The sequence below is a fragment of the Panthera leo genome, chromosome B1 (assembly GCF_018350215.1).
Source record: "Panthera leo isolate Ple1 chromosome B1, P.leo_Ple1_pat1.1, whole genome shotgun sequence".
NCBI classification, from domain to species: domain Eukaryota; kingdom Metazoa; phylum Chordata; class Mammalia; order Carnivora; family Felidae; genus Panthera; species Panthera leo.
In genome coordinates, this window is record NC_056682.1 from 82858080 (window position 1) to 82929800 (window position 71721).

The window sequence follows — 71721 nt, forward strand, 5'->3', positions numbered from 1 at the left end:
AAAAAAAAAATCCATGTTATCTTGATGTCATGTTAATATAAAGGTATTGTTAAACGGCTATTGAGGTTTTGTTTTATTTTGCTTTGGCAAAATGTGTTTTACAGCAGTGGCTTTTCAAATTTTTCTGTGCATATGAATCACCTTTGAATATCTTATTAAAATGCAGAGTCTAGTTCAGCCTATCTGGCCTGAGGCTTTAGATTCTACATTTCTAACAAGCTCCTAGGTTCTGAAACCTTTACCTATTACTGTTAAGTCTAAAGATTACTGTGATATCAATTTTCAAAATACATCAGACTCAGGGTGATACTTCCCCCCCCCCCCCCCAGGTCAAACTTGCAATGCTGAGCGATGCCTGAGACTTAAGCAGAAAAGTGGTTTCAGGAAGAGAGGTGTACGTGGTGAGGACATTAGAATGCTACCCCAGCTGTTTCTGCAAATTTTACCAGTGATCAGTGACCACCCAATCTTAGGCATTGGGATATGGCATAAAACTTGACTGCCATAAATCTTAAGTGTGGGGCCTATACACCAGTATTTTGGATCCAGATACAGCAGCCATATCTCATTTTGTTGCACTTTGCAGATACTGTGGGGGTTTGTTTTGTTTTGTGTTTTTGTTTTTTTTACAAATTGAATGTATTTTAAACTTAATTATAATTGTTATGGCGACCTGGGATCTTTGATATTACTGTAATTGTTTGGGGTTCCATAAACCATGACCATGTAAGAGGGCAAAATTAATGGATAAATGTTACATGTGGTCTGACTGCTCCCTAACTTGGCTGCTCTGCACCTCTCTCCAGGCTTTCTTGTTAGGGACTCATGCAGCTGGTGACTCTCGGTTGAAACTGGTGCTCACCAACCATTCTGAAAATCCTAGGGCCCTTTGGAATAATGCTAAATGTACTCTGCCTGTGCTCTGTGCTCTATAAGTGGAAGAACAAAGCCTGGATGACAGTACATCTGTTTACAACATGGTTTACTGAATACTGATGAGACCTACTGCTCAGAAAAAAGTTCCTTTCAAAATATTACTACTTATTTGACAATGTTGAATGCATCTGGTCCACCCAAGAACTCTAACAGAGATAGACAAGATGCATATTATTTTCATGTCTAACACAGCATCGATTTTGCAGCCCATGGATCAAGGAGTCATTTCGACTTTCAAGTCTTCTAATTTAAGAAATGCACTTCATAAGGTTGGCATAGTGATTCCTCTTCCTGATCTGGGCAAAGTACACTCAAAACCTTCTGGAAAGAATTCACCATTTTAGATGCCATTGAAAACATTCATGATTAATGGGAACGGGTCAAAGTATCCACATGAACAAGAGTTGGGAAGAAGGTGATTAGAACCCTCTGGAATAATTTTTGAAGGGTGTCAAGACATAAGTGGAATCTAAAAATGTGACTAAACTGCTGCCATCTCCTAATAAAATCTGAACGGATGAGGAGTTGCCTCTTATGAGCAAAGACAGTGGTTTCTTGAGATAGAATCTATCCCTGGTGAGGATGCTGTGAAGACTTGAAATGACAATAGACTTAGAATATTCCATAAACTTAAACTCTGCTGCTGTGCATCAACTAAGATGGACTCTAATTTTGAAAGAGGTTCTAATGTGGATAAAATGCTAACAGCACTACCTGCTAACCTTTCATTGGAAGGAGAGTTGATGTGGCAAACTTCATTATTAGAAGAAATTGCCACAGCCATCCCGACCTTTAACTACCACCACTCTGAGCAGTCAGCAGCCACCAGCCACCAACATCGAAGCAAGACCCTCCACTAGCAAAAAGATTACAACTTGCTGAAAGCTTAGATGATAGCATTTTTAGCAACCACATATTAAGGCATGTGCGTTGCTTTTTAAACACAATGCTATTATACTACGTTGTAAATGTATGCACTAGGAAACCAAAATAGCCATTTGACTCACTTTACTACAACATTCACTTTATTGCAGTGGTCTGGAACTGAATCCCCAGTATCTCTGAGGTAGGCCTGTATACTGAAATAGGTTACACTATATTTATAAAAAGCTGCTCCTTCCTTGAAAATGGTCTTTGGGAATCAGGTCAACCATGTTCTATGAGCAAGTCCATCATTCTGCACTTGATTCAACCTCTTCAAATCTTTTCAGCTTGAGACTGCCCACTGAATTGGCCCACTAAAACACTAACAGAAGTGTTAATAAGGGCTGGCAGCTCCTTAGAAAGGAAATTTTTAAATATTCCTTAAAATGGTAGTAGAACTAAACCCATCTACCACTCTTTAGGACATGCAGATCTTTAAAATTCTGTATGCTTATATATATAATTTTATATATAATCATATATATATAATCTTCATAATATTTTTGTAGTACTTAAAAAGTGTAATTCTACTTGACAAAGATTTGAAGCCACTAAATTGGTAAGTCAATTAATTGGTTGGTAGGTACCAAAAACTAGTCAATATATATTGCTGTTTGTCTTCTATCACACACAGTTTACTTCTTCCCATCCCTAACCCATTAGCGCCAGATGCTATTAGGCTGTTTCTCTTCCTCTTGAAAACTTGTCTTTGGTGACTTTCAACAGTTACCTTTAGCCTTATATTTTTCTAAGTATTTCTTCAAAAATGAGGCTCCCACGCTTAATGGTGACTTGTTTCATGAAAAGAGCGATCATTCCTCAAGTTTTGTGTACATAAGACCCAAAACCGTTTTCAGAACCCAAGGTTAAAATGAGGTCAATCTGGAGGAGAACACAAACTCAAATTACTCTACAGCTTGTCTTAGACACTGAATTTTGCTGGACACCGATAGCAACAATTCCACATTTTGGGAAAGTGAGCAGTATTAGTAATACTTTAAAAAATCAACACTGAAAATAAAAATCTCAATGTGTGGGCAGATGACAAGTGATAGGAATTTTAGAAGAAATTTAGAAGAAAATTTTAGGAATTTTAGAAGAAATCTAAAGGAAAGAGATAATGTCCTAAGGAAAAAAGGTAAAAATCAAATGAGAAAATTGAAGAAATGGAAAGAAAAGACCACTTAAGGATTATAAAAGTTATATTTATTCACGATGCTACATTTATTGCATTCCCTTAGAAAAATGGAGAACTGTTTATGTACCCAATTTGCACATATAAAACTTTATACAAATTATGTGTAGCACATAAAGGCCTCTGGTACAGCTAAAATCCTGACACTACAATTTGGGTAAATCCTGCTTCAGGGTCTCCAGTTTATCAAGTCTGTTCAGAGAAAATAAACACTGGTATTATACTCAATCTTGCCATTCACACTTAGAAATTATTTTAAAATATAAAATTTTCACTCTAAAAACTCAAAAAAGGTAAACTGGAAGGGGACACATTTTGTTACCGATTTCAATTTAACAGTATGACAAATTCATACCTTATTTTGGCTGGGTCTTTTTAAAAAAAACTATCACCTTAGTTTTGACATTCTTTCTAAGTTGTGGCTGCTTCAAGAAGGTAGTATGTCAAAACATTTACCAAACAGTAAAAATAATATTCCTTTTACAAAATGGTACAGTAACACATTACGGAACCAGAAAATACTAAATGTCTTTGGCTATACAACTAAAAGGCCAGTCTTCCAACAGAATAGGGCATATTCACACCTCAGAACCAACTACAGACACAAAGCATAACAGAAATATGCATAGAATTTAAGGATAATTTGTCTTGCCTTTTTTTTCCATTCTACCCATATAATAATCAAGGAGAATGCAATTTACATAATCTTCCCAGATGAGACTCCATATCGCACTACAAAGATACCCAAATTTCTGCAAAGGCAAAGTGAATTAAAACAATTACACAACTAAGACCAAAGGGACAAATGTTTGTTATCTGCAATTTTAGTTGTTTGCTTGTTTTTTTAAGCTTCTTTTTTTAAGCTTTGAGTGTAGAAATCATAGCTGATAAACAAAAAGTCACAATCTTCACAAATGAAACTATAATAGAAAAATAAATCAAATGAAACATTTATTAATAAATGAAGCCTGTTTTATTACTTCAAGTGTTAATGATAAAAAAAATTTCAGCACAGCTGTTGCATTTAAAAAAGTGAAACTACATACTATGTTTCTAGCTCAGTAAACAGATGAACCTGATGTCTTTGAATGACATAACAATTGAGCATTGTACAGTACATCTTATGAAGACCCGTAAATTAACGAACTACTGGTTTAAAGTTAGTGATTATGAAACAAATATGTATTCATAGTTTCAGCTTCTTTTTTCTTCCTCGACCATCAGGTGCTCCATCCATTTTACGTTTCTGTGTCTACAAATGAACAGAAGGATTGCTTTTCAGCACAAGACAACAAAGGTAAAACCTAGACTATTTTTACTTTATTAATAACTGCTACATAGTAATATGTATTTAGCCTTTCTTACCTATTATAATCTTAATACTCCAAATAGTCTTATCTACTCACTTTACTAACACAAATTTTATTGCTAATGAAATGATTTACAATAAGCAATAGTGAGTCAACACATCAAACCAGTATAACATGCCCTACCAAAAGAAAGCAGTACTAATTACTTTATGAAGTTACATAAATACCAAGGACATTAGAGGCATTCACTTATTCATGACTTTTTAATTACATCTAAATAAAAATATGACATTTTTTTCTCTTAAAATATCTGTATTCACAGTGCTAAGATATCACTGGGACAATAAGCCAAACCTTGGAAGTTTACATATTCTAAAATTGTAACTTGTACTCCTCAATGTCAACTGTAAGCTCCTGGCATTCACAGGACATGCCTTCCTAGGTTTTCATGAATGCCCAAATTATGAACTACCATCCGATTACCCACAGAATGCATAAAAGCAGCTTACTTAAAAAAAGAAAAAAAAAAGGACTAACACCTCAATGATAGCTAAGTAATGTTCAAATTCTTACAAAGAAAAGTCTTCTAAGAATGTTATTTACATATTCATGAATACTTACAGAAGGTTTTGGTCCTCTCTTCTTTTTCTCTGCCTTCTCTTTTTCTTCTAGTTCCATGTTTTCTCTTTCAATCAAGGTAATTAAGGTGTTACACCTCCTCTGGAGTTCCTGAATTGTAAAAATAAATTTATATGGTAAACATGTATTTTCCATTGTTTTCATGATACCCAAGTTATAAAGCTATAATGTTTTGGGGCGCCTGAGTGGCTCAGTTGAGTGTCCAACTCTTGATTTCAGCTCAGGGTCGGGCTCTATGCTTAGCATGGAACCTGCTTGAGATTTCTTTCTCCCTCTCCCCCCACTCACGCACTCCCTAAAATAAAAAGAAAATTGTAATGTTTTAATGTAATATAAAATCATTTATGCACCCCCCATAGATAAAATGTATAAAACAGACCTAACAGCAACTGAATCACTCTTTAATTATATTTATAATGCATTTATAGTGCAACGTTTCCCAAACAAAGATACACAAGACAAGAAGATGCCCTTAATGAAAAACAACCCTTCAGAGGTCAAACACGAAAAGACTGTGCACCATCCTCCATCTTAAAGAGTGACAACATAAATACGCTGAGAGAAATCTTACTATGAAAGATGTTTAAACTTTGCTTATCCCTGTATATCCCAAACCTAAAACTACAGAACATTTTTAGCATTTTCATCCTAAATAAAACAAGACGGAAGTTAAAAGCTCAGAAGCAGTAAAATGCACAATAAAAAGAGGAATTAATTCGCTGAAGCCCAACTTTCCTGAATTATAACTTTAGGAACTTACTTATCAAAAACAGCTTTTTAAAATAATCCAGACTCGTGGCGCCTGGGTGGCTCAGTTGGTTAAGCGACCGACTTCAGCTCAGGTCATGATATCGCAGTTTGTGAGTTTGAGCCCCGCGTAGGGCTCTGTGCTGACAGCTCAGAGCCTGGAGCCTACTTCAGATTCTGTGTCTCCCCCTCTCTCTACCCCTCCCCTGCTCACGCTCTGTGTCTCCCTGTCTCTCAATAATAAAGATTAAAAAAAATTTAAAAAAAACAAAAACAAAAAAATAAAATAAAATAATCCAGACTCAACATTCAAATGGGCAGAGGCCTAAGTACAAGTTCTTTCTTTATAGAAATGTGTTCATTTATGGGAATGCAAGCTGGTGCAGCCGAAAACAGTATGGAGGTTCCTCAAAAAACTAAAAATAGAACTACCCTACAACCCAGCAGTTGCACCACTAGGCATTTATCCATGGGATACAAGTGTGCTGTTTTGAAGGGACACATGCACCCCCATGTTTATAGCAGCACTATCAACAACAGCCAAAGTATGGAAAGAGCCCAAATGTCCATCAATGGATGAATGGATAAAGATGTGGTATACATGTATGTATATGGATATATACATACACACAATGGAGTATTACTCAGCAATGAAAAGGGATGAAATCTTGCCATTTGCAACCACGTGGATGGAACTGGAGTGTATTATGCTAAGTGAAATTAGAGAAAGACAAAAATATGACTTCACTCATAGGAGGACTTTAAGAGACAAAACAGATGAACATAAGAGAAAGAAAAATATAAAAACCGGGAAGGGGGACAAAACAGAAGAGACTCATAAATATGGAGAACAAACAGGGTTACTACAGGGGTTGTGGGAGGGGGGCTAAATGGGGAAGGGGCACTAGGGAATCTACTCTTGAAATCATTGTTGCACCATATGCTAATTTGGATGCAAATTTTAAAAAATAAAATTTAAAAAAATGTTCACTTAGAAAACCAAAATTTTCGGGGCGCCTGGGTGGCTCAGTCGGTTAAGCGGCCGACTTCGGCTCAGGTCACAATCTCGCAGTCCGTGAGTTCGAGCCCCGCATCGGGCTCTGTGCTGACAGCTCAGAGCCTGGAGCCTGTTTCGGATTCTGTGTCTCCCTCTCTCTCTCTGACCCTCCCCCGTTCATGCTCTGTCTCTCTCTGTCTCAAAAATAAATAAACATTAAAAAAAAAAACAAAAACAAACAAAAAAAAACAAAATTTTCTGAACAATTCAAGTTTTAAATTATGATCATCACATTCAAAAGGTGGAACTGATGGTGATGCTTCCCATTTAGAACCTGATTAATAATATCAAAAACTAGCGCTTATCAGACGTGGTGATGTTACAAGATATGTGATACTAAAGGATAGAACCAGGAAATTTTTTAAGTTATCCATGATAACAGTTTAATTTTTTTTAATGTTTATTCATTTTTGAAAGACAGAACACAAGCAGGGGTGGGGCGGGGGGGGGGGACACAGAATCTGAAACAGGCTCCAGGCTCTGAGCTGTCAGCACAGAGCCCGACACAGGGCTTGAACTCACAAACCGCGAGAACATGACCGGAGCTGAAGTCAGATGCTCAACCGACTGAGCCACCCAGGCACCCCTCCATAACAGCTTTTTAACTATAGATAACTGTTTTCTCATGATCTGATTTAACCTCTAATACTTACAATACTGTAACTACAATGTACTCCAAAGATGGAATGAAACCACAATTTTACCTATTAAGCAATACTTACTCTGAATGGTTTGCTACGTTACACAAAAAGGCCCAAGCACTCACCATTGCAGTTCTGGACTTCAAAAACCAGTCAAATCTGAACTGAGGAGAGTTGCGAATACACTGTCGTAATTCATCATAAACGTTTTCTTTGTCGAATCCAAGTTTGTGAAGCATACAGATTAGAAAACGATCCTCTTCTTCAGTATAGTTTTTTCCTTTGTTAGTACCATACGATATTCTCAGCTGATGAAAAGGTGCTTTGTACCGTCCAATCTATCAAAGTTAAATTTTATAATATTATGTAAATCCTGTATAATACATATTTCAAATCAACATTAGTAAAATTAGCTAAAAATGTTATGTTCCAAATCAGAATTTTCTACCCAAAGCATCTCAACTACGTTATATAACCTTTGTTGTGAAACAACCTTATAGTCTTTATTATTCTAAAGAGAAATATAGGCTGAGACTTTCTGATACTATGTAGGAAAGAGCAAAATCAGGGTTGCTGACCAAGATCCATCAACTGAAGTACTAAGGTAAATTCTGTTGAGACTTCATTTGAATGTTGTTCTTTGAAGAAAATTTACATTTGAAACCATCATTTCATTTCCTTTTAAAAAGTTACTTTAACTCGCATATTCTCAGGGAGAAGTTATATTACTGACTGCCAGATTTATTAATACACAAAGTACCTTCGTGTCAAGTGCTTTTTTGATACTAATTCTTCTTTGAATTCTTGCCTCTCCCCTTTCAATCTGAGCCATAATCTTCTCTATGTCCTGGAGTTCATTGCATCTTTCCCAGAATACAGCTGGTAAAAAAGATGGACAGATGGGACAGATGGAGGAAGGGGTAAGATATAAATAATTTCTCACAAATGCTCTCATTTAACTTGCTAAGGATTAAGAAATATTTCCATTTCTCTCGTATCTAATACTACAAAGTAAATAAGTCAATTATTTAATTTTCTTAACTGTAAAAAAAAAAAAAAAAAAAGATGAGCTGGATGATTTAAGTATCTCCCAACTCTTAAATTTCTATTATTGAATCCTAAGCAGACTCATCACAGCACAACCAGACCTATTGATATGACAATCCAATTGACTTCAGGAAACAGAGGCATATAATACCTGAGTCATTACAGAGAAAAATAAAATGAAAGCACAATTATTCAGTGTATTCAGTACCCTATTATTTTCTTGGCTATAGCCAGTTCACTAGGGTAAAAAATAAAAGTATCTTTTTTTTTTTTAAAGAACATTTTCTAAATTGATTTTTTAAAAGACCTAACTTGATTTTTTAAAAACACAAAAAAACTAAACCTCCCCAACAGCTCTCCAAAGAACCTGAGAACATTCTTGTATCTATTAAAATAATAAGAAAATTACCTGAATATTCAATAACTTCTTCTGGAGTTTTTCCTTCTACTTCTCTTGCAATATTTTCAATATCATCACGACCCCACTTCTCATTAGCTTTGATAAACTGGTTAAAATCTCTCTTATTCCAATTGGTAAATCCCTTCAAAGCAGCAGAAACAAAATATTAACACACTGAACATGAATAAGACACTACTACACTTTTCTGTAACACTTAAGAAAAATTGGTAAATTTTCAACTACTCCTTGTTTTTAAGTTTTTAAAGTGGTAACTTTTCATACACACAGATGTGCATTTTTAGCAATATGTCATATATTGCTTAGATAACCAAGCAATTAAATCTGAGTGGAAGAGAGTAAGGAATGCTGCATGCAAAGGTGACCTTTTTGCTGAGTGCTGAGGATTAGCAGGACTTTGCAAAAAGGAATGAAAAACATATAGCAAAGAGCAAAGACATAACAAGTGGGAAAACAGAAGAAAAACAGAGCTTCAAAAGTAGGCCAGATACTGGCCTACAGTAAGGCCAGATTCTGAAAGACCCTGATTAAACCCTAATGGTTGTTAAGTAGAAACTTGTGTTTGAGAATAGTAACTTAATACCAGTGTGGAAGATTCATAGGAAAAGAAAATGAGAATACTGAAAGAAAGGTGATCAAAAGGTTATCCACTCTACCAAGGCTGGTACAAATCTCTCCTCTTCTAAACTACCTCAACAACTCATGACAATCAAAATGTAGCATGCTTTATCATCTCCAATTACTCCATTTTTTAAAGAAGACTTGTACTTTGTATACCCCAACACAACCTAAACACAGTACCTTACAAAATGATAGTTACTAAGTTTTATGTTGATTGAAGACTATACCTGTGTTAGAAGCTTCTCTTTTTCCTCTAACTCTTCATCATTAAGGGGTTCAGCTTCATCAATCTTAAGCTGTTCTTCTTTTTGTGCCTGTGCTGCATTTGGTAGGTCAGGATTTCGAGGCACCTAAAAAAAAAATAATAATCCAACCATGAAAAAAAATACTGCTATATACCATTTGTTAAGAACAAACCAGATTAGTTATGATCAAAGTGTTACTCCCATTACCTTGTACCCAATAGTTTTTCTGTAATACAGAATTTCTTTTTCCAATAATTCAAATAAACGCGGAGGAAAGAACTGGAAATCCTGAACGTTAGGTTGTTTCGGAGGTCGAGGAGCCTACAGACAAAAACAGCATTGTTCATTTAAAAAACCTGTTTTAATTAATGGTAACCTTCCTGTTTCCATACACCATGACAGCCAATTCTCTAAGCAACTGATCAATTATTAACACTGAACATTAATCAAATTTTTTATTTTTTTTTAAATTTTACTTTTTATTTTTAAAAGTTTATATCCAAATTAGTTAGCATACAGTGCAACAATTTCAGGAGTAGATTCCTTAGGGCCCCTTACCCATTTAGCCTATCCCACCTTCCACAACCCCTCCCGTAACCCTCAGTTTGTTCTCCATATTTATGAGTCTCTTCTGTTTTGTCCCTCTCCCTGTTTTTGTATTATTTTTGTTTCCCTTCCCTTACAGTCATCTGTTTTGTCTCTTAAAGTCCTCATGTGAATGAAGCATATGATTTTTGTTTTTCTCTAATTTCACTCAGCATAATACCCTCCAGTTCCATCCATGTAGTTGCAAATGGCAAGATTTCATTCTTTTTGATTGCCGAGTAATACTCCATTGTATATGTGTACCACATCTTCTTTATCCATTCATCCATCGATGGACATTTGGGCTCTTTCCAAACTTTGGCTATTGTTGATAGTGCTGCTATAAACATGCGGGTGCATGTATCCCTTCGAAAGAGCACACGTGTATCCCTTGGATAAATGCCTAGTAGTGCAACTGCTGGGTCATAGGGTAGTTCTATTTTTAGAACATTAATCAAATTTTAAATGCATACATTCACAACTAATTTTTAGAAAATTTCTTAACAAAAACTGAAGGAAATACACTGTAAGAAGCGACAAAAATACCTAATTCTCAATCTGATTTTACTGCAAGAATATAAGAAAAAAATTACATTTCCGGTATTTTTAAATGTTTTATTGCTCTGTCAACTCACCTTGGGTGCTTTAGGTTCACTGACACGAAGAGCTTCCCTAAAATAGGCATCAACAGCATAGTTGGCTTTTCTTTCTCGTTTTGGTGGTTCAATCCACTCTGTGAATGCTATCTAGTGTATGGGAAATAATTCATATTACCTATTTTTATTATATACAGTCACAAATCTTATATGAATGCAACTCTTACTGTGTACAATACAACTCTTTTTTGTAATGGAAAGACATTCGTAAAATGCTGGACTATAAGCTCTAGGAGGATAGGAACTATGCTACTTTGCTCAAAACTATGTAATCAATACATGGAACAGTGTCCAGTAAATAACATATATACACAGTAAGTACCTCTTGATCAAATGAAGAACATTCTATCGGGTAGGGGGAAAAAAATTACAGAATATGCTACAACCCAAACTAGGAGAAAAATGTAGGTGTGTACTTAGCCCAGAAAACATTCAGAGGATATACAGGCCTAAATGTTAACAGAAAAAAACAGTGAGTAGAATTCTTTTTTTCTTCCAACCTGTAGGTATTTTTAAATTTCTCTACAATACAAACAAGTATTGTTTAAGGAATTAGGAAGTTTTTCCCTTTAATTACCAGCCAATTCTGTTAAAAAAAAAAAAATCTAGTAAGGTTGTGACAAATTTCTTTGCCAATTATTTTAATTTTCAAAGATTCCAAACTATAATCACCCCATATTTCAACTATAATAGTATATACAGTAAGCCTCATTAAATTTTTAAAACATTTCAGAGATTACTAACTGAAAATAATTTAGATGTGAATATACAGAAATGACTGCTTTGAGACAAATTTACAAGGCATTACACCTAACACTTAAAATTGCAAGTTTCAAGTAAAATAAAGTGTTCAAGTAACCAAAATGTCTTTCAAAATTACCTTTTGTTTTTCTCTATAATCCTCTCCTTCAAAGTTATAAACACTCGACTCTGTATCCATTGTGAAGTTTCTAAGGGAGCTTTCACCCATCTTGGAGAGCTTTTCATTCATCTCTGCAGTCTAGGGAAAAAAAACAGATTAGAGACCCAAAAAAAAAAAAAAAAAAAAAAAAAAACAAAAAAAAAAAACAACCCAGAAGAATTGTAGTCAAAATTAGGCTTTACAGTACACAAAAGCTTCTTTTTATGGTTCACATTAACAAGTACTTCCTCAAACAGTTCTGATTTAAAACAGTTTATATATTAAAAACATTATCACATTTAGGGGTGCCTGAGTGGCTCAACTGGTTAAGGGTCTGACTCTTGATTTCGGCTCAGGTCGTGATCTCAGTTTGTGAGTTCAAGCCCCGTGTCCAGCTTTGTACTGACAGCGTGGAGCCTACTTGGAATTTTCTCTCCCTCTCTCTCTGCCCCTCCCCTGCTTGTGCATCTCTCTCTTAAAATAAATAACTTAAAAAAATAAAAACATTGTCATTTAATCTGTACCTCACCTTCTTTGCACCTCTTTCCAAAATACCATCAATATCCTCATCCGTAATCTCACTTTCCTTTGAAGCAAATACATGTGTTGCCCCATGTCTAATCATTTGAAGCATTTCATCTTTCCCAATTTTGTTCAGATTCTGATCCACAAGCCTTCCTGGAAATAAAAAACAAAAACAAACAAAACACATGTTATATAATGTTAAACAAACTATATTTTACTGGAAACTTGGTATTTTAAATGTTAGATGTAATACCATGTATTCTGCCTCAAGCATCAATCATTTCTGTTTATTCATTTCTGATAATTTTCATTTTCACATAAACAATGCCAAATTCGTAGTTGTAAGCTTTGAAATATTCTAAAGTTTATCTATTACATAATGAAGCCTACTGTATACCATCTCAATAAAATACATTCTTATATGGGCTGAATAAAAGCAATTTGGGATTTTTGAAAATCAAATTAGCAAGGTTTTTAAGTATCAACAGATGAGATTATAAACACAAGAAATTTCTGATAAGCAGAAAAGCATTAATATTAACTCCCCAATCACCTTTTTCTACCTAGAAAAAAAAAAAAAAAAAAAAAAAAAGTGAAGTACTAAAAAACTTTTTACATTGCCAAACTTTATCTAAGGTCTGAAATATACATCAATTTCTGAAAATTTCCTAATTTTAAGAACTGAAACTCTTGAAAGTATTTTTTGATTGTAGAACAAATTCAACATAAGAAAATTAAGATCTTCAGTTGGTAGGAATCTGGCCAATACTGTAACTGTATTAAAAAATGCAGGCATCAAAACAAAACAAGCCAAAATACAAAAAGAATTACTTTTACCCAGAAGGGCCATTCACATACAACATACAAGCGTCAAGTTTTGTATTCCAATCAACTTGTAATAAGTGAATAAAGATCCAAGTTGTTCTCTCAGATCTTAAATGCTTATGTATCATGGCTCTGGATCCCTAACAGAATGCACAAACATCTATGAGTTACAAAGTTAGGATAGACCTACAGAACTTGTTTCTTTGGACTGAAAGCTATCTCACTATCAAAATGTTCTTAGCCTTATTAAAACTACTTCCCTATTGGACAGGAGGGAGCTATTCAGACATAAAGTGTTCTATGGTTTCTTATATTTTTAATTATGTTCCTTACTCCACGAGACAGTAATACAAAAGTATACACCTGAGGCTTGCTGTTTGACTAATTCCTGTAAAGCTATTAGCACAAAATGTGCTCCAAAATTTGACACCCTCCCCCACAATAAACCCAACTAAGTAAAAAACTCAAACAGCTTTTCTGAGCTGACTTGTCAACTAATTTTTAATCTTTTTTAAAAAGTGTTTCAAAGATGAGAATTAAAAACAACACAAGGCAGGTGTTTTTCTAAAAACATGGATGAAGAATGTGAGGGGGGAAAAAAAGAAGTAGCCATTACATTACCCATGAGAAAACTCACTGTTGGGCAGGCCCCAGAGACTTTCATAATTAAACACTTCACTCTAATAGTTAATATAGTTCTTGGTCCTTGATGAGTCACCTCCTAGCTATACGAATGGTAAACTAGTGACTTGCCTCTACTTATGCCAACCTCAAGCTGCCATGAAGACTACAGGAAGTAATGGATGCAATTTAGCACCTTGCTTGGCACAAAGCAAGCACATGATAGTAATTATTAATAAAAACAGTTAATAAGCCATCATTTATTGCCACATCTGCAGAGACATGACTAACACTATGGCTGGCATTAATGGGATATCAAAGAAATGTAACAGTCCCTTACTCACATGAAAATTAAAAGCTGGTTGACAAAACGAAGACAGGTAACATGGAATCATCAGTGAGCAGTATTAACCAGTGTATCTCTGGGCTTTATAGACAGATAAAAAGTACATGCTCATAATGCAAATTTGAGAAGGAAAGAAACCAATGTGATTCCAAGGTTAATGAGGTTTTCCCCCCTATTTTTCCGTGTTACACATCCCATCACCAACCTTACTGTGATATAGCTCCATGAAAATGTAAATGTCTTCCTTAAAAGCTAATCTGGCACAAGAACTTCACTCTCTTCAATCAGCCCAAAATAAAATCCCACTCTTACCTTCTAGTCCTATTTACATTAATGTAATAAACATTACATTGTAACATTACATTACATCACCCACCCTCTCACTAAATTATAAACTCTATGGAAGTAAACACACTTGTTGCTTTCATTCACCACTGTATTCTCAGCAATAAGAACAATGCCTGGCATCTGGTGGCTGTTCAGTAAATAGCTGGCAGACTAGAAAAAAGAATAACATCAGATTCTTTGAGTTTCATTTGTATTTCTTCATTTTACCCCAGACTAATTAATAGAGTGCTTATTAGTACACGTAAATCATACTCACCACAGCTCTATTTAATGTGTACCACACTAAATGCTGGGTTTTTTATATGCATTATCCCCTTTAATCCTTAATAGTCCTAAACAGTATTGCCATTATCCCCATCTAACAGATGAGAAAATAGGCTCAGATGGTATAAAAAAACTGCTAACTGACAAAGTCAACATGCAAACTTCAACCTTCCTGAGCCCAAACCAATCTTAATAAAACTAAAGCTCACTTTTCTCTGGAATATACATACTGTCCAGGCTGCTAGCTTGATTCCATAGGTGCTCAATAACAAGAACCTCCTAAAAAATCTAGGAAGCAAATGTGTCAAACCAACTTGGTAAATTTTTCAAAGTTCTAAGGCTCACCTTGTTGAATGACTATTGAATCCAGTCTGAGTTTCATCTCAGCACGTTCCACTATTCTTTCTTCCACAGTATTATCAGTTATAAAGCGGAACACTCGGACTGTCTTGGTTTGTCCAATTCTATGTGCCCGGTCCTAGGTAAATTACTATGTTACTTTGAATACAGTTAAAAATTCACATAAATAACATCTGATTATGTACACTGGCAAATAAAATATTCTCAAGAATGAAAGTTTTTAAGGTAACAAAACTACTCTAAAAATAGATTTCTATTAGATTAATATTTTTTAGATTCTCAAAGATTCTCCATTTCAATAAGATTAATTGGTTATCTCACAAGGGAAACTTTTAAGAGGTATGGAATACATCAGATGCTAAATCTGTGAGAAACTACCTGGTTACTTTTACTAGGTTATACTGACATAAAATTCACATCTCTAGCTAAAACAAAAAAAAATTATAATTTTTAGGTTGGATAATAAAAATCTTTCCTAAATCTATTTTTATGTTTACATTCAAATTGCCTTTCCACCTAAATCATATATAAATTTTCATTGCTTAATTAGGAAAAGAAGTAACATGAATAAAAGAACTCCACAACAATATAACCCAATTAACTACATATAAGTAGTCAAATTAATTTAAATTCCATTTCTGTTTAACTCCTGTTAAGTTCAACAAACACATTTTTATAAAACATCCCTTATTTCTAATTGATCAACATTCCCCATCTACCCTATAAATAGTATAGGATAAAAGCAACCAACATGAGTTATGGTCAACAACATTATGGGTCATTAATGGTACCAAACTTAAGAATTCGTAAGTTTTCGTATTTATCTACAAATCACAAATTTTCTCAACCTAAAAATGATCTTCCTGATCTAGCCAAAGTACTCCCACACTCCCAAACGGGGAGGTTTGTAGCTCACCAAACCTGTTTCCCTTTCCCCCCAAGGCACAACTATACTATCATTTATCAATTCTCTTGCAACCCAGTTATGCTATGTGATTGAGTGCTGGCCAATGAATGTGGGAACACTTTCAGGTCTGACTCAGAAAAAATTTCCTAGGCAATCCTCAGCTCTCTGTCATACCCCTTCTGTCATCAGTATAGACAGGATATAGCTGGACTCCAAGGTCCTAAGATATGGCAAAGCTATAAAGACAGAAATATCCTGCTTTAGATGAAAGATCTATAAAATACCCTCACTGAGTTATTAAGTCAGAGAAAAATAAAATGCTACTGGGTTTAAATCACTGACAGTTGTAGACTATTATCTTGCGCCAATGAAAATGTTAAGCATGGAACATCTCTTACCATAGCCTGGAGATCTACTTGGGGATTCCAATCTGAATCATACAAAATTACTACATCAGCAGTAGCAAGATTAATGCCAAGACCACCAGCACGTGTACTTAACATGAAAACAAACTTTGTGCTGTTTGGTTCATTGTATGCATTGATGGACTCCTATAGATATAAAATAAAACAAATGTCAGGAAATTGTTTTATCTGATTATTTTTTACCTTCCCTCCTTGGGTTTTACTTACTTGTCTCTCATCATGGGGTGTCTGCCCATCCAATCTACAGTACTCATAATTTCTCCACATGCAATAATCTTCCAAAATATCCAATACCCTCGTCATCTGACTGAAGATTAGTACTCGTGAACCTGTTAGCAAACAGAATATCCTATTTTCAGAAGCTTCAAAAGTAAAAAAAAATTATTTAAAAATTTAAGGCTAACCAAAACTAAGACTAACCAATTACCCCCCCTTAATTCCAAGTTACCTAGTTGGTCATAAGAAGAAAACTACACATTATTTATTTACCCAAGTCAGTCATTTCCACATTTTTCCCATTGTGGCACAAATGAAAAAGGGGAAAATCTGTACAACACACTAAAGTAAACAGAAAAGGGTTATCTGTTCTGGCATGGGAGGTCTTGCCATCCCAAGGCTGAGAGAACCATTCTTTTTATTCCACATACATTTAAAAATAACTTTCCATCACCACCACTGTAATTCTCCCACATGATGGCCCCAAACATCCCCTAACACATTCAAAACCATCTCCTTGTGGTTCTAAAGACCCAAATCCAGATCAAAAGACTAGAATATAAATGTGGCCTCACATCTACATCTACATTGGTCATCCTTCACTTATGCCATGATTCAAGTTATCCAACTGCCTTCCATTTTTTCAGCCAGCTGCACAATGCCTTCAGTGGAATGTATGAAGATCAAGTGATCATTATAAAAAATGATTATAAAATTATCTTGTTTTGGAAGCTGACGCCAATAATCTGCTGTTGTCTCACCTTCTTACACCTGAAATACTAAGGATGTTCAGTAGGCCCCCATTTTTCTTACAAGGTTTAATACAGCTTGCATTAATATCTGAGTATTCCTACCAAGTTCTTGCTATTTCTCTCCACCAATTCAATCCTTTAATTACTACTTATCTTTCAAAGAAAGCATTTTTAGAAAATACATTTCCACAAAAAGGTATAAAAGCAGTAAAAAAAAGGCAAACCAATTCACTGACAACTCTTAGAAGGTTTTTGATAGTCAATATCCTAAAGGAGACTGGTATAAAAATCATTCTTATCAAAACACACCGAGAAACACAAATTGAAAAACTTGAAATTTCTATTATTTCACATTACAGAATAATTTGTGTATGAAATGCTTTGATGTCTAGGGCTTCCTTCAAAATAATCTAGGAGAAAAGCAGATATGTATAAACAAGTTTTGCCATAAGTTTGTAATTGTTGCAGCTGGCATCATACTAAATTTGTTCTATAGTCATGTATTTTAAACACATCTCTACACATATACTACAGACATACTCATTTTCATATAAAAAGTCATGTTATAAACAAAACTGCTTTGGGTCCATGCACATATTTAATAATTTATAATTTATTGTTTAACTTGTTTAAATTTAAATAATTTATTATTTAATTATGCAAATACCCATATAAATAATTGAACAATACCATGAACACAACACTGTCTACCAAAGTATCTGGGACCTGTGTAAGGTGGAAAGCGTATTCGTGGCATTTTATAACAAAAAGCTGATATATGCAGGAAAGCATCCATAAAATGAGAACTCTCTCCCAAAGTCCAGGAATATAACTGCCCTAATTAACTACTGATCACTAAGAAGATTTATAAGCCTAAAATTAGGGGGTAGAAGTGAAGCTCAGATAATGGATAGAAATTTGTAAATGTCCCACACTTCAACTTTGCAAGTACCAGATTAGTAATTTCAAATTGTAGTGGTCCCTCATTTTACATTAGAAATTTTAAAACAGTTTTCATCACTTCTCAATTTGATACTAAGAACATAGATACCTTGTTCTTTTAATTTAGGGAGCAGCTTGTCTAACACCACCATTTTGCCACTGTTGGTAACTAGATGCATATCTGTTGTATAAGGTGGACCAGGTTCAGCTCCATCAAAGAGATATGGATGATTACAGCATTTCCTCAACTGCATCAGAATGTTCAATAACCTCATTTTGTCCATCTTCCCTGCAGAGTTTAGTATATCTATATCCTTCATTAATATCCGAGTATACCTATTGAGAAGAAAAACATTTTAAAAGGGCTCAAGTTTTCCCTGACCAGTCCCTGTTACTTTAGATACTTAATTCCCTCCCCCACCTCAACCCAAAAATATCTGTAAAGAACCAATCAACTTCTAAGATGTGGTTAGGAGTTTACCATCTATTATAACATCTTTCTTTTTTCTTGTTTTTCTTTATTGCCCCCACTGTTCCAATGTTCACTTAGGCTTTGGGCCTTGAGATCCAAAACAGTGTGTCTCCTTGGGATGAATTAAAAGAAAGCAGTATGACACAACATTAACTAATCAAAACTAACACTTAAGCTTTAAATGTAATTTTAATTCGTAGTCTTTTCCTAATGGAAGAGTACCACTATTCAATGTAGCTAGTGTAGAATTTGGGTAAGAATGTGAGGATCTGGGGAGGTGGAAAGAATCATGTTAGGGTAAGGCATGATGATGAGAAAAAAATGAATACAATGTGATTTAAATATAAACAGAAGTACATGGGGGGGAGAAGGAGATATGAGGGCAGTAAAGCTATAGCCATATATGGATTGTAAAAAGCCTTGAATGCGTATCAAGAACTTAAACATCCTGCAGGTAAGAGTAATCTGTCTAAATACCAAAGTTTCAAGACCTTGAATCCTCTGAACAAAATAATTTCAATAACCTAAAGCCATCTATGCTTAACAATTCCAATTACGAGGCAGAAAATATTCATGATAGACCTTTCCATCACATTTCTGACTGATACAAAGTTCACCAAAGTTTTTAACTTAAAAAAAGACTTCTCTTCCTTTAACATGGACTCAATGTTGTAGTTATTTTAGAGCCACAAAAGACAAAGCCTAATAGCTTTGAACCTTATAAAAGCCTTCCAAAAGTTTTGAGGACATTTAGGATGGACTACCTTCCACAGTAGTTACCTCTTTCCCAGATAATGTGCCCATTTCTTACATTCTATCTTTTCTGTCCTTTTATCAACAACTCCAGCCCTTTGCAAATACTTATCAAGTACAGAATTAAATACACTTGAAATATACTGTAACCAGTAAAGAAAAGGGCGCTGTTTATTTCCCTCCTTTGAACACTATACTTATGTTAATATATGCTAAGATAATAATGTCTTTTTTTTTTTTTTACAGCCACTTCACCTTGTAGATTCATGGTGACCTATCTATAAAAAAAATTGTTTTTAATATTAAGTTAGTGGTTTATAGCCTTTTGGATTTCATACACACATAAAACCTAAGAAAAGAGAAAACTTACAAGGTTTTCAACATTTTTATTACGCCCTAGAGAGATGTTTAAAAATAGCTACCATGTATTACCACCATAAATTCACAAAAGGCCATTTTATCCTGCCTAAAATAACACATCAACTCAGAATGGAGTCTTATAAATTAAACATATGTAGCTTTACAAATTAAAAGAAAGCACCTGAATTTTCTATCTCTACAATCTCCAACTTCATCAGAGATTAGCACTAATCCACAATCCAGTATTTGTGAACCACCAAGTTAACTATATGTCTACATCTGTGCCATCAGTTTCTTTTTAAAAAATCCAAGTAGAAGAGTTTATATATATACCCCTGTTTAGTTAAATGCGAAGTTTAATCCTTGGATTCATGAACCTCCCACTCTGATTCTGTCAGCTACTAGTTTCAACTCTTTGTATTATAAGTTTGATTAGCAAGTCCTAAGTCATATGACCAGAAAACTCTTCGGTCTGAGTTCAGAGAGCAAACAGGAATTCCTTGAAGACACAATTAGGAAAACAAGGTACAAACAAAAGTTAGTGAAGAATCAATAGTGATTTCAAAATGTCTAAGAACACATACCATTCCCTTTGCATTTTGCTGAGACCCACATAGATTTTTACTTCCTTCTTTGGAGGCAAACTCTTTTCAACATCAGCTTTAATTCGACGAAGGAGGAATGGACGCAAAACCTTTCAGATCAAAAAGAAATGGAGATGACCTTATTATTTCAGGATCTCAAGATTGTTTATTACATGGAAATTTATCTATTTTTTAGGACTTCTCCCTTCTAAATACGTAATTTCTTATTACCAAATTCCTCAAGGGTAATACAAGATCATTACTTATTCAACACATACAATGAATATATACTTGCCAAATTGTCACAAAATACTGAAAACATTTAAGTATTGATGCTTTCAATAGTCACTGACTTTCAGGTTTAAAACCAGTCATAGTACTCCCTTATCTGTGTATTAACCACAGTCTGGAAGCAGATGATCCTCCTCCTAACATATCATAAGGTCAGCAGTAGCCTAACCCTATAGCACAATGCCTAATGTCCTTCATTTCACTTCATCTCATCATGTAGGCATTTTTATCATCTTATCACAACAGTACAGTAAGGTATTTTGAGAGACCATATTTATACAACTTATGTTACAGAATATTTACGATTATCCTATTTTATAATTACTGCTGTTAATCTCTTACCTTGACTAATTTATGAATTGAACTATCACAGGTATGTATGTATAAAAAAAACCCATACGTATGGGGTTTGGTACTATCTGTGGTTTCAGGCATCCACTGGGAATCTTGGAACATATCACCTGCAGACAAGAGGTGGTGGGGAAGGAGGGGGAGGGACGGGACGGGGCAAGGGGCAAGGACTACTGTACTTGCAGGTAGTTTGTCCAACAGTACTTAAAGCTACGCTCACATTTAAATGTTTTTATGGTTACAGTTTTTAAGTTTACCACCCTTTTGGTGGGTGGGCAGATGGGTGAAATAGATGATGGGGATTAAGAAGTGCACTTATGATAAGCACTGGTGATGTACTGAATTGTTGGATCACTATACTGTACACCTAAAACTAATATAACACTGTATGGTACACTATACTATACCATTAAAATAAAAACTTAGTAAAAAAATTTTACTACCCTATTTTTTACAGAAGTAGACCATACATAAAGTACACAAATCATGACTATACAATTGAATAAATTTTAATCAAGTAAACACACCCATGTAACCAACTACCACCTAGATAAAAATAGAATACTGCAGAAATCCCTCTTACAACCATCCCAGTCACTATTCTTTTTTGTCCCCAAGGGTAAACAATATTCTTATTATTTTAACATCCTAGATTAGTTTTGCCTGTTATTTTTAACTTTACCCACATATATACAATATATCTGTATTTTTATACATTTTATCTCATTTCTTTTATTCAGCATGTTTGTAAACCTACCCATGTTATATTGTATGTAGTTCATTTTCATGAAATTTAAAACATCTACAAAACTAAAGATTTTTTATTTTTATCTTCCTATGTTCTATTTATACTAGCCTATAAAAATGTAACAAATTAAAAACTGGTGAGAATCAGCAACACTTCTCTAATATCATCATGTAAGGAAGCTAGTATAGTCTTAGCTGACAGCCAGCACCAACTGCCAGACATGTTAGTGAAGACCTTCAGCCCCACTGGCCCTTTTCTAGAATTGTCCAGGTAAACGCAGCTGGACAAATCCAGGTAAAACCAGCAAAGAAACCACTCAGCCAACCCATAAATTCTGGAGTTACTAAAATATGTACTATTAAGGGTTTTTTTTGGGGGGGGGGGGATGTTAGGAGTATTTTGCAATAATAGGTAACTAATACATCCAGTAAGAAAAATCTCACTTCTAAGTATACCTATGCTGACTCTGAATATCCTCTTTCATCATGAGACCACAGGAACTACAGTGGGAACTTCAAGACAGAGTACAGAAAGGTAGCTACCAGGCCCCAACTTGATAAGCATCTTCATACTACTCTGAACAAAATAGAGATGCCAAAAGTGGATGGTTCTGTTATGTGGATTGTTTTAGTTTGCTTTATGTACATGTACCTATTTATTAAAGCAAAATCTACATATATACCCCACACTCCTAGTAAGTAAATCTAAATTGGGTGCTTACATGCTTAAATGCCACCTAAATTGAAACAAAGAGATCTAGGAGATTATCACCTTTAAATACTTAATATAATTAAATTTCAGTACACGAGAATTTTAAAACACATAATTAATTTATATAGAAACAAGTATTTGAACATTCATAAACTTAATTATTCCTCTGTTCAAATATCCACTATGAATGAGGCACTGTGCTGGAGATACAAATGTAAGACATGTTTCCTGACTTTGTTTACAATGCACAGCAGGAAAAACATTTGTAGATTAAACATTTCAAAACTCTATGCAAAGTCCTATTCTAGTTAGAATGCCATGATTATTAAAGATGGGATACAAAGAAATTTCTAGGCTGGCCTTGTCCTGGGTATTCAGTGGAAAAGGCGACATTACCACTGAGTGCTGGACTAGGTAGGGAAAGAGGGGGAGAGTAGGAAAGGGGACACTAGATGTAGCAGAAAGGATAGGCAAAGACAAAGAAACTGCCATTAGCACAATGTTTACAGAAAACTGACAGTGGGGTCAGGAATTTTAACAAATTAAATTGATGTAAGAAGTGTAACAGAAGTTAGAGAATGTCAGAAAAGTTAAATCATGGGGGTTGGGGAGGAGAGCTGCCCACACCCCGCCAGGGGGCACCTACAATGCCCAGCAACACGTTTGGTTGTCACAAATAGGGACATGCTATTGGCATATAGTGGGTGGAAGTGTCAAAACTGCTGTTAAACAGGAAAACCACCTAAAACTATCTAGACCAAAATGTCAATATGAGTTGAGAACCCATGAGTTAGGTCATGAAAGGCCTTGTATGCCATGTTTACAAGGTCTGGCTTTATTCTGCTCGACACGCTATCTTAATCTGGGTTCTATTTGAGAAATTACCTACCAACTTTCACTTGTGAACCTTCATGAAGAAGAAACAAAGCTACATATCAAAACAAAAAATTACCAACTCTGCTCACAATGCACTATTAGCAGTTGCTTATACAGTCAATGGATTTAAAAACAAAAGACTGACCCCCTTTACCCAAAGGTAAAGAACCACATGTCTTAAATTCAGATTACTTTTGCATTTATTAAATTAGGATTTCATCCTAGGTTCTAACATTAAAAGCACCATACCTCACCCTGCTCCCCCTTACTGTAAGATCAAATGGTTAAGTGATAGGATTCAAATAGATCTGATTCTGCAGTGCACCTGGGCGGCTCACCTGGTTAAGCAACCAACTCTTGATTTCAGCTCAGGTCATGATCTCACGATTTGTGAGATTGAGCCCGCACTGGGCTCTGTGCTGTGGGTGCACAGCCTGCTTGAGATTCTTTCTCTCTCCCTCTCTCTCTGCCCTAGCCCCACTGGGTGTCTCTTTCTCTCTCAAAAATAAAGAAATAAACTTAAAAAAAAATAAAAATAAAAACAAATAAATCTGATTCTGGTCACTATGTTTTGTTTGTTAACAGAAAAATAATCCACTAATTTAAACCTCTCTACTCATGTTTCCCATTAGAAATATGCTCTATTTAACCTTATTCCAAAATACTTACCATATGAAGCCTCTCAACTAGCTTTTGATCCCCAAGGCAATTGTTTGTATCAAACCATGAATCAAAGTCCTAGATTAACAAACCAAAAATATATTAAGATCAGAAATATTAACTACCAGTATTAACTACAAATAAACTATTTATGCTAGAGATAACAATGATTTCTAGAATTAGTTGAGTATTTGAGTTGTAGATTGCAAAAAATCATTTGGTTCAATCCCATACATTTCACGTGTCACTGTTAGCAATTAATTTTAGAACTACTTTGAGAATCAGATTACTTCCTAAACAATTTTCTCAAAAACAAAGATGACAAGTTTCACAATGAAAAAAACAATAGTTGGAAAAGAAATTCTGTAGAATTAGAGAATTAATATTCTTGAAAAATATCTTTCTTTAGAAAAGCTTAAAAATTAAAATCACTTTAGTTTGTTCTCTAAGGCTACTCAGACTACTCAAACACAAAGTTTGCAGAGCAATAGTCAATTTTAACTAAATTAATTTAAATTACCAACATTTCATTAGTATTTGGGTAGGATCTGAAAAAGGGTAACATTTCCATATTCTTACCTCTTTAGCATATCTGGTATATATTTGTGCTCTGTTAGTAAGCATAATCTTAGAATTAACGGTGTTAACTACAAGAAAACTTTAACTTATTGCTAAACAAAAGTATCAATGCACTAAGAAAAAGAAATGATCTCAAACAAAAGCGTCTAAATACATAAAAGCAGAACTAAAGTATTTTTCTGAGTTAAATGTCTTCCAAGAACACAAATTTCTCTATTCTTTTAAAATGATCCTTAACACAACAATCCAAAATTACCCCTTTTGGAACTTAATTGAGTTCTTCAAAGCCACACACACACACACGCACGCACGCACACACTAGCGCGCACGCTCTCTGTATCTCTGTATCTCTGCTCTGTATCTCTTGCTCTCTCCAGCCATGGAAACAAAGTTAAAAAATGAACAAATGAACTCTGGTTCAGCAAAACAATGAAATTACAAACGGCATAGACTTTCAATATACATATTATATTCTTAGGTACAGCCAACAGTTTGAGTACCTAACCATTTTTATGAGTGCAAATAATCTATTAAAAGGTAACGTTTAGGTTCAATGTTTGTCAGACCATAAAAAAAGATGGCTAGACAGGTTTTACCGAATTTGAAGACAATCTTGGGAAGAGTACATTTATGGGACTTAAAACACAAGCAATGTGAAGCTCACAAATTCAACTGGGGTATAACCTGAGCAGTACTTAAGAACACAGGCAGTCCACCGACAGCCGCTGAAATTCAGGCCGTGACTACCTGTTTGGTATATGAATCTATGATATTCCAGAGGGGGAAAACAAAGGTTTGTAAAATGATATTTGTCTGGGTGGCTCAGTTGGTTGAGCATGAGACTTCAGCTCAAGTCATGATGTCACTGTTTGTGTGTTTGAGCCCCACGTAGGGCTCTGTGCTGACAGTTGGGAGCCTGGAGTCTGTTCCAGATTCTGTGTCTCCCTCTCTCCCTCTGCCCTTCCCCAGCTCGTGTTCTCTCTCTCTCCCTCCCTCCCTCAAAAATAAATAAACTTTAAAAAAAGAAGTTAAAAAAAAAAAAAAAGAAAGAAACCCAAAGACACAAACAAGTAACTCTCAGGAGGCATAGAAAAAATTTGGTAGGTTATACCAGGCCATATAAAAGATGAAAAATTAACAATTATCTCAAGCAGGGCTGAAAGGTCAATTTTATTATAAAAATGTATAGCACTAAACAAAAACACTAACATTCCAACCAAACGGTAAGACATACTTACGTCTGCTGAATTAAAGACATCTGGCAACAAAAAATTAAGAAGTGACCAGAGCTCGTGCAAGTTGTTTTGAAGAGGTGTTCCAGTTAATAATAGTCGATTTGTAGTCTTGAATTCCCTCACTATCTCTGACAACTAAAAGAACCAAATTCATCATTAGAAGATTCTACATATTGATCAAATTCTAAATGAAGGTACAAATGATTTTCATTTCCAAATACTAAATTACCTTGGATTTTTCATTTTTGATCCTGTGAGCTTCATCTATAACTAAGTATCTCCAATTAAATTTTTTGAAAACTGACTTCTCTTTTATAAGCATTTCATAAGATGTTACACATACATCCCATTCTCCTGGTAATAAAACATCTCTGACAAAAGCAGCCTGTGCAGCAAGAGAAAAAAATTACATCAGGCAGAAATAAACTATACATTAAATTTATTGATGACAAGTAATCTAATACATAAAAGAGGGTAGAAATATTAAAAAGAGATAGTTACCTATAGTATGCAAACATCCAGAAATGGCTCAAACTAACTTCATTAATCATTTTCACTAATCATTTTTAAGTGTCAGAGCCATTTAGTAAAATAATTGACAAATTGATCAGTGCAAAATTCAATAAACTAAGTAACTCTTAAATGTCTTTTTTCATTTCCAACAGGTGCTAAAATTCTTAGGAGAGACAGGTTTAGGCAAAGGAGTGTACGGTTTGTGCCATAAAGTGAAGACTCAAGGATGGTTTGCAGTAACCATTTTCACTCCTTTCATATTTACAATCTATTAAGGCTTTGCTATTGTAAGTCTTATTTTACAAGAAAGTAAAGCAAGAAGTGGTTTAAATTGGGCTCCAAAACATAAAAAGCAATTTGGTAACTTAAAATACCCAAAATATCTATACAAGGAGAAACAGAAATCTAGAATCATCACTGATTGCTAAATGAAGAGGAAACAAAATTAAGTACATTTACTTTTAACATAGTACACTTTAAAATCTGAACTTTATATTCTCAAAAGTATCATTATTTCCTTCCAAAAAATTTCAACTAACCAACATTTTAACTTATTTCAATAAATACCACACCAGCTAATCAAAATACTGTGATTGGCTCAATCCATCTTTAAAAAATACCGTGACTATTAATTACCATTATGCATATCAATCTAAACAAAATCTGGCTCCTCAAATTTCCAACCACTTCTCAAACTCAAAACTTCTTTAAACAAGGATTTTGCTTCTAGAATGAGAACATGCCCTTTGATTTTATACAACCAATCTCAAAATAAAAGAAACTATATTCATATGGCATCATAGTGTCTACAACTCCTTTTCCCCAGTAGGATTCTTGACCACCAAGATAATATGACATCTGTAAATTATGAATATTTGTGAAGACCCAAGTTTACTATTGGACTCCTTCTCTTATCCTCTTCTAGTTACCCCCCTCCCCTAAACCTAAACTCAAATTGTTTTAGTATCAAATATGTAAAGGAACATGAAAAGCTTACTCTTTGTTCTTTATCTCCTATCAAGCAAACAGATCTAAGTGTTGGTACCCATCTCTTGAATTCACTCATCCAGTTGTGTAATGTAGACTTAGGAACCAAAACCATATGAGGACCAGGAATGTTTCTATAGTGTTTCATGTACCCAAGAAGAGAAATTGTTTGAAGAGTCTTTCCCAAGCCCTGAAAGAGTAACCACAAAGCAATGAAAAACAAAAACAAAGTAGACATCCATATTTGTATTTCCTGACATACAAAAATATTCAAAAGCAAAGCTGTGTTTGCAATAACTAACAAATTGCAAGCACATGGTATGTGTCAAGTTCAGCAGTGTTGTTTTTTAATCTTCAGAGGTCTATAAGGAGGTACTACTACCATGCCCATAAGGCCCAGAAGTTTAAGTGACTTTCCCAAAGTCGCATAGCGGGGCTAGAAGTAAGACCCATTTCTTTTGACTCCATGCAATTAAGTGTTTTAGCACTATCGCTGCATAGAAATTTTGAAACGTTTCACTACATAACTAATAAGTAGTAAATGAGGTAAATGTTTTGAGACAGAATTACACAAGCTGCCACACTGAGAAAATATTCATTGATGAGAAATCAATGACCCTCACTTGTGTTTTACAGAAGTGGAGGGAAACAGCCAAAACATTTTATTATAAAAGTCTGTCAAAAACATGTTTCTCAAAATGTATTACTTTTAAATTTATTACACTTTTATAAATAATAATTTCTCACAACTGAAGTATAGATTCTGCTTCTGCAGCTAAAGCAAGTCTGACAGAGTTTAGTTTGCTAACAGTTCTAGATTGTAATCAACAAAAATTATGTTCTACTGTCTTAACTTGTATAAATTTCATGGTACAAAGGATTTTCAATTACAAAAATATGGCCTTCTAAAAAACTATGAAACACATACCATTTCATCTGCAAGGATACCATTGATGCCATTCTCATACAAAGAAATGAGCCAATTCAATCCTCGGACCTGATAATCTCTCAGTTTACCCCATTTTACATCTGAGAATAAGAAAGAAAACACAATGCACGTTTTAAAGACACAAGAAATAAAGAAAGGCTGTCCCTTTCATCTGATACTTGGGTTTAACTTGGACTTGCACAGGTTTGCTCTGTGACTTTCCTGTCTTCCATTTGCAAGTCATTAGAAACAACCACTGTGATCTGGAGCCGAGAAGGAGCGGACGGATAAGGAGAATAACCAAGTGCAAAAAACATGACTGTAAAGCATCAGATTACCTACCCCAATCACTCAGTTCTTACGTTACCAATATATATTGGTACTAGAGACTCTCTTTGCTCTTTATATCCTTCTTTTAATGTTATCACAAATGTTTTTAAACCAAGTGTTTTCACCTTCCATGAAAACCCAGACATTCTCTGGGGATTTAGTTTTCCTCCTAACAAAGGGGAAATGAGACAAGATATACAGAAATTGTTTTTCCTTTACCTTTTATAAGTTACTTTTTTAACAGGCTCAAAAGAGACAATATCTCTTCTGGGGAATACTACACATTTCCCACCCCAGAAAAATTACTAAGTATATACATCATAATCACCAGATGTTTTTTAAAATATGCACATCTATACCCTATCGTCTTTCAAAAACCACTGCTTTCTGGGAAAACTAGCTACAACGTAGAAATGTGAGAAAGAAACAACCCAAATAATTCAAATTTCCTTCTCCCTTTGGACGAAACACCTGGCTCTAGTTTCTAACTTCATGAAAAGAAATGGAAACTGGGTATTCCACAGCCCAAAAAAACCCCTGAAAATACGTACTTTAAACAGATCGCTGAATTTCTAACCAGATCCTGTCTTGTCTGAAGTTCAACTTGCTAAGAGTTAAAATTACAGTTAATTTAAATAACAAGTCCAAACTGTAGGTCCTATAGTGACCTTTATAAAGTTTTGCTGTTGGTTAACAACCATTATGACCACACAAACAAGTTATCCAGTAGTAAGAGAAAGGAGATCAGGAAAAAAAAACAAAAAAACCCAAAAAACTATCAGGCTTCAGTAAAGACAAACATGCCACCAGACAAAATTATATATATGTAAAACTTACATCTGGTTAACCAGGTTTTCTTTAGGAAAACCATTAAAAAACAAATGTTTCAGAAAAAAATTTAAAACTAACTTAATACAAAATCCTGAGATCAGTTAACCAAAGTGTTCATGAAGTGCTTTTCTTTACACATTAAGTTTTCTTATCTGGGGCAAAAACAAGGCAAAATCCATTCCTAGTTTTACACATACATTCAGGCAACAACAAACACAATGGCATTTTATGCCCCTTTGAAATACAGCATCGCTATTAATATGCTACCACTCCCATCCAAAAAAAATCTGAAATTTATTTCATGTTCAATAAATTTCAAAAGATTACTAAAAATTCCCTTTATAAATTACAGTCAAAACAAATCCAAAACATTAACCAAAGAATGTTTCAAAGGGGATTCTGGAAAAAATCAAGTAGTTATAAATGTGTATAACATACATGATGGAGAGTCTTCAAATCTAGTGCAAACATTGGTTGCTTTAGAGCTTTCGGTTAATAGTTCTTCATCCTCCTCTTGCTCAGTTCTACGATGTCGGTAGCTGTCAAGTTCATGATAAAATCAACTGATTAGCACTTTAGTTTTAACTACCAGCTACTATTTCAACATAATAGTCAAGTGGCTGACCAAGATTCCACAATAATTTTTAAGAGGCATTTACATTAAGACCAGAAAAGTGGAACAATAGATATTAGTAAATTTAAACCTGAAATATTTTACATGGCTTTCTAAATATATATAATGCAATTATTACAACAGTGTAACACCTGAAGTAATGTGATAATCTCATTTCAAGGAACTACGCAGTCAGAAAAATTTCATAATTTGTAATTTGAAGTTATATTTTAAAGTATTTCCACCAGGAAAAAGAAAAAAAAAAAAAAAAGCTCCAGAAATCACATTTTAAAAACTACAACTTTCAAAAGGATAAGATTGTGCCATCTGAGACAATATGGTTGGACCTAGAGAGTATTATGTTAAGTGAAATATGACTGAGAAAGACAAATACCATATGACTTCACTCATAAATGAAACCTAAAAAAATAAATAAATAAACAAACAAAAAGCAAAATCAGAACTGTAAATACAGAGAACTGAGTTGGCAGAGGAAAAAAGGGTGGGGCACTGGACAAAATGGGTGAATGGGAGAGACATATAGACCTCCAGTTATGCTGTGAGTAGGTCACAGAAAGAAAAAGCAGAGCACAGGAACACAATCAATAATATTATAACAGTGATGCAATGGAACCGATGGTAACTATACTTATGGGGAACACAGCATAATGTATAAATCTGTCCAATCATTAAGCTGTACACCCAAAACTAATGTCAACTGTATGTCAACTATACTCAAAAATAAAAATTAAAAATATAACTGTGACTTTCACTGTGATAATAATATAGCATAATGTATAGAGTTGTGGAATCACTGTTGCACACCTGAAAGTAATGTAACATTGTATGTCAACTATGCTATTAAAAATAAATATACTTAAATCTACAACTTTCAGCAAAAGCTGCAGAATATGCAGAACAGAAATTTAGTGCTTAAGCAATGACTCTTCATCCAAGATTTCATCAGAACTACTCAAAGCCTATTACAGATGCCCAGATTCTACATCCCAAGAGAACTGGATACAGCCCCTTAAAAACTGATTTTCTGCAGTTTTAATATTGCCAAATTTCTTAATCTCTAAAGGGCTCAGGTTAGAAGTACTTCAATTCTCCAATTCTGAAGCTTCCAATTTTGAACCTTCATACTTCCAACAAATATTTTCATTTAAGTTAGAAAACAGTAGATTATGCACTCTTGTAACTTCTAAATCTAAGTGCTAGTTTGATCTGTACCAAAACTACATGCTTGAAAGAAGAGGATAATTAGCCTTCTCAGAAGAATTCTTCAGAAACTCAGACCAAGGCAGTAAATATATGCAAGAATATTCTTGTTTCATGTGCTTCAAAGTAGAATGTCTTAGTTATTTTTCATACTTCTCCTCCTTTTAGCCCTATAAATCTTAATACAAAGATCTACCCTCAATTCCAATTTATTCTCTAAACTAGGAAAGAACTTTTTTTTTTTAAACGTTTATTTATTTTGAGAGAGAGAAAGGGGAGGGGCAGAGAGAGCGAGAGAGAGAATCCCAAGCAGGCTCTGCTGTCAACACAGGGCACTGCATCGATCTCAGGAACTGGTTCGTAAGATCACGACGTGAGCCAAAATCAAGAGTCAGATGCTTAACTGACTGAGCCATCCAGGCACTTCCAACTAGGAAAGAACTTTAACTTTCTTTTCTTATTTTTTTTTTTTTAAATAAAATCTCCTCACAGGCTATTAAGATGATTGATTATTATGGTCATAAAACTGAAGATAAAGGCTGGAATGTGCTTATTACTTCAAATTGAAGGTTAACTGAACATAACTGTGGATGATGGATTAAAATAAATAAATAAATACACACACACACACACACACACACACACACACACACACACACACACATCCTTATACTTAAGGACAGTACCATCACCCTAATTAGTTCACATAAGCTAAATTTCCATTTAAGATGGTCTAAAGGTTAAAGAAGAAATGTGCTAAGACTCCTTGTCCCCAATAACACTAGTAAGACCAAGCTAAACAATATATTATATATTTACTATAGAATACCTTTATGTTATATAATCTTAATACAAGTGTTTCTTTCCATGACATATTAACTACACTATAAAATACCCATTATAAGTAGTTCACATTTCCAGAGCACGACATCTGATGCTATTTAAATAGCTGAAACTTCTCAAGTCAGAACAATTTAAATACACCTGAAGTACAAGGGTCTCTTATAAAGTTTCGTAAGTATTAAAACAAAAGCACTCTGATTACACACAATGGGTAAGAAGATAGATTAGATGACTGGAATATCCAAGTAAAATTAAGGTATTATGCTTATGCTTTTTGACCATAATCCCTTCAAGATATAGCTCACACTTCCATGTTTCTGTAAATTGTGTGGTAAACTTAACGTTACTGGTGAGTTTGTAATTTCCTCTTTTAAGTGTATTTACTGATTATTTTTCATTTTTCACCTTGGGAATTACATGGTCATTCCAGAGAACTGAGATTGCCCTAAATCTATTAATATTAAATCTATTAGTTATTACTAATTAAACTTCCTAATTATCCAACCAGCACAAAAATTCCAAGGCAGTATTTATAAACCAAACATGTTAAGAGGTATTTTACACATTGTAAACCACCACCTAAGAGCAGGATACAATCTGGCACTTTCATTTACAGAAGGACAACTAAGTATAATAAAAAATTTTAAACAAACTGCTGTGTTATAAATCATCACTATATTCCATACACAAGCACAGACTTCAGACAAAAGCAATCCACTTGATGCATGTTTGAGGATTATGACTAGGGCCTATCCCAAATCAGACCGAAAGTCAAGCTTGGACTATTCTAATTACTTCTAAGGGATGTTAAACAGGTTGCTTACACTCTGCATTTGTTTTCTCTCCAAGGAATGGATGACATCTGAATTCCATAAACAGTATAATGCTGTAACAGCTAAGGCATTATGCATTATTCTTAATTATTTATACACGTATGGCTACATCTTATCAAGCCAACAACTAGGGCCAAATAAGTAACAGCCCTAAAACAATTTTCTTAATGAAGTAAATTCTTAATGAAGTGATTTTAATGTTTCTAATAAAGATTATCAAAAATAAGTTTGTTTCAACTATGAAATACAAACTATTACTCACTCGCCAACTGATAGCAAGTTTTGTTTCTCATCCTTTTTTATTCGTGGGCGCCCTGGTTTCATCTTCAAAGGTGAGGTTGGAGTCTTCTGAGCAGCAGGCTGAATGAAATGTGCAAACAGTTCTGTCTGCTTTAATAAATACTCAAATCTATTTGCTCGGTCGGTTTGCTGCAAAAAGTTTTTAAGACACATTTTATCAGAATATTAATACAACTTCAGAAATCAAAGCTTCAACATTCCCCTATACGATAAACTCAGCAAAAAGGAACTACTGAGACATGCAACAACATAGATGAGTTTCAAAAGCATTATACCTTATACATACATATATATATATATACACACACACACACAAAAAACCATTATACTAAGTGAAAGAAGACAAACACAGACTGTGTACTATGACTTTACTTACACGAAATTATAGCTAGAGATAGAAAGCTCATCTGGAGTGTTCAAGGGGATAAGGACAAGAGCTCATTTTGGGCGGGATAATAAAAATGTCCTACATCATGACTATAAGGTGGCTAACTAATTGCATAAATTTGCCAAACCTCATTAACTTAAAATTAAAACTGTTGTGTGTCAATTATATAGCAATTTGGTTGACCAAAAAACATTAAAAAATTAAAACAGTTTTTAAAGAAGTGAATTTATTCAGAAATGGAAAAAAATGTGTTGGTCATTCATCAGTTAAGCTGTGCCAAATTTTAAAAAGGCATCAGGTTGAAATACATCTATTAAGGTGCTCCTGACCAGGGGCGCCTGGGTGGCTCAGTCGGTTGAGCACCTGACTTCGACTCAGGTCATAATCTCACGGTTCGTGAGTTCGAGCCCCACGTCGGGCTCTGTGCTGACAGCTCAGAGTCTGGAGCCTGCTTCCAATTCTGTGTCTCCTTCTCTCTCTGCCCCTCCTCCATCCATGCTCTGTCTCTCTCTCAAAAATAAATAAAACATTAAAAAAGAAACAAAGAAAGAAAGAAAATGTTTAAGGTGCTCCTGACTGGCTCAGTCAGTAGAGCACGAGACTCTTAATCTCAGGGTCATGAGTTCGAGCCCTATGCTGGCTGGGCACAGAGCTTACTTTAAAACAAAAACTATTAAGTTCATGAAATACTCATTAACCCAATGCAGTTATTAATACTATTTCTTCCTTTCATTTCTAACATCTGCCATTTGAAATCTTCTCTATTACCACACTAAGAGAATGGAAGAATTTCAACCAAAAAAACTTAAGATCACTGAAATCAGCATACTTCTCTCCATGATAATTTCCTATAGAAGACAAGCTTCAGTTTTTTGTTTTTGAAAATTACAAACTATTTTATAATTTTAAGCTTACTTATTTTGAGAGAGAGAGAGAGCATGCACAAGAGAGCATGCAAGGGGGGAGGGGGCAGAGAGAGATAGAGGAGACCGAGAATCCCCACCAGACTCTGCACTGTCAGCCTAGAGCCCAACGTGGGGTTCGATCTCACAAACCATGAGATCATGACCTGAGCCGAAATCAAGAGTCAGATGTTTAACTGACGGAGCCACCCAGGTACCCTATGAAGATTAAAAATTATTTTAAAGTACTGATAATATACGTATTTTACAGTATTTCATTTCTTTATATGTATATAATAAAAAAGGCAAGCAACTAGTAGATGTTGGGGCTGAAAAAAATCTATTCACTTATTGTAATTATATTTGGAATCAAGATAAATTAAGCTATGGAAATTAATTCAGATAGGTCAGAGCTAGACATTTTAAGGGAAGTGCTATTCTGCAGTATTTAAAAATCACTAAGTATTCTTCACTTCTTCCAAAGTTTTCAGTCAACATTATCTTCTTAAATAGCTTTTCAATTCAGCAACTACTTTTGTGTATCTGCCAGAAAAGGCACATTTGTTCATCAAATTCCAGTATCAAAAATAAACATAAGGCATAATTTAAGATGGTCAGAAGGTAAATGCTTGGAAAATAAAGCAGGATAAAAGGAACTGGGAATGGCACTAAAATTTTAATGGGGATGACCAGAAAAGTCCTAAGACATGATGTTTCAACAGAGAAGAGGGTCCCCTCCACCCCCATTCTTAGATCTTATCACATATCTCTAATGCTCAAAAACCTTTAATGGCTCTAGATGTCTTAAGATTTTCAAAGTGCTTCACAACCCATCAGAGCAAAAATATCCAAAACTTGATCTGCATGATCAAGTTTTGAAACTACAGCCTTAAGGAATTAAGTACAGACTTCACCATAGTTCTACACATGATCAACGACTTCAAAATTCTCACTACTCATTTATTCAAGTGGTAGTAGGATTATAAACTAGTTGCAAAGAACCAAGGAGGAGTTCAGAACAGCATTTACAGAATAATTATGGCAAACATTGAGGGAAAAACAGGCCAAGACCTTGGTTGTGAATGAAAATATTAACATAAAATGATGTGAGATCTTAAAGGGAAAAAACAGATCCTTAAAAAGTAAAAATAGAGTAAGATTAGGAACCTGAAGGACATGAATCATAAAATCAAATGGATTATTAAAATCAATAGCTTTAAACCAGTTTATCTCTCTGAAACAAAAGGAAATGACACAGGGTAGCAGAGGCCATACATGTTTGGAAATAGGAAATAAACTGAAGAAAAGCCTGTAATTCTTTGTGGAGGAAGACTGAAAATAAGGCTGTGGCAGAAATGGAATAGAAAGTTTAACCAGAATAGTAAGTAAAGTTTTAAAATGGCTAAATGGGATTGTTGAGCAATAAATACCGAAAGCCTGAGAGTAAAAACCATAAATTTATTCTGGTACCAATCAGCACTATTATTCAGTTTTCTCAAGTAGTATTCAGTATCCTTGGTTCAAGAATAAAGCGTGGATACTGAGACTTACTTACCTATAGTTAGGAGCTAGCAGATGACAGGGGAGCTTGATTAAAAAAAGAAAATGTTAGTCAAGACCATGATGTTGAAAAAGGAAACGATTAGGAGACTGAAAAACTTGGAAAAATGTATGAAGAGATCTGGAAGAGGCCTGATCATAAGAAAGGAAGCAAATACAGAAGCCAACGAAATAACCCATGCAACAGAAGAAAATGAATTAGGGCAATAAGGGAAAAAGAGAAGTATTTATGATGTTTAACTTGCAAGATTATTAAAATTATGAAGTACTGCTATAGACAGCTTGGGTATATATTAAGAGGAACTGTCATTGATTGAGGTAACACTAAGTATATGTGTGAGGCACAGAATAAATTCAATTTTGGATATTCCTAAGTAAGAGGTACCAAAGGGACTTAAATGTCCAACAAAAAATGAAAATACAATGGTTGGAAGCATCTGGGCTAGAGGTAAATATTGAGAAGAATTCAGTTTAAAGAAAACCAATGATGAGGTCACCTGACTGGCTCAGTTAATACAGCATTTGACACCTGATCTTGGGGTTGTGAGTTCAAGCCCCACATTGGACGCAGAGATTACCTAGATATAAAACCTTAAAAAAGAAAAGAAAAGAAAAGAAAAGAAAAGAAAAGAAAAGAAAAGAAAAGAAAAGAAAAAACCAATGACAAGGATCGAACTGTTCAAGAAGAAATGTTAGAGTACAATGGTAAATAGATGCAGAATACACACATCTTGAATAACTACTTCTCTGGTCTTTTACTCTCCCCACTCTCTGATACTAAATCATAAAATAAAGGTAGATAAAATAACCCAAATATGTATATGATATTATTTTGTGCGTTTATGTAGTACTTCTATATTTGTATAGAAGTACTTTACGTATGCAAACAACAAAAGTTACAGTATCCTATGTTACACACACTTCAACTGAATATCTGTACCTCAACTATAAAAATTAAATGCAGAAATTTGGTCCATTCAGTTACTTAATTTAAGTAATTATAGACTCTATTCATATACCTAGAGCATACCATTTTTTCTTCGTAAGTGGGATCTGGTTCTTGGATTTCTTTTTGCTTTCCAGGAGATGCATCATCAAATACTTCCTGGTAGGAAAGAAAAATCATGGATTGTTCTTCAAAAATAGTCAACACATCATTATTAAACTAATTTCTGCTGAAAACACATTCTAAGTAATACATTTCTACTGCAAACTTGCTAGTTACTCAAATGGCTGTTACCTAACCTGATAGGATATCTTGATGAAATTAAACGCCATGATGAAAACAACCTATTTAACCCAAATATGTAAACTACATGGCTACTGGCCAAGATTTATACAACACAAGACTATTATCTACATCATCCTAGAATAAAAGAGTAACTTTCAACAAATCTGTCTATTTTTTTACTCAATAATTATGAAACCAAATTAAATAGTATATACTATGAAGAAATCATGTTCCTTTTTAATTATAAAACTGCAGTATCTACCTTGCTTGTATGTAACTATAAACTTGAAATACAGCATCATTAGTCATGCTGATTTCCATCTTCTGGAAAAATATAAAAAAATTTCATGCATCCTAAATCAAATACTCTAACAATCTGATTCCTAAATTGGTAGTAAATATCCTATCTTGTGAATTTATTCACCCTGACATTCAAAATGCCACAAACAAAAAACAGCAACAACTATACTGCAAAGTTCCACTCACCTATCAAAACAGCAACTAAGAATAGTTGGTAAAAGAATAATTTTCATTAAAAATGTACAAATCTGGGCTTGGTACTATGTATTATAATAAAGCTACCTGTGATTAAAAAATTGGGAGGGCTGGAGATGGTAGAGTAGTAAAGAGGTCAAATGACCTAAATTGTAGTCTAACTTCATTGCTAAGAGTTTTACGTACCTGTGTAACCGTAACTTAAGCTCATCACAAATCTCTGGTTTCCACAAGTAAAAAGGATAAAGCCACCTGTAAGCCTACTTCACAAAATAGTATTGGATGTCATGAAAGGCCAAATACACCCTAAAAAAATAAAATGTGGTTTCCAACAGTAGTCATTATTTCTTCCATAGTTAAAAAAAAAAAAAAAAAAAAAAAAAAAAAAAAAAAAAGGGATTTGGACTCCAAGACTCTTGAGGTCACATGACACACATACACAGTGTGTCTATCTGCCTAGTCTGTCGGCATTTAGTGTACCTATCTATCAATCAGTCTAGTCAATAGCGAAAAAAGGCAAAGATAGGCTTAATCTACAACGCCAAAAACATCATAATAAACAAAAACTGGAATTACTCCCTTGACTTATCAGTATCCAAGCAAAAATGAAAACTTTACTGAATACATGTGAAAGCTAACATTTCTGGGAAGATCAGCCTTGTCAAAAAAAATTCGTGAATGCAAGATTTCATTTGTTTTCTAATTTTGAAAAACACCCACCTTAAATTCTACTTTCAAACAAGAAAAAGGCATTTAAGACTGCCAAATATATTACATATTTTTGCTCAAATCTGTTTTTTACCAGGGAACCTCAATGACTTACAAATTCAGTTCAGAAAAGACTGAAAGTACATTTACTTAAAAAATTTTTTTAATCACACTATAACATGCAGAGAAAAAAAAAAATCCAGGCTAAAATTAGTCACTGAAGAAACTTATGAAAGATGAAATTACTGATGTTCCTGTACTGAGAAGGTTAAAATAACTGTCATTCTTCAAGAAATGAAATTGTCAAACATCCTTCTTGAAAAAATATGAGAGTAAAATATGTGGGAAATGGATCAGTTTCAGAGCCAGACCTGGGTTCTACCACAGGTTCTACTTATCAGAAGACTAATTTCCTCATAGAGCAAATAAAAATACCCTGGACTTCATTTGGTACTGGTTATCAAACACGAATGTCCATACTTAAATTCCATTTTAGTTTAAAAACAGCAAATAAAAGCCAAATTAGGCTTTATTACTCTTTCTGATATTTAAATAACATCTCTAGTGAGACATTGGTTGTTATTCCAAAATTTGAATGGAGACTCTTTTGAGAAGCTTATAGAAACTATGGACAGCACTGTGCAGAGAATTGTCCATTTACACACAACTGCTTTTCAGTGTGACGGATCTTCAAACCCCCACACCATGGAGCTGGAATCCAAGTTAAACAGCCCTAGTAATCCGAAGAACCACTTTAAACCTTAAGTAAGAAAAGTAAGGCAACACTAGTGAGGAATTTGAAACAGATCTAAAATCACTTGAAAGTACAGGATATCAATGTTCTATTGCACCAAAACCTACCCTCACCACTAAAAGTTCGCTCATAAACTATTAACATGTTACTTCACTCTAGATTAGACCTTGGGTGCCCAAATAGAACTCTGCTGTGCCAAAACCGCTTCAATGGTAAACTGCACTTCCATTTACTGATTTGTTAATACTGCATAAAAGATCATTTTTTTTTAGAGCGGTATTACCTTCACCCCTTGTATCTTAAGGATGGAAAAATCCCAGAAATCTTTGGGCTACGACTTTAAAATATCTCAAAACCGATCGAAGGCCAGGAATAAAATTTGGAAGGAGCAAGCAATCACTTTGTTCCCAGACATCGCACAGTCTTGGAGCATACCCAAGAGACCCGCCTGGCAACTCCCCAAACTTTCCACCCCCGCAGCACTGTCACCATACCCTGGCCAACCCCAGTCCTTAAAGCAGGCTCGGCAGCGAGCGGTACTAATGTTCAAAAAATAAAAAAAATAAGTGAATAAAAAAGGCCAAGGCCTCAAAAGAGGAATTGCGCTGGACTGAAAGCTAACCGCGCCAGATTCATCAATTCATCCATCCTCCCATCCATCCCCCGACTCAAAATTAAATGGGCGTCCACGACGGCTGCTGCTACCTCGGTCGCTTCTCTCCCAAAGGAACAGTGCTTGGGAGGAGCCTCCGTTCCCTTCACAGGAGCAGCTGCGCCCCGCTTATCCCCACTGCGCACTCGGCCATCCAGCTCTAGCCATTGTTTCTGCCCAGAACAGATACCGCCCCCACAAGGACTGGGATTAAGAAAAGGAGGCCTGAATCCTCGGATGCGCAGCTTTTAAATGCCTTCCCCACCCGGTGCATCCTTCCCTGACTACTAAGGGGCATCTCCCTCGCCCATCCCGCAAGTTTAGTGGAAACTAAAACCAAGAATCGGATGGGCCAGGGAATTATGGGAGTCCACCGGGGGAGAAAAAAAAAAAAAACCCAAAAAAACAAAAACGGGTAGATCCCTCTCTGCCTCAGTAATCACTAACATCTGTTTAATAAAAGGGTTCGAGGATTTGGCAAGGTTCGCTAAAGAGACAAGTAATGTAAATGTGAAATGCCAGAAATCCATAGGAGTCGGCGTGGGTAGGTTAAGCACAAGGGCGCAAGGGTGAAAGAATCATTCCGGTTCCAAAGGGTCTGAGGCCGAGTTTGAGTGCCGAAGGGGTGGAGTACTGCTCTGCGTCTGAGCACTAAAATCTGGGCGAGGGAACCAGCTCCTCGCCCCCCTGCACGCTCTCCCCGCGCCACAAGCCACCCTCACCTCCATCTCGGAGTCCGCGGGGCCGGAGCTGGCCGCAGAGGGAGCCGCCTGGGCCGCGACACCCTCGGGGCCGCCTTTGTTGCTGCTGTTGCTCACGCTGCCGGCGGCCGAGGCTGCTGGCTTGGAAGGCGCGCTCTCGGGAGGCGGGGGTGGCGGAGGCTCGGCCGCGGACGACATGATGTTCCGTCTGCGTCACCCGCTGCTGCCAGAGGCCCGGCAGAGATGAGGAGGCCTAGGCCTGGGTGGCTACGTCGCAACGAGCTGACGGAAGTGCGAGAGGACCACCCGAATGCGCCCCTGCGCCGCGGCTCAGCTAAGAGCCTAAGCCCTGCCCAGCAGCCTCCCGGTCTCGTCTTCCTCCTCTTCCGCGGGGCTCGGGATTCGACCGGCGCTTACCTCACGGCGGGAATCACGTCGACGAGAGTGGGCGGGGCCACCTGGGTCACCGAGGTCAGGGAAGGCGGGTTAATTTACGGGAGGGCGGAGGGTTGGGTAAGGGGAAAGGAAAGCGAAAGAGACCGACGCGAGGAACTAGCTTCGCCGCCTCCTTTTCTTCCTCTGGTAGAAATCATCTATCACGCCAGCATCCAGGACAACTACCTACGCCACCGACTTTCAACCCTCGCGAGATTAATAGTTGGCTAATTGACTCGGTTCTGAGTGCGCTTGCGCGGTCTTCTCGCCTCACCCTTGGCCACGCCCTCTCTTGGCCCCCGCGGGCTCTAGGACGAGGAGTGGGCGGGGCCCCGAGGGAGAGCTTGGGGACGTAGCTTTGTGCGTCGGTTCCCTGGCGTGACGCGAACGCAGTTCCTAACGGCTGTCCTCATCTGCCCTGTCTTCTGGGCCTGGCCGGGGGTCGGTGTCACCCCCTGAAAACTTGCCCAGGTTTTGCGGCGTCTGTTGAAACCTGGAGGCCTGTGCTGACTTTAACACTTGTACTGCCTCCGCTTATGGCATGACACTGTAGTGTTGACGTTATGGTTATCCCAAGTGACATCTTGTTTGTTTTCTCAGGAAAATTGTCCGTTAGTGTGATTTTTTTTTTTTTTTTTTTTTTTTTTTTTGTCTTCCCATGTTAGCTGTATCAGTCATTTCTAAATTTCTTCTACTTCGGTACATTGCCTCCAAATTTACATGCTAAAAGTAAGCAAACTGTGCACGCTGCCTTCTGAGTGAGAAACATGAGTAATCAAGGAAGAGGTGGTGGGTTGTATTGTTCCTCAACCACCAAATACTTAACAAAAAATACATTCTTTTCTCATTAAGAAATGTTGCAAGTAACCACTGTTTTGTACACTACCTTAGGCTCTCAACACAGCCTAAGGGTCTTAGTGCATCCATCCAGTACAGATTTTAAGCACATTGTATTCTATTTGATAACAAATATGCATATTACAGTAAATTATTACTTGCACTGCACAAGGTTTTATTCATTTTTGCATCCCCCTGTCAAGTATTCCATCAGTGAATGGAGGAGACATGCTTTTCAAGAATTAAGGTTTCAGCTAACTGGTTAATTATGTTAAATTCCACACACGAAGGACCTCCTTAGAACGCAAAGACTACAAACTTTTAACTAAATGATAATTCTTTGAGATCTAGAAAATGTCCACCAGTCCCTTAGAAATGCTATTTCTAAGACTGTAAAAAACTGCCTAAGGACATATGACAGAAATACCTGCAATGACATTCAACATAGTCTTCACATATAATTACATAAAGCTAGCAATAGGCTGAATTCAACACTGAACTGTTTTTTTGTTTTGTTTTGTTTTGTTTTTTTTTTAATTTTTTTAACGTTTTATTTATTTTTGAGACAGGGAGAGACAGAGCATGAACAGGGGAGGGTCAGAGAGAGGGAGACACAGAATCTGAAACAGGCTCCAGGTTCTGAGCTGTCAGCACAGAGCCCGACGCGGGGCTCGAACTCACGGACCGCGAGATCATGACCTGAGCCGAAGTCAGACGCTTAACCAACTGAGCCACCCAGGCGCCCCAACACTGAACTGTTTTTAAAACTATGCTGTACACCCACAAAATTAATCTTTTAGCAATGATAAACATAGAAAATGTTTATTACATGGTGTTAATTGAAAAAAATTTAACAGTTCAAAAACATAGATAAAAATTGGAAGGATATACATAAAAGTATTGAAAGTATTGCTGGTGTATATTTCCTAAGTCTTCTTTGTATTTTTTTATTTTTCTAAAATGGGTTTCTATATTATTATACTGAGAAAACTTATTTTTAATATTAAAAAATGTTCTTTGGGGTGGCTAGGTGGCTCAGGCAGTTGAGCATCCAACTCTTTTTTTTTTTTAATTTTTTTTTTAACGTTTATTTATTTTTGACAAAGAGAGAGACAGAGCATGAACGGGGGAGGGTCAGAGAGAGGGAGACACAGAATTGAAACAGGCTCCAGGCTCTGAGCTGTCAGCACAGAGCCCGAAGCGGGGCTCGAACTCACAGACCGCAAGATCATGACCTGAGCCGAAGTCAGCCGCTTAACCGACTGAGCCACCCAGGCGCCCCGAGCATCCAACTCTTGATCTCAGCTCAGGTCATGATCCCAGAGTCATGGGATTGAGCCCCAAGTCAGGAACCTACTTAAGATTCTCTCTCTCTCTCTCTCTCTCTCTCTCTCTCTCTCTCTCCTCTCTCCTCTCTCTCTCTGTCTCTCTCTGTCCCTTTGCTCCTTTCCCCTGGTTGTGTACCCTTTCTCTCGCTACAATAATTTTTTTTTTAATTTTTTAAAATGTTCTTTTACCTAAAAAGATTTGGGTGGAAGAGTAAAAGGTAGTAGTGTTTAGGGTGGTACCTGACATATATAGACATGCAACAAGTAGTTATTGACAAAAATTTATTTAGTATTGTTAAGTAGGAAGAATATAACATTTGTTTAGTATTCAGTATATTTCTCTACTCTATAGTGATGGTAACTATCTTGGGTCCTGGTTTGAAAACTCTAAAAATTATATACTGAAGTATATAAATGGGAGGTTCCTAAGCCAGACAGCTGTTTAAGGAAAGCAGTAAATAGCAAGAAAAGCAATAAACAAAATTTCCTTTAAAATGACAATTGTATTTTAACATGTGCATTTATACTGTTTCTCATATGAACATATGAAAGCTATATAAGAATCTTAAGAATTGTAGAGGAAAGATACTTAGAAGAAAGGAGGAAGAGAAGACAGAACGTTTAAATCCACTAATCTAACATTAGGGACAGAGAAATTTTGAGCAGGATCTAGAAGCAGAGAGAAAGAGGAGAGAGAAGCTGCAGAAAACACAGGATGCCTGGACACTGAGCTATAGGGACATTAGCTAAGTTAGGCATATAGTACTTATCTGGTGGCCAAATCACAAAGACCTATTTTTCTTCAAAGACTAGTAGGTTAAAGTAATAGCTAGTTCTGGAACTGATAGTATAACATGGATTAGTATAGTGGTAGGAAGGTAACTGGGGAGTCAGGCCAACATAGATTCCAGTGCAGGCTCAAGAACTTAGTAGCAGCATGAATGACCGCAAGTTATCTTTCAACTTCTTTGAAATCAGTCTTCTCATCTTTTTATTATTATCTCTACTTTATATTGGGGTAATATTCTTGCAATGACATCATAAAATTAAAGAGATAGTGTGTGTAATGTGTTTAATACAGTGCCTGACATGGAGTGAGCTCTGTGTTCAAGTATTAGGTATTCAAATCCTGAAGAATCATAAGCCAAAGCATCAGTCCAGTTGGAGGGATGGTAATCTAATTTTTTTTAATAAGAGGAAGGGAAGATGAATCATGTCAAGAAAATTCCAGAAAAAAAAATGCTGCTTTAACCATGTTCCCAGAAATAGAATGTCATAATGTGAAAACATGTCAGTGTTCTATCTCAAATATGCAAATATATATTGTTTACACCTAAAATTTCCTCTGTTAGATTTAGTGTACCCGAACAGCATGCTCTGTGCTGGAGAATAGAACAAAGAGATGTTGCCAGAGGACAAAAGATTCTCAAGAGCCAGGACTCAACATTTCGGCCTTGAATGATAACAGAAAGGAGTTACATTTATCAAGGACAAAGTAGGAATGCTGAGCCTCTCTTCATCACATACTTGTTTTATTTTGTGAAAGTCTAAGAAAATAAAGTCTGTTACTACATGACAATAATAAAACAGTATTGATTGAGTTTGTATCTGTGGAGATTTCCAACACTAGATACCAATGATCACATCTTCTATGTATCTTTTTTCAGAATTCTCTTACATGGGTCATTTGCCATGTAAGAACATTTTGATTAAACAAAAACATTAGCTCAGCTCTAAATAAAAAAGATAAATAAGGTTTAAGTATATTTTCCTCATATTTGGTTACTAACACACAGTGGGTGACTTTGTATCCATTAGGTGTTTATACATATACTTATGTGATCATTTAAAGTTACCTTTTCCTTACTGTATACAAGTTAAAAATTCAAGTTCCCTGCACATATTTTCCTACTTGTGAAAAATATTTTCTTCTTTATTGAACTTGCTCTAGGTAAAATACTCCTAGGAAGCTAAGTATAATCCAAAGTTAAATTTTAACTATTACCACTCCTGAAATATTTTCAAAAGAATTAACTATGGCCAAAACTATGGTTAAGAAATTTCGGATACCTTTGCTCAAAATATTGAAAGTAATGGAAAAAGATATGCTTCCAACATTATTCAAAAGAAAGCAGGAGTGGCTACATCATTATCAGGTAAAGTAGACTTCAGAGCAAAGAAAATTACAGAGAGTGTCAATCTACCAAGAAGTGTCAATCTACCAAGAAAATACAACAATTGTAAATATGTATGCATGAAACGACACAGCAAAATATGGAAAGCAAAAACTGACAGAACTGAAATAAAAAATAACAAATCCACAATTATAAGTGAAGACTACAGCATCTCTCAATAACTGGTAGAACAATTAGGCAGTGGGGCACCTGGGTGGCTCAGTTGGTTAAGCATCCAACTCTTGATTTCCGCTCAGGTCATGATCTCACAGTTGGTTTGTGGACCCAAGCCCTTTGTAGGGCCTCCTACTGACAGCCCAGAGCCTGCTTGGGATTGTCCTTCTCCCTCTCTTTCTGCCCCTCCCCCACTCATGCGCACATTCTCTCTCTCTCTCTCTCTCTCTCTCTCTCTCTCTCTCTTTTAAAATAAATAAACTTTTAAAAAGTGTTAAAAAAAAAAAAAGAACAACCAGGCAGCAAACCAGCAAGGATATAGAAGAGCTCAGCAACACTGCCAACCAGCAGAATCTACCTGACATTTATAGGACATTCCACACAACAATAGAAAAATACACATTTTTTTCAAGAACCCACAGAAAATATAACAAGATAGGCCATGAAACAAACCTCAACAAATTTTAAAAATTGAAATCATACAGAAGTGTGTGTTCTTCACCCCCAGAATTGAGCTAGAAACCAAAAACTGAAAGTTACAAGAAATATCTCCAACTAAACAACACACTTCTAAGTAATCCATGGGTCTCAGAGGAGGGCTTAAGAGAAAAAGTAAATTGATATGAATGAAAATATATCAAAGTTTGTGGAACACAGATGAAGTGCTGAGAGGGAAATTATAGTACTAAATACTTATATTCAAGAAAAGGGAATAGTCTCAAATCTAAGCTTCCCTCTCTTGGGGCACCTGGGTGGTTCAGTCAGTTAAGTGTCCAGCTTCAGCTCAGGTCACGATCTCGGGGTTTGTGAGTTCGAGTGTCACGTCAGGCTCTGTGCTGTCAGCTCAGAGCCTGGAGCCCACTTCAGATTCTGTGTCTCTCTCTCTGCCCCTTCCCTGCTCATTCCCTGTCTCTGTCTCTGTCTCTCTCTCAAAAATAACATTAAAAAAAATGTTTAAGCTTCCATCTCAAAAACCTAGAAAAACAGGAGCAAAGTAAATCCAAAGTAAGCAAAAGGAAGGAAGTAAGAAAGGCAGAAGCAGACATTGATGAAATTAAAATCATAAAAACTTAAATAAAATAAAATGAAACAAAGAACGGGTTCTTTGAACAGAAAAAAATGACAGTTTCTAGGAAAACTGACAAAGTACACAAATCACCAATGTTAAGAATGAAACAGAACTTACTTATTGCTACAGATTCTGAAGACATCAAAAGGATAACAAGGGACTACCACAAACATAAATTTGACAACTTAAATAAACCATTTTCTTGAAAAATTCAAGCTACCATGATTCAGACAATATGAAATTGGCAATTTGAATAGCACCATAAATATTTAGGAAATAAAATTTATAACTTAATAATTTCCCAAAAGAAATCTCCAGACCCAGATAGTATCCTGGAGAATTCCACCAAATATTTTTGCACAATTTTATACCAATTCTACACAATCTCCTTCAGAAAATAGAAGAGGGTACACTAGCCAATTCATTTTATGACACTACTATAACCCTGATACCAAATCAAACAAAGACACTATTAAAAAGAAAAGAAATATCACTGATGCATATAGACACAAAAATGCTTACCAAATATCAGCAAATACAGTTATGCAATATATATAAAAAAATTGTGCACCCTGACCAAGTAGAATGTATTCCAGAGATGCAAGACTGGTTTGATATTTGAAAGTCAACTAATGTTATTTGCCTATAAAACTCAAATGATCATATCAACCAATGCAGAAAAGGCATTTAACAAAATCTCAACACCCATTCATGATAAAAACTCTCAGGAAAAAAATAGAGGGAAACTTCCTCCGCTTACTTGACAAAGGACATTCACAATACCTACAGCAAACATTATGCTTGATGAGACTGAATGCTTTCCCCCTAAGATCAGAAATTGGCAAGAATTCTGCTCACACCACTAATATTCAATACAGAACTGGAAAGGAAAAATAAAACTGTCCTTATTTGCAAATGACATGATTATTGACATAGAAAAATCCCAAGAAATCTACATAGAACATCTTAATGCCTGGTAAGTGAATTACGCAACGTTCAGGATACAAGATAAACATTCAAAACTCAACTGTATTTCTATAAATTACCAATGAACATGTGGACTCAGTGCAAATAGGCTTTTCAACAAATGGTCCTGGAGAAACATCGATAAATAAAAACAAACAAACAAAGACAACACCTTGACCTAGGTTTCACAGTTTGTACCAAAATTAGCTGAAAATGGATGATACATTTAATGTAAAACAGAAAACTGTAAGAAACTTTTAGAAAAAGAAAAAAGAAAATACTAAGGACCTAAGGCTAAGCATAGAGTTCCTAAACTGAAACCAAAAGTATGATCAATGAAAGGAAAAACTGATAAACCAAATCACAAAATTAAAAAGATTTGCTCTTGTGAAAGACTGTTAAGAAGATGAGAAGACAAGCTACAGAGTAGGAGAACATATTCGCAAAATACATATCAGGCAAAGGATGAGTATCTACAATATACAAATAACTCTGAAAACTCAACAAATAGAAAAGCAAAGAGTTTATTTAGAACACAAGGAAAAGAAATGAAGAGACAATTCACCGAAGAAGATATACACATAGCAAATCAGCACATGAAAAGATGTTCAACATCATTAGCCATTTGAAAAATGCAAATTAAAACCAAATGAGATATCACTTCACACCTAACAGAATGACTAAGATAAAAAATGATAACACCAAATGCTGGTGAGGATAGAGAGAAACTGAATCACTCATACATTGCTGGTGGAAATGTAGTGTAGAGTTTATAGACCAAAAAACTCTGAGAGTGGCTGCTTTTGGAAAAAACTTTTCCTTGAAAAACAAAAGCATGTGCACAATTTTATGTCTCTGAAACTATTGCTCCTAGGTATAGTTTCAATCATTTATATTAATTGTAACTTGTATAATTTTATTATTTTAACCAAAGTAACTTTTATTTCACTCAAAACTAGAAGTAAGTAATTATAAACTGTATGTCATACACTGACGTTTTAGCAGACCGACAAAACTCATGAATACACATAACATGATATTTTACAGCCATATACATCCTTTATAAGGCTTCTCTAAGTGGCAAAAATAAGTACACTTATTAACAAGCCCTCAGTGATAACCTCTTTATAGCACTTAAAATACAAATAGAAGCATATAAACTAAAAACTATGCTTAGTAATCAATGTTTTAGTGTTGTATCTTAGAAATGATTTCAACATCCAATGAAAAGTAATTTAATATAAGTCCAAGGTTTTTTTTTTTTTAAGTTGTTAATGTTTTTATTTATTTTTGAGAGAGAGACAGAGTACTAGCAGGGTAGGGACAGAGCAAGAAGGAGACACAAAATCCAAAGCAGGCTCCAGGTTATGAGCTGTCAGCACAGAGCCCAACCCGGGGCTCGAACCCACGAACCACAAGATCATGACCTGAGCCGAAGTCAGATGCTTAACCAACTAAACCACTCAGGTACACCTAAGTCTGAGGTTTTAAGTCACCTAAAGAAATTACCACCAAGCTAAACATACTATACAATGTAACTACTATTGAAAATGAGATAATGATTCAGTTTGGCTAAACACAAATTTGTATTTTTTTATAATCTTAAAAATTAAGTGGAAGTAATGCTAGCTTATTTGATCAATAAACCAGTGTAAATTTAGAAAGAACATTCCCAACCAGAATAAGATACAGACTTGTACTATACTTAACAGTGATAAACCAGAGAAGACATAGCTAAACTTATTAAACCCAAAATATTGAACTACTTTTGTTTGCTTGAGATTCTCTTAAATTTTGTGAACTTGCCTTCTTCAAAAGTGATCTGTTAGTTTTGCTAAGAATACTTTTTCTTTCCTTTAAGATTCTAACACATTTAAAGTATTAGAATTTCATTGTGTTCTAGGAATTTTAGGAATATTCAATCCATGTAAATGCTTCTTTACCTCTATCCACCAATCGGAACAGGACTGTTTCAGAGTTTATGATCTCATCTGTCAATAGCATCCTGAGATGGAAAAGATTACATACTCACATGATGAAAAGTAAAGATCTTTCTGAATTATAGACAAATAGCGCTTAAAGTTTCAATTCTAGAATTTTGGCCTCAAGGCAAGCAAGAATAAACACAACATCACAGTAAATGTCTGGTCCAGATATCAAAGAGGTATTTTTCCTAGTGTTGGGCAGGAAATTCTTTTTTTTATTATTTAAAATTTTAAAAATGTTTATTCATTCTTGAGAGAGAAAGAGCATGAGCAAGGCAGGGACAGAGAGAGGGAGAAACAGAATCTGAATCAGGCTCTAGGTCTCTGCACTGTCAGCACAGAACCCGATGCAGGGCTCAAACTCTCAAACCATGAGATCATGACCTGAGCCAAAGTCGACGCTTAACCCACTGAGCCACCCAGGTGCCCCAGGAAATTCTTAATTGATTTGAGCTCACAATAGATAAATATACAAAACACTACCAAACCTAATACTCTGTTGTCTCTCACCCAGCAGAGAATAGGTCTCTACAAAACCCTAATTCTTTTAGAGAAATCATCAAACGATCAGACCATAAAACCAAATCAGCAATCATTGCTGCCACCAATAGAAAGAAGTTTCTCAGATGCAAACGAACCAAAACAAAGCACAAAATTAGTGGAGAGGTAAATTTTAAATAGAAAAAACAGCACCACAAATTTATTGTTTGGGATCCACTTCTAAGAACCAAGAAAAGACATACATGTGCTTAACCCACCCATGAGGTGCACTTCTCCAGGAACCAAGTTACCTGGTCCTATTAGGGAATTCATCGGACATCATGGTGGAAGACTTTTGAAACTGATTAAAGAAAAAACTTTTTAAAAGTAAAATCATGACTCTCATATAGATCTGAAAAAGAATGCATGTTAGATGTGTGCTTTATTTAACTTAACAGTGAAGCAATTAATGAGGTGTTAGAACCAGTTTAAGGAAGTCAAAACAGCACAAATTTCTATGGAGTAAAGGAATGATGACAGGAACATACAAATGGAGGTAAAACTAGTTTCTTTCACAGTGGGGGTGGAATGTCAGTTTACTCTTTACTGAATAGGACAGGATTTGCATTGCTCTGGATAAGAATTATTTTGCATTTGTATCAGTTATTTGCAATTTAGAATTCTAAAATAGTCCCATAGAATCAGAATACCTAGAGTGTTGTCCTCTATACCCTAGATAATTCATAATTGTCACTGAAGCACATTTTTCCCTATATACCACTGCCTTAGATTATTATAAATATTTTCATTTGGACTGTTAAGTAGCCTCCTAACTGGTTAATTCTTCATTTTGCATTAAGTGTAAGAACTGAAATTCAACTCAAGTCCATGCTGGTAACCACTATTTTTGCCATTCTCCTTCATCTCTCTAGGATAGCTTTCTCTACTTTCTTTTTGTTTCCCTGCCCCCAGTTAAGTGCATTCCAATGGGCTATGCATTGTAGTACCTCATAGATTACTATCTGTATTCCAATTTCAAATGATTTCAAATGTTTATTTATTTTTGAGACGGGGGGGGGGGGGGGGGGGGGCGGGGCAGGGAATGTGAGCTGGGGAGGGGCAGAGAGAGAGGGAGACACAGAATCTGAAGCAGGCTCCAAGTTCTGAGCTGTCAGCACAGAGCCTGATGCAGGGATCGAACCCACGTGAGATCATGATCTGAGCCGCAGTCGGAAGCTTAACCGACTGAGCCACCCAGGTGCCTCAGGAGGCAGGTTTTCTTTAAAAAGAGACTGGTCAACACAAAGTCTGGCATCTCCAACATATGTCTATAGTCTATGCCACAGAAAGTAAATTATTTTTTATAGAAAAACCTACTAATGTTCCCATTTCAGCACTGTGGTCTTTTTTTTTTTTTAATTTTTTTTTTAACGTTTATTTACTTTTGAGACAGAGAGAGACAGAGCATGAACAGGGGAGGAGCAGAGAGAGAGGGAGACACAGAATCTTAAATAGGCTCCAGGCTCTGAGCTGTCAGCACAGAGCCCAACGTGGGGCTCGAACTCACAGACTGTGAGATCATGACCTGAGCCGAAGTCAGACACTTAACCGACCAAGCCACCCAGGCGCTCCTGTGGTCTTTTTTTTTAAATAAACTTTTATTTATTTTTATTTTTTTATTTTTGATTTTATTTTATTTATTTAAAAAAAAATTTTTAATGTTTATTTATTTTTTGAAAGAGACAGAGACAGAATGTGAGTGGGTTAGGGGCAGAGAGAGAGGGAGACACAGAATCCGAAGCAGGCTCCAGGCTCTGAGCCATCAGCACAGAGCCCGACACGGGGCTCAAACCCACGAGCTGTGAGATCATGACCTGAGCCGAAGTCAGACACTCAACCGATTGAGCCACCCAGGCGTCCCTTTATTTTTGATTTTAGAGAGAGAAAGCACAAGTGGGGAGGGGCAGAGGGAGAGAGAGAGAAACCTAAGCAGACTCTATGCTTAGTGCAGAGCTCGATGTGGGGCTCAATCCCATGACCATTGGATCATGACCTGAAACAAAATCAACAGTTGGAAGCTCAACCAACTAAGTCACCTATTTTTCTTTTTTTAATTGAAGTATAATTAACACAGTGTGTTAAATCAGTCTCAGGTGTACAATATAGTGATTCAACAATTGCATACCTTACTCAGTGCTTATCATGATAAGTGTACTCTTAATCCCCAGCCCCTCTTTCACCCATCCCCTCACCCACTTCCCCCTGACAACCACCAGTTTGCTCTCTGTATTTAAGTCTGTTTGTCCGTCTTTTTCTTTGTTTGTTCATTCATTTTGTTTCTTAAATTCCACATTTGAGTGAAATCATGTGGTGCCTGTCTTTTTCTTACTTTCACTTAGCATATTATCTAGCTCCATCCATGTTATTGTAAATGTCAAGATTTCATTCTTTTTTTTATGGCTGAGTAATATTTCAGTGTGTGTGTGTATACACATTACATAGCACTATGATCTTTTTAATTTTTATAATACAGTTTAAATTTCATTAAAGGTGTCAATTCTAAGCTCATTGGTACTTGAAAGACATTCAGCCAAATTGTATTTGAAATATGTTTTTGTGGGGCGCCTGGGTGGCTCAGTCGGTTGAGCGACCGACTTCGGCTCAGGTCATGATCTCGCGCTCTGTGAGTTCGAGCCCCGCGTGGGGCTCTGTGCTGACAGCTCAGAGCCTGGAGCCTGTTTCAGATTCTGTGTCTCCCTCTCTCTGACCCTCCCCCGTTCATGCTCTGTCTCTCTCTGTCTCAAAAATAAATAAACGTTAAAAAAAAATTTTTTTTTAAATAAAATAAAAAAAAGAAGTATGTTTTTGTGAGAGCTAGAGATTAATTTCACCCATTTGAAATTTGATTCTTAACTTTTTAGGTATGAAGTTATTATTCTATAATAACTCATCATGAAAGACAATAAGAACTTAGTATCTTGTAAATTCTAAAAAATTCTTTTCAGTTTTTGATGTATCTCAAAATAGACGCTCTTTATAGTGTTGAACTTTATCTTCTGTCTATAGTAGATGTCCCAGGGTGCATGTAAGGGGAAAAATTCTGTTAAGTCTCTGTTACCAGTCAGAAGACCCACTGAGTTGCATTCTTAAGAAAATGGCACAACTTTTGGTTCTGCCCTAGGAAGATGGGCCACTTCAGATCCTACCTAGTGGAAGGAAGTGGAGATTTTGTAAGTCTCACATTCAGAAATAAAAGAGAAGGAGGGGATGTCAAAGGAGGCTTCCACTTACTCTTTTGCAAGAGAGTCAGGAATTACTGCACAAGGACCTTGACAATAAGAACTTTGCAGGCTGCTCCTGCTTGATACTTTGGTCACTCCTTTTCATGGCCATTAAAATCCAAGTTCTTTTACCATTGAATTTTCTTGTTTTACATTCTTTCAGTACTCTGAATTGATGAACCATTATATTTGGAAATAGACTGAATTTTAATTCCGGATTTTAGTTAAGCTCACAAGGAAGTAGTTATTTATGATGCTGTAATTTCCCTTACTAAACTAGTAAATCTTAAGTACTTTGATTCCAAATCAGAACCTTAAGGTGGAAATTGTGTTAGGAATGGTATCTTCCAGCTGGTTGGCATTTTATTTACATATTGTGTCCATGTCCTCACAGAAGCAGACACTAGGATAGGATTGAACATGCAAAAGATTTATTGGGTAGGAAATACCTGCTAAGGGGGGAAGTAGGAGCAGGCGGGGAGCAACTTCAGGAGAAGATGCAAAGCTAATACTTGTGCAGAAGAAAGTAAAATGGAGGGCTGGGAAGGAGGAATTCCGTTTATAGCAGATCTCTAAGAGAGTTTTGACTACACCGTTGTGGAGTCCTCAAGCCATAGTCTCCTGTTAGATAAGTCCCATGTTCCATGGTAATGCTCCTGTTATAGCACCACTGCCTGCTGGAACCCCCTGGAAAAAGTGTGCTTTAAGCAGAACACAGGGGTGAGGTTTTTTATGGGGGTTGTAGTGAGGAGAAGATGGATGGGTTATGAAGTTTGATCCAGAAGAACAGAGGTTGGGCCTACCACAGTAGAGCTGAGGTCAAGGTGTCACGGTGATGTAGGAGGCCAGAACATGACACTTTAAAATACACCACTTCAGCCTGAGGATTATTTTGAGCTAAAGGTAAATGTGAATCAAGAGATGCACAAAAAAGCCATCCCAGGGCTTCTCTTCTCTGACTAAAAGCAGAAACATCTGAAAAATGAGGAGTGCTGCAAATCCCCTCTCTCCAGGGAAGTCTTATGGCTATGAAAAAGACTAAAGGTCAGCACCCAGATGGATCTACACAAAAAATATCCTACTCTGTTAGTTTCCCCTATATATTACCTTCTCACAGTTTGCCACACTTGAAAGCCTAAAACACTTTTTCTTTGTCTTGTCACTTCTCTACAAATGTATTGTTCTTTGGTTAAGATGCTATATAAGCCCAAGTTCTAACCACCCCTTTGAGTTACTCATCATTGGGGTTTCTCCTGCATCATGTGCCCTGTGCATGTTGATAAATTGTTTGTTTTTTTTCTTGTTAATCTATCGTTTGCCAATCTAACTTTCCAAGTGTCCAGCCAGAGAACCTGAGAGGTAGAAGGAAAAAGAACTTTTTTCTCCCTACAGTCACCACAAATATATATGACATATTTTGGAAAGAGAATATGTACTTTTAATAAATTTGTCTTCTAATTTTAATTGACTAATTTCAACTGATTTTGTTTTTTTTTTTAAATTTTTTTAACTTTTTTAAATTTATTTTTGAGACAGAGAGAGACAGAACATGAACGGGGAGGGCCAGAGAGAGAGGGAGAAACAGAATCTGAAACAGGCTCCAGGCTCTGAGCTGTCAGCACAGAGCCCGATGCGGGGCTCGAACTCATGGACCGCGAGATCGTGACCTGAGCCAAAGTCAGATGCTTAACCGACTGAGCCACCCAGGCGCCCCAAATTTCAACTGATTTTGTACACACATGTATATGTACCCACACACTACACAATCTTCAGGATGGAAAAATAAAACATAAACTTATCATTGAACCCTTATTTGTACTCACAAAGATCCCTAAGGTACTCAGAGTTAGAAAAAATTTAGATGAAAGAAGACTTGGACTTTGATGATGATCATGATGACGACAATTAACATTTATTTGTTATCACATGTATTGTGCCATGTAGTGGTCTGGGAGTTTTGCATGTACTGACTTATTTGGCCCTCATGTTAGCCCTTGTGAAGTGGGTAATATTTGTTCCCATTTTGCAGAAGGAGAAACAGACACAGAAGGTAGAGTGGCTTGCAGAGCATTGTACCACCAGTGTGTGATATTGCCAATTAATTAGACCAAATTGCATAAGAGTAAAGACGAAACCTCTAGCTCAGGGCTGGTAGCTTATTTTGAGTGAAGTAAATGAAGGCCACCCAGATGAGAACACCCAGAGGCTATTTATTCAGAGCCTACTCTCTACCAAGGGAGAGTTAGGGAGTTAGGTACCATCACTTGCACTTGGCATGGTGGGAAAGTGGCAGAGTGGGGAGTGGAAAACTTCACGGTGATAAGCTCTGATTAGAGACTGTCGGCAGGGAAAAGCTAGAGGAGAACTAACTAGAAGCAGGGCATCTTATATGATTGGTTTGGGGAGAATGTTTGCCTTTCTCTGGTTGGTCCTGAGTTTGAGGAAAAAAATTAAAAAAAAAAAATAGGGAAGCTGACAGTCATTGACCAAGTCCTGATCATTCTGGGCAGATTACTGTAGAAGTTGTGGTTTAGCTTCTCAGACTGGTTGCTACAGACTTGTGGGTCAGAGTTACATTGTCATATTTGATCAGTTCATATATTCAGTCTCTCAGGAAGTCACCCAATTTGTGTTATTCCGCTAATAATAGTCTAGTTCTGTTTAATGGTAATGCTGATAAAATGCTATTTACATTATCATGCTATATATGCATGCTGTGAGGTTTCCTACAATAAAAAGTTAAATAAATACTACAAAGTATATGCATACACACACACACACACACATACTTGTAATATTATACATGTATAATATATACATGTATGTGTGTGTGTGTGTGTGTGTGTGTGTATAATTGTGGGGAAAGGCTAATTCTAAGAAAAATGAAAAGGTTGGTACCTCTACTAGTTCCTATATAATTTTTTACCTGAGAAGGTTCATTTTAAAATGTGTAATTATGATGGACTTAGAGTTCTTCTCCAAAAACCATTCTCCAGTACTCTCATTTTAGTTAGGCATGTGGTCATGCTGAGTGAAGACAGCATTTCCCATCCTCCTATGCAGCCAGGTGGCCATGTAAGTGAAGGATGAGCACAGTTTCTCATGTTCCACTTAGCTGAGAGAGAAATAAACTTCTATCTTCTGTAAGCCACTGTTATGTTGAGCCCTTGTTACACTCCACGAATCTACACTCAATAATACAAAGTTTAATTTTTCTTTTGTGCACGGTTCTGGCCTTGATACTGTGATTTTTTGTAACTAATTGAAATCAAGGGAAATAAAGTTATTTACAGATAAATACTCAAAAGTGTTTTTTTACATGGAGCAGGTACCCTTTAGAAGAAAACAAAAGATGCTTTTCAAGTGTCTGAAAATTAATTTCTTTTTAAAATTTCTATATAAATGTGTATGTGTCACCTATCCAGAAAAAAGGTAAATGTTTGGTTAAAATACATTAATAATTATAAGTTTCATGATAAACTTCAAGAAAAGAAAAGAAAAAGGACAAATAAGATACCAGGAATGAAAAAAGAATATCACTACAAAGCCACTTGGCATTGAAATGATTAAAGCTTATTATGAACATTTTGTCAGTAAATTTGAAAATTTTATTTGAAATGTACAAAATCCTAGAAAAACATGAAATCTAAAACCAACAAAAGGAGAAATAGAAATAGGAATGTTGAATAATTTTAAGTCTACATGAGGTATCTCTGCTCCTATCAAAGTCTACTTGGGCTCTGAATTCCAGCTGTAGCCGTTTCAAAGAGTTTGCTCCTAAAGTTATTCTTTCTTTTCCCAATATCATAGCTATTTTTCCTGGATCCTTGCTATCAGCATGTAAACATGGGCTCATGTCTAATACTCTTTCTTTTCTTTTTTTTACTTTTTTAAAAAGTTTTTTTAGTGTTTATTTTTGAGAGAGAGAGAGACAGGGTGCTAGCAGGGAAGGGGCAGAGAAAGAGGGGGACACAGACTCTGAAGCAGGCTCCAGGCTCTGAGCTGGTCAGCACAGAGCCCAAGGCAGGGGCATGACCTGAGCCAAAGTCAGATGCTTAACCAACTGAGCCACCCAGGCGCTCCATGTCTAATACTCTTAAAAAAGGAAAACCCCACATATTTGATATCATACACTCCCACTCCTCAATATTTCTGAGTCTTTTCATAGAAAAACTCCTTGAAAGGAGCCATGATACTGATGTCTCTACTTTGGCCCCATCTGGACCGCCATAACCATGCTGTTGTCTTCAACGCTATACTAAAAGTTCTCTTGACAACCAACCATTTTCATGGAGCCAAATCATCTGGATGCTTCTATGTTCTTATCTTACTTTAAACTCTCTGTAGGATTTCACACTTTCAACCACTCCCTTTTTCCTGAAATACTCTTCCATGAGACCACACAGTCCCGGTTTCCTTTCTACTTTACTACCTGTTCTTTCTCAGTCTCCTTTACTGATTACTTGTTCTCTGCTTGATTTCTACATGTTGAATTTAGTTCTGTGATGAATTCTCTTTTCTAACTATGCATTCTCCTTAGGCACCTTCATCCATTTTTTAGATTTATACATCTATATTTTGAGAACTCCCAAATCTCTATCTTGATCCTTGCTTTCCCCCTGAAACTCTATCACATTCAACAGCCTATTTATCTTTTCTATAAGAATATTTAGAACATATCTCAAACTGAAAATGGCAAAACAGAACTTTGTCCTCAAACCTCAAGTCTATCCCGTCCCATAAATGGGTGCACAATCTAGCCAGTTAATCACACCTGACTTCTAATCTCTCAGGACCTCCTGTTGAATATATCCTAAATATATCCTGAATCCATTCACTTCTTTCCATGTACTAGTCCAAGGCAACATCATCTCTTGCCTCGATTACTGAAACTCCTAACTAGCCTTTTTACTTTGGCTCTTGCCCTGTAAAACTATTCCCCACATAGTACCCAGAGCAATCATTTTAAAACTTAGATCATGTCATTTACATACTTAAACCCCATCCAATGACTTCTTTAAATTTAGAATGACATCCTGTACGATATAGTTCTTCCTGCCTACTTTTGAACATCCTCGTATGCCACTCTCCAGCTTATTCACTACACTTCACTACAAATCTCAAATTGATTGCATCAATTATCTATTTCTGCTTAACAAATTACCACAAGATCAGTAGCTGTCACATTTATTATCCCACAGTTCCCATGGGTCAATCTCATTTATTTGATTGCCAGTGGGAATGGGGGGTAGTTAGAGTAGGGGGGAGGGTACAGAAACGTGTGAAAGTGGTCCAAGGAAACAAACTTCTGGTTATAAGATGAATAAGTTCTGGGTATGTAATGTATAGCATGGTGACTACAGTTAACAATACTGCATTCTATACTTGCAAGTTGCTAAGAGAGTAGATCTAAAAGTTCTCAAGACACATACACACACATACACACACACACACACGGTAGCCATGTGAGGTGATAAAAGTTTTAACTAACCTTGATGCAGTAATCATTTCACAATATATACCTATATCAAATCATCACATTGTACAGCTTAAACTTACACAATGCCATATGTCAATTATAATTCAATAAAGCTTGAAAAAATATCGCTTAAGAGATTCCTACATCCCAGTGCATGGAGAAGCAGTTCATTCATTTTTGTTTCTGTGTAGTATTCCATTGGATTAATATACCACTGTTTTCTTAAACCATTCTACTGTTTATGAACATTTGGGTATACCCAGTTTTTTGGCTATTGTGAATAATGCTGCTGTGAATATTTTATCCATGTGTTTTGAGCAATACACATATGCATTTCTATTCTGTAAGTATCTAAGGAGTAGAATTGCCGGGCTTCAAGGAATGCATTGCTGAGCATTAGCAAATACTATCAGATAGTTTTCCAAAGTGGCTGGGCCAATTTGTAAGAGCATTCATTATGTGACAATTCCAGTAACTCTACTCCTTGCCAATACTTGATATTGTCACTCTTTCTAATTTTAATCATTCTTATAGGTGTATAGTAAATCATAATGTGATTTTAATTTGTTTTACTTGAAAATAATAAAGTAGGGAAAAGTTGAATGTGTTGCCATATCTCTTAAGTGCCAATTCAAGTCTTTTGTCTACTTTTCTATGGAGCTGTTTGCCTTTTCTAATTGATTTGTAGGAGTTTATTATATAGTTTAGATGTGAGTCCTTATCATTTACATATATTTCTTTTCCCTCTAGTGGCTTGGCTTTTCATTCTGTAATAGTATGTTTTAATAAACAAGAGTTCCTAATTTTAATGTATTGCAAGTTAACAATTTTATCTTTCAGTCTTTTGTTTTACAGCTAGCACTTTTTGAGTTCTATTTAAATTATAAAAGCTCTGTGATCTGGCACAATCATTTTTCATCTGAGCAAATTAAGATTAATTGTCCAAAGTTCTATGGGCAATTAGTGATCCTCTCAACCCTTCAACCTTTTGGACTCCAAGTCTAGTGCTCTTCTCAATTTTTAAGTTATTATTTCCCTCTTCAAATTTAGTAATATAGATTTTTAAATCCTAAACTTTATTGGTAAATCACTAAAACTGTCCTTTACTGTTACCACTACGAGTTGTGTTTATTTTTTTTTTTATATTATTTAGTATAGTCTAAGTGATTCACGTTATACTAAGTATTATGTAAGACTTTATGGGGTTTGGGGATCACAACAAAAATCTCATTGGGCAACTATAGTACAATGTCACAACCAGGATCTTGACATTGATATAGGCAAGATATAGAAGATTTGCATCACCACAGAATCATCTTGTGTCTTTTCATATCCACACCCACTCTGTCCTACCCCCAACCCTTACTGATGTCCTGGCAACCATGAGTCTCTTCTCCATTTCTATACATTGCTATTTTAAGAAGGTTGTGTAAATGGAATCATACAGTAAGTAACCTTTTGGGATTGGTTTATTTCACTCAGCATAATTCTCCGAAGATTCATCCAGGTTGTTATATGTACCAATAATGTGTTTTTTGTTTGTTTTCTTTGGGTAAATATCCAGTAATGGAACGGTAGTTCTATTTTTAAGTTTTTAAGGGACATCCGTACTTTTTTCCACAGTGGCTGCACCAATTTGCATTCCTACCAACAGTGCATGAGGGTTCTTTTTCCTCTGCATCCTGGCCAACACTTGTTATTTCTTGTGTTTTTGATCTTAGCTATTCTTACAGGAGTGAGGTAATATCTCATTGTGGCTTTAATTTGCATTTCCCTGCTAATTAATTAGGTTGAGCATTTTTTCATTGGTCCATTGGCTATCTGTATGGAAAAATGTCTATTCAGGTCCTACACCCATTTTTAATCAGATTGTTAAGTTTTTTTGATGTCGAGTTGTAGAAGTTCTCTATATATTTTGGGTATTAACCCCTTATCAGATATGTCATTTGCAAATGTACTCTCATTCAGTAGGTTGACTTTTTGTTTTATTGATGGTTTCCTTTGTTGTGCAAGAGCTTTTTATTTTGCTATAATCCCAGCAGTTCAATTTTGCTTTTGTTTCCTTTGTCTGAAGAAATATATCTAGAACAATGTTTCTACAGCTGATATCAAAGAAATTACTGACCCTATGTTCTCTTCTAGGATTTTTATGGTTTCAGGTCTTGCATCTAGATCCTTAATCCATTTTGAGTTTATTTTTGGGTATGGTGGAAGAAAGTGGTCGTTTTCCTAACACCATTTATTGAAGACACTGTCTTTTCCCCATCGCATATTCTTGCCTCCTTTGTCATAGATTAATTGATCATATAAGTGTAGGTTTATTTCTGGGCTCCCTTTCTGTTCTATTAATCTATGTGTCTATCTTTGTGCCAGTACCATAATGTTTTGAGTACAGCTTTGTAGTAATTTGCTTTTTATTGTTACAAACTCTCCTAATTATTTTTGACACGAAAGGAACAATGACATTAATCAATAGATGTCATACTTTAAGGAATCACACAACAGTGGTTTAATGATAACAGTTGTAACTTCTGTTTCATGTATGTCTGGAAACCAGTGTTGAAAAGTCATTTAGATTAAACTGAGATCACTTTAGTAGAGGAGGTGTATGACAACAATCAAATCCCCTTGGTAACAATCAGTTTACAACTTTCCATGTATACTTACAGAACGGTAAATTTTAGAAAATATAGCTTTTATTTGACATAATTGTCTCATCATTTAAAAGCCCTCATATACATAATAATTACCAAACACACAGGCTCCCCTGAAAGTCTGAGCACTTGCAGGAGCCATGATGATGTGAAGCGCTATACTGAAGAGATATCCTAAATGCTGTGCGCTCTAGTTCCTTGGAATTGCTTTGTTCTTTTTTGAATGAGAATCGTATCCTAGGATTCTCTGACCACCTCAGATGCATATTTGAGTGCATTTCCTCTCTCCCTCCGTGCCATCTAAATCCCAGCCTCTGGGTCAGGTTTGGATGGGACAGCCTTCCTAGGACACCCACAGCCTGCAGTTCATCCCAGGAAGGGCTGAATAACCCTAGAGCCCCAGGAAAACCAGGGACACCTGGGGCTGTATTAAAGTAGAGAAAGAGAGAAGGGCAAGAGCATTTGGAGACATAAAAGAAAATGAGGCCAGAGAGGAAACATATTTGTATTCTATTACGACATTAAAACACACACACACACACACACACACACACACACACACACACACAAATTTGTAGCCTTACAACAACATATATTTATTGTCTCACAATTTCCATGGGCTAGGATTGTTGACGCAAAATGAACAAACTTTTTAAAAATTTTAAAGAGAAAGGAAAAGAGTTTTATTCCAGCCCACATTAGGACAGCTGCCAGGGATACACAATCTTCACAAAGAAGAGAGTGCTCCAGGAAAGGGACATTTGATGCAGGGTTATATATATTTTTTACATAAAGAGTTACAAATTATCATGATGAAGGACATTCTAGAAAGTTACAGACTTTATCCTACGTGTTTAGTATATGCAAGGCTGTATGACTTTAATCTGATGGGAACAAGAGAGTTTTCTTCGTTTTTATCATCTTTATGTTCAGAAAGCCCCTTTTTGGTTATTTTCTTTTTTTAACGAAGCAGATGAACAATGTGTGCTTGGGGCAGAAATGGAGCCCACACTTTGAGGTTTTGCTGAGTCATTTTGTCCTTGATAAACATTAAAGTGTGGCTTCTCTAAGAGCCCAGGAACAAGTCCCACACACATTAAAAGTTGAAAATGTCCTTTATCATTTCCCCTTGTTGACCAGTAATCTTTCCTCAGAAAGCATTGATGATCAACCTTATGTTTTTATGTCCCTTGGTGACAGGGTGACTGATCTTCCCCGAGTCCATCGAGCCCCTCTTTGCTAGATATGAATACATATATTTTTTAACCTAGTATTGCTCATTGGGGGGAACTTAGTGTAACACAAATGATGGAAAGCTTAAAAGTGATATATATTCTCTGTTAAGTCCCATTGACAAAAAAAACTTGTTTGTGTTTGTCTTAGATCATCTGTTTTTGCATTTGGTAAAGCATTTTTAACAGAGTGCACGGATAACAAAAGAATTCCAGTAAGTACAATGTGAAGGAACAATGCAACATTGGAATAGACTTGAACAGACAGCAGAAAAAAATCCAAAGAATCCTTTACATACATCTTGATAAAGGGTAAGGAAATTTATGATTATTTATGAGGAAAGATGGAGTATGTGGATTGAACAAACATGTATGTAATGTATATTCCCATGTTCACTTTGGGGTGGAGACTTGACATCAGAACAAGGCAAAGTTCAGTTCCTGACATCAGGAGATTACTTTAGAACGGAGAAGGGGCTATGGACTTGCTCCAAGAGCTGGTATAACCTGGATGGGTCTTAGGCTTGTGGTCTAGGTTAAGGCATGCAGGGCCTTGCTTGTTCCTAGGCTGGAACCGTATCAGTGGACCTTGAGTCCAGGCCCTTGCAGAGACAGCTAATGAGTTTGTGGGTGGGGTCTGAAAAGACACACTAGCTGATCAGGGGGAAACAGTTATCTGAAAAACAAACTTTAAACTTTCTGGTAGTTTAATCTCATTAACTCTATGGGGCACAGTTTCAGTTTCCCCCTGAGTTTTGATCACTTTTCAATCTTGAAGAATTGGGATGATGACCTCTCTGGCTACTTCCTCATTGCCTCAGATAAGGTAAGTTTTGGGTAAAGAGCATTTTTTGTAAGTCTTTTTTTTTTTTTTTTTTAATTTTTAGTTGACTTCTACTTAGTTAACATACAGTGCAATATTGGTTTCAGGAGCAGAATTCAGTAATTCATCACTTATATACAACACCCAGTGCTCATCACAAGCACCCTTCTTAATACCCATCACCCGTCTAGTTCATCCCCCACCCACATCCCTCCACCAACCCTCAGTTTGTTCTCTTTTTCATCTTTCCCATATGTTTATCTATTTTGCTTCATAAATTCCACATAGATGAGTGAAATCATATATTTGTCTTTCTCTGACTGGCGTATTTTGCTTAGCACAACACACTCTAGCTCCACCATGTCATTGCAAACAGCAAGATTTCATTCTTTTTGATGGCTTAGTAATATTTCACTGTGTGTATATATATACATATATACATATACATATATGTATATGTATATATGTATATATGTATGTATGTATATATATACACACAGTGAAATATTACTATATATAGTATATATGTATATAGTATAAATATATATATATATATATATATATATATATATATATATATATATATATGTCACATCTTTATTCATTCATCAGTCAATGGACATTTGGGTTTTTGCCATAGTTTGGCTATTGTTGATAATGCTGCTATAAACATTGGGGTACATGTACCCCTTCAAATCTGTATTTTTGTATCCTTCAAGTACATACCTATTAGTGCAATTCCTAGGTTGTGAGGTAGTTCTATTTTTAATTTTGTGAGGAAACTTCATACTGTTTTCCAGAGTTGCTGTACCAGTTTGCATTTCCACCAACAATTCAAGAGGGTTCCCCTTTCTCCACATCCTCACCAACACCTATTGTTTCTTGTGTTGTTAATTTTAGCCATTCTGACATGTGTTGAGTGGTATCTCATTTTGCTTTTGATTTGTGTTTCCCTGATGATGAGTGATGTTGAACATTTTTTCATGTGTCTGTTAGCCATCTGGATGTTTTCTTTGGAAAAGTGTCGATTCATGACTTCTGCTCATTTCTTCACTGGATTGTTTGTTTTTTGGGTGCTGAGTTTGATAAGTTTTTTGTAGACTTTGGATACCAACCCTTTATCAGATATGTCATTTGCATATATCTTCTCCTATTAGGCTGCCTTTTAGTTTTGTTGATTGTTTCCTTCACTATGTAGAAGTTTTTTATCCTGTGAAGTCCCAATAGTTCTTTTTTGTTTGTTTGTTTGTTTGTTTGTTTGTTTGTTTGTTTTGTTTGTTTCCCTTGCCTCCAGAGACATGTCTAGTAAGAAGTTGCTATGGTCAAGGTCAAAGAGGTTGCTCCTGTGTTCTCCTCTAGGGTTTTGATGGTTTCTTGTCTCACATTTAGGTCTTTAATCCATTTTGACTTATTTTTATGTATAGTGTAAGAAAGTCCAGTTTCATTCTTCTGCATGTTGCTGTCCAGTTTTCCCAACACCACTTTTTAAAGACACTGTCTTTTCTCCATTGGCAATTTTTTTCTGCTTTGTCAAAGATTAGCTGACCAAAGAATTGTGGGTCCATTTCTGGGTTTTCTATTCTGTTCCACTATGTATCTGTATCCATCTATGTATCTGTTTCTGTACCAGTACCATACTATCTTGATGACTACAGCTTTGTGATATAGCTTGAAATCCAGAATTGTGATGCCTCCATTTTATTTTTCTTTTTCAGGATTGCTTTGCTTATTTGGGGTCTTTTGTGGTTCCTTACAAATTTTAGGATTGTTTGTTCTAGCTCCGTGAAAAACGCTGGTGGTATTTTGATAGGGATTGCATTAAATGTGTAGATTGCTTTGGGTAGTATAGACATTTTAACAATATTTGGTTCTTCTAATCCATGAGCATGGAATGCTTTTCCATTTCTTTGTGTTCTCTTCAATTTCTTTCATAAGTGTTCTACAATTTTCAGAGTACAGATCTTTTATCTCTTTGGGGAGGTTTATTCCTAGGTATCTGTTTTTGGTGCAATTGCAAATGGGATTGATTCCTTGATTTCTTTCTCTGATGCTTCATTTTTGGTGTATAAAATGCAACAGATTTCTGCATGTTGATTTTATATCCTTTGACTGCTAAATTCATGTATTAGTGCTAGCAATTTTTTGGTGAAGTCTTTTGGGTTTTCCACATAAAGTATCATGTCGTCTGCAAATAGTGAAAGTTTGATGTCTTCCTTGCTGATCTGGATGCCTTTTATTTCTTTTTGCTGTCTTGTTGCTGAGGCTAAGACTTCCAGTACTATGTTAAATAGTAATGGTGAGAGTGGACATCCTTGTCTTGTTCCTGGCCAAAGGGGAAAGGCTCTCAATTTTTCCCCATTGAGGATGATATTAGCTGTGAGTCTTTCATAGATGGACTTTATGACGGTGAGGTACGGTGCATCTATCATTACTTTTTTGAAGGTTTTTATCAAGAATAGATGCTGTACTTTGTCAAATGCTTTTTCTGCATCTATTGCCAGGATCATCTTCCACTGTTTTGTTGTTGCTCTTTTTGTTGTTGTTTCTGTACCAGTTATTTCTGCTCTAATCTTTATTATTTCCCTTCTTCTGTTTGCTTTACGCTTAATTTGCTATTCCTTTTCTAGTTCCTTTAGGCATAGAGTTAGGTTGTATACTTGAGACTTTTGTTGCTTCTTGATGTAGGCCTGTATTGCAAAATACTTCTCTCTTAGGACTGCCTTTGCTGCATCCCAAAGGTTTTGGACTACTGTGTTTTCATTTTCATTTACTTCTATGTACTTTTTTTATTTGTCTTTAATTCCTGGTTAACCCATTCATTCTTTAGTAGGATATTCTTTTTTTAAAATTTTTTAAATATTTATTTTCGAGATAAAGCATGAGCAGGGGAGGGGCAAGAGAGAGGGAGACACAGAATCTAAAGCAGGCCTCAGGCTCTGAGCTGTCAGCACAGAGCCTGAGGTGGGACGTGGGACTCAAGCTCATGGACTGCAAGATCATGACCTGAGCCTAAGTCAGATGCTTAACCAACTGAGCCACCCAGACGCCCCAAGTAGAATATTCTTTAACCTCCATGTATTTATGGTCTTTCTAAAATTTTTCTTGTGGTTGCCTTCATGTTTCATAGCATTGTGGTCTGAAAATATGCATGGTATGATTTCAGTCTTTTTGTATTTGTTGAGGACTGATTTGTGACCAAGTATGTGTTCTATTCTGGAAAATGTTTCATGTGCACTTGAAAAGAATGTGTACTCTGCTGCTTTAGGATGAAATCCTCTGAAAATGTCTGTTAAGTCCATCCAGTGAAGTGTGTCATTCAAAACTATTGTTTCCTTTTTTTAAAAAATTTATTTATTGTTTAATTTACATCCAAAGAGCATATGGTGCAACAATGATTTCAGGAGTAGATTCCTTAATGCTCCTTACCCATTTAGACCACCCCCCCTCTGATAACCACTTTAGCAACCCTCTGTTTGTTCTCTATATTTCAGTCTTTTATGCTTTGTTCTCCTCCCTGGTTTTATATTATTTTTGTTTCCCTTCCCTTACGTTCGTCTGTTTTCTCTCTTAAAGTCCTCATATGAGTGAAGTCATATGATATTTGTCTTTCTCTGACTACTTTTGCTTAGCATAATACACTCCAGTTCCATCCATGTAGTTGCAAATGGCAAGATTTCATTCTTTTTGATTGCCAAGTAATACTCCACTTTGTATATATACCACATCTTCTTTATCCACTCATCCGTCGATGGACATTTGAGTTCTTTTCATGCTTTGGCTATTGTTGATAGCGCTGCTATAAACACTGGGGTGCATGTGACCCTTTGAAACAGCACACCTGTATCCCTTGGATAGATACCTAGTAGTGCAATTGCTGGGTTGTAGGGTAGTTCTATTTTTAATTTTCAAAACCATTGTTTCCTTGTTGATTTTCTGCTTAAATAATCTGCCGTCCATTGTTGTACGTGGGTGTTAAAGTCCCCTACTATTATTGTATTATTATCAATGAGTTTCTTTATGTTTGTTATTAATTGATTTATATATTGGGTATTTACAAGTTGGGGGCATAAATATTTACAATTGTTAGATCTTGATGGATAGACCCCTTGATTATGATATAATACCCTTCTTCATCTCTTGTTACAGTCCTTATTTTAAAATCTAGTTTGCCTGATATAAGTATGGCTACTTCAGCTTTCTTTGATGTCCATTAGCATGATAGATGGTTCTCCATCCCCCCACCTTCCATCTGCAGGTGTCTTTAGATCTAAAATGAGTCTCTTGTAGGCAGCATATAGATTTATCTTGTTTTTTTTAATCCATTCTGATAACCTGTGTCTTTTTTTAATGTTTATTTATTTATTTTGAGAGAGAGAGAGTGTGTGAGCTGGAGAGGGGCAGAGGGAGAGGGAGAGAGAGAATCCCAAGCAGACTCCACATTGTCACTGCAGAGTCTGATGTGGAGCTTGATCTCATGAACCATGAGCTCATGACCTGAGCTGTCAAGAATTAGTAGATTAAGCAACTAAGCCACCCACGCACCCCTAACACCCTATGTCTTTTGGTTGGAGCATTTAGTCCATTTACATTTAGAGTGATTATTAAAAGGTACAAATTTAATGCCATTGTGTTACCTGTAGAGCTGGTGTTTTGGTGATGTTCTATGTTCCTTTCTAGTCTTTGTTGCTTTTGGTCTCCCCCCACCTCACTCAAAGAGTATCCCTTAATATTTCCTTCAGGTCTGGTTTAGTGGTCACAATCTCAAGTTTTTGGTTTGTCTGGGAAACTCTATCTCTCCTTCTATTCTGAATGACAGCCTTGCCAGATAAAGTATTCTTGACTGCATATTTTTCCCATTTGGCACATCGAGTGTTTCCTGCCATTCCCTCCTGGCCTGACAAGTTTTTGTGGACAGATCTGCAAACATGATCTGTCTTCCCCTGTAGGTTAAAGAACTTTTTTTCCCTTGCTGCTTTCAGGATTCTTTCTTTATTTGTGTATTTTGTGAATTTGACTATGATATGCCTGGTGATGGCTGGCTTTTGTTGAATTTAATGGGAGTTCTCTGTGCTTCTTGGATTTCGATGTCTGTGTCCTTCCCCAGATTAGGGAAGTTTTCAGCTGTTATTTGCTCAAACAAATCTTCTGCCCCCTTTTTCCTCTCTTCATCTTCTGGGACTCCTATGTTATTATGTTTTAGTAAGTCGCTAAGTTCCCTAAGTCTACCTTCATGGTAAACATATGAAAAACTTCATGAATTTTCATGTCATCCTTCTGCAGAGGCCATACTAATCTTCTCTGTATCATTCCAATTTTAGTATATGTGCTGCCAAAGCAAGCACACATTTTTTTATTTGTAAATCTGAGCTGTAACATGCCTATATGCAGGACTAAGCCGAAGTTTTTAATCTATAGGTCTTAGCAGCAAGGGAAATAGAAGCAACAAAGAGTCAGACATGCTAAATTTTCTCCTGTTATAATTTTCCATTGTCAATCTTTATTCCATTTCTATGGAACAGGGGCAGAGGTGGTCTTCTGTAACTGCTTCAAGCCAAAATAGGGCACAGAAGGGCTTTGGAATGGAAAGATTTAACATGGACAGGTTGTAACTCCCTTATTCTAAGGGATGGGATATCACAGATATTTCCTTATCTGAGAACTTGGATATTTTTCTTCATAGTTTGGCACTATATGACATTATTAGTTTTATCCCCAAGTATACTCCCAGAAATATTAACAGTAGAGTCAAATCCAGTTTTTCATTCCCTCTAAAACTGATCTGATATTGATGGGTATCCAATAGATCAGTAAACCAGTCCCAGCCACCTTGGAAAAGGGGGGGGGGGGGTATGGTGGTCAATGGTTTCTTGTAGCCAAGTGGCTTCCTGCTTGATTTTATATGGATTCTTATTTCCCAGGAGGAGTTAATATGGGTGAAGGCAAGTGGTATTAGCCATCGTATAGATTCTGCCTTTTTCAGCAAGCAATCAGTAATTAACAAGAGGCATTTCAATGGAAATAAAAGAAACACAGGTTAACTGTTGGAGCAAACTATAGGCCCAGTGTCTGAGTCCAAGTGCTAGAGAGAAGATTTTTAGGTGTCAGGCTTGAAGCATCCTCAGAAAGAGTGGGAGCACACAGCAGCAATCTGATGGATTTTTCTGTTTTGTAGTTCAAATGTCTCTGGTGCTCCTTTTGAGTGGCTCATAGAGAACAGGCATGAACATTGTCTATACATGAGCTATTGTGGCAATTTTTCTGAAGTTTATCTCAAGTTGTCCAACTTCAGTTTGCAGGACTTCAGGAAAAAGAAAGTTTTAGTTCTTAATGATTTTAAGATAAGAGAACAGGAGAAGATTGTAATCTTTAGTTTGGAGAGTCATGGTCAGATATTTGAGGAAACGAGAAGAATTCAGTGTCAGTCCAGTTTTATAGGCAAACAACAAACATCCAAAGATAATTAACCAGACGTAGAACCTAACATGCACAAAAATGTGTTATTGAAATACAACCTTTCTCTTTAAACTCATTTTCTTTCCTGTCAAAGATAGCCAAATTAAGGGTAATTTGCTCATAAGGGGCGAAGCATCTGACTTCAGCTCAGGTCATGATCTCACGGTTTGTAGGTTCAAGCCCCACCTCTGGTTCTGCACTGACAGCCTGGAGCCTGCTTTGGATTTTGTGTCTCCTTCTCAATGCCCCTCCCCCACTCACACTCTGTCTCTCTCAAAAATAAATAAACGTTTTTAAAAAAATTTTTAAAGACTAATTTGTTTGTGAAATAAGTCTAGTTTTTACAAACTTGGCCAAATTATTTGCATATGCACAGTAAGAATAGTGATTGACCATATAGGTTTTTTTTTTTTTTTTCATTTGCTTTGCTAGACCTTTTTATAAAGAATTTCAAATGGAGACTCTAACAGCTTTTTAAGGCCAGACACCAAGCCAAATAACTCGCCATTAGATTCATCTGCAATATCTGTAGATTGGGTGAATTCCTCTCTTCTCAAGGTCCCCAAAATATCCTGAGGTTCCTGCACCTGCCAGGAAGTGACATCTTCTACTCACCTGGTAAGTCTGCTGGGAACTCTGTAAGCAAGGTATCAGGCCAACATTTCCAAGAGCTCTATTGGTTCCTTAAAATCGACCTGAGCTCCTTAAAGTCATATGGTCATATCTGAGTCTATGCATGCATCTCTCAAATATGACATTTCAGTCATAGCCTCAGTAATATAGCCAATGTTTCCAATGAGGTCGTGTTATAAGAACATATTTTTATTGAACTAATCCAAATAATTATAATTCCATAAGAGAAAGAAGAATATTCATTGAGAGTTTTTTAATTCTGGAGGGTTCAGTGATGGAGAAAAGGTAAATGCTTATATTTTTTTCATAAAGGAATATTTTATCAAATTTTGTAAGTCATAGATGTCTTAAGAGAAAAAGTTTCCCTGAATCTGGAAACGCAAACAGTAGAGAACCAGCAATGTTTGTTGTTTTCATACAATATACATTGTTTTCAGCAATGTTTTCATACGTTTCCTAACAGACCCAAATATCTTTAGCTTTTCTGTAATGAGACAACACAGACAAACCTTGTGGTTTAGTCATTAATGTTTAGTATTTTATCTTATTTACAAGAGACTTAGAAATCCAATGAATTCAACCCAATTTATCATTTAACGTAGCAAAACCCCCAAAGTTTTGGGTTACCAAAGATTTTGGAAGTTATTTGAAAGTGTATCCATAAACTTTTTTACCTAACCTACTGGCTCTTAACAATTACCCATGAAAACTTTATGAGACAGACAAAAATCAACCATCATTTTCAGTCACTTTTTGTTGGCAAATTGCAACTGAGATAACACAAGCTTATTTGACTTGAGTAAACCTTGGTAGAATAAAGGTTTTACATTCATGAGGATAACTCAAAAGACACGT

At 36.0% G+C, this 71721-nt stretch overlaps 1 protein-coding gene, 1 non-coding gene and 1 pseudogene across 3 annotated transcripts; 1 reads left to right on the top strand and 2 right to left on the bottom strand.

The window, feature by feature from the left end:
* Positions 1-3044: 3044 nt before the first annotated feature.
* Positions 3045-41507, bottom strand: SMARCA5 (SWI/SNF related, matrix associated, actin dependent regulator of chromatin, subfamily a, member 5). 2 transcript variants are annotated; one of them, XM_042935404.1, is made up of 24 exons: positions 40885-41507; positions 37353-37427; positions 33435-33601; positions 30101-30201; positions 28502-28602; positions 27584-27763; positions 26303-26458; positions 26077-26208; positions 24269-24337; positions 20623-20732; positions 18563-18789; positions 16751-16872; positions 16517-16669; positions 15197-15329; positions 12452-12600; positions 11902-12021; positions 11001-11111; positions 9988-10101; positions 9763-9885; positions 8906-9038; positions 8210-8328; positions 7575-7787; positions 4987-5094; positions 3045-4307 (listed from the first exon to the last, which is right to left on the bottom strand). In XM_042935404.1, the coding sequence occupies exons 1-24, from the start codon at positions 41059-41061 to the stop codon at positions 4242-4244; spliced, it is 3159 nt and encodes a 1052-aa protein (XP_042791338.1). In that variant the 5' UTR covers positions 41062-41507; the 3' UTR covers positions 3045-4241. The 2 variants fall into 2 exon arrangements, with proteins under 2 accessions (XP_042791338.1, XP_042791340.1); XM_042935406.1 differs by lacking the exons at positions 30101-30201; positions 33435-33601; positions 37353-37427; positions 40885-41507 and adding an exon at positions 29383-29510.
* Positions 41508-68177: 26670 nt separating this feature from the next.
* Positions 68178-71721, top strand: part of LOC122218418 — a 7461-nt pseudogene continuing 3917 nt past the window's right edge.
* LOC122218748 lies at positions 69016-69122 on the bottom strand. The gene has a single exon (XR_006202080.1). It is a non-coding gene; the product is annotated as a U6 spliceosomal RNA (small nuclear RNA).

Coding starts and splice junctions, on each gene's coding strand:
- SMARCA5 (XM_042935404.1), bottom strand. CDS start 41,061: ATGTCGTCCGCGGCCGAGCCTCCGCCACCCCCGCCTCCCGAGAGCGCG. Junction 30,202..33,434: donor AACTTGCTATCAGTTGGCGA/GTGAGTAATAGT, acceptor TGAACTTGACAG/CTACCGACATCGTAGAACTG. Junction 9,039..9,762: donor AAGAGAAGCTTCTAACACAG/GTATAGTCTTCA, acceptor GCTGCTTTGAAG/GGATTTACCAATTGGAATAA.